Source organism: Bidens hawaiensis, unplaced genomic scaffold, assembly GCF_021521415.1.
Source record: "Bidens hawaiensis isolate Kalapana, Puna unplaced genomic scaffold, B.hawaiensis_p1.1 tig00019196_1, whole genome shotgun sequence".
NCBI classification, from domain to species: Eukaryota; Viridiplantae; Streptophyta; class Magnoliopsida; order Asterales; family Asteraceae; genus Bidens; species Bidens hawaiensis.
Window position 1 is genome coordinate 236,759 of NW_027492907.1, and position 72,089 is coordinate 308,847.

A 72,089-nucleotide genomic window follows, 5' to 3' on the forward strand; every position below is an offset into this window, starting at 1 on the left:
TAGCAGCATGATAATTACTATTAGGCTTATTCTCAGTTTTAGTAGGCCTTACACCTCTGAATCGCTGCTTCAGAGGGCAATCTGCAACTAGGTGCCCTAATTGATTACACCTAAAACAACACCTATGCTCAACCTATTTATCAACCGGTGTTTTAGATTTCGAGGCTTTATTACCGCCCGTTCGTCTCACATATGGTGGGACGTACGGGTTTAGTGGAGTACTCTTTTTATTCGTCTTATCTTTCTCTCCACCATTGGGTAATACCACCTCCTCTTTTGCCTTACCAGACTCGGATGACTTATCCGAATCCGATGAGACTGGACTTGGATCAGAGATTTGAACACTTGAAACAGGCGAACTTGTTTCGCCTCCACTAACATTTGGTTCTTTACAAGTTACTTTAACTGGTACTGTCTGAGCAACCTCAAAGTCAACAGATTTCTGAATACTAGGGTTAAAAGTGTAATTGTGATTATAAGGTGGTGGAACCTCATGATAACCGATTCCTCCTCTCTTAGCAGAGGAACCTTGATCACTAACAAGGTGATCAAGAATAGCAGAGGAATTTCTGAACTGCTCTAGTTTTCTATTCAGTTCCACCACTTTTACCTGGTGATCAGCAATCTGTTTTTCTCTATCAGCAATTAGTTTGGTTTTTTCTTCCAAAACTTCATAGCTTAAATCAATCACTTCAATTTTTTCAGCAAGTTTTGTTTTTAGACTTTTAACATCTTTTTCACAGGCTTTTATTTTGACTTTATAGCTATTTTCTCTTGCTTTTGTAAAATGATGATCTTCTTTTAGGGTTTTAAAATCAGCATCCAACCTAACATACTGATCGGTTATAGTTGCTAATTGCTCAGACAAGTTTTCACATTTAGAACATGTAGGTTTAGAACATACCTCGGAGAGCTGGTCTTTAACATCTGCCATGAAAGCTTTTTCTTCCCCGGTAACCTTCTCACTTTCTTCAGTTTCAACCTTCGCCAAATTTGCCTGCTCAAAAGTTTCTTTAGAATGCAGGTTCCAGTTGTATTCACCATTTTCTCTGGACACCATGGCACTATAATCTTTTCTACCCTCATTATGCTGTGTAGACTTTCCTTGACCACGTTCTACACGCTCATTCCTGCACTCCTTAGCAAAGTGGCCGTTTTGCTGACAGTTGTAGCATCTCACCTTCGTCTTGTCAAACCCTGGCTTTCCACCGACAAACTTTCTTCTGGTCTTTCTCATAAACCGCTTCACTCTTCTTACGATCATAACCATCTGCCATTGCAAATCCATTTCCTCCAGATCATCAGTATCAATCTGGTCATAGTCTTCATCCAACACAGCTGGATCAACAATCTTCCCCTGAATGTAGTTCTCATAGGAAGCAATAAAAGAAACATAGAGACCAAACTGCTCTTCAGCAGACTTGACACTCATAGGCATCTTGGAGTAGTTGTTGGTGGGAATACTTGGAGAGCAACTACTCTTGCTTACCTGGGGTTGAGAACCACTTGATCCACCTGCTACATAGCAAACATCACCATTTGTGTTGACTGACACATGCCCCTCATGTGATGAATTTGCGCCCGAATCTCCCTTCGAGTAGTAGGCAGCAGATTCAGTCTTCGATCCCGAGCTAGTGTTGACTTTAGCCCCAAACATACCTGGATCTTGAACCTGATCCATAGGTGTCTCTTTTCTGACCATGTTAAGCTCAAAGGTTCTGAGCTTGTTGACTGCTGTTTCTAGATCATATGTGGGAAAGTCTTTGTCTTCCCTCATCAGCACAGTGTACATCTCCCATTTTGGTGGGAGAGCATCTAGAAGCTTCTCAACTATTTCTTCTTCTCGGTAGGAAATTGAATAGTTGCTCAATTCAGTCATCAGATGGTAATATCGAGTGATAATATCATCTAAAGATTCATTCTTCAAATACTTGAAGACTGAGAACTGGGTTTTGAGCAATTTTATCTTTGAAGCACGGATTCCTACATTCCCTTCAAATCTGTTTTCAAGAGCTTCCCAAAGCTCTCTTGCTGACGTGTACTTTCTAAACGTATGAAGGATCTCTTATGAAAGAGCCATAGTAATAGCAGCATGAGCCTTGCTCTCGGCCTCATACATCTTTTTCTCTTCTTCTTCCATTTTGCTATACTTTTTGATTTGATCACGACCTTCATACTCCATAACTGGTGGAATATAACCATCCTGGATGCATACCCACATCTTCGCATCCTGGTATTTGACGTATTGTATGAACCGATCCTTCCATGCAACGAAATCGGTTCCCTTCATCAATCTTGGGGCCTTAGTAGATGACCCTGCTTCAACTTCCATCTTCACTAACTCAGAGATGTTAATCGACGACATCTTTCCCGAAAAGAAAGAAACCCGAAAAAAATCAAAAAATCAAAAAATTTTCTGAAAAGTACTGTAGGCGAAGTTACGGATAACTTCGCTTAAGCCTTAACTTCGCCGCAGATTAACTTCGCTGAAGAACTTCGCAGATGATTAACTTCGCTTAAGGTAAGCGAACTTAGGAGGTAGGCGGAGTTGTGGAGAACTTCGCTGAGTTAGGCGAACTTGAGAAGGTAGGCAAAGTTGTGGATAACTTCGCTTAACCTTATATCTTCGCCGAAACCCTACGTATCCTGACGGCAACTTCGCCTGATGAACACGAACGTTTTTGCAGATCTGAAATCTGGATTTTACGAGGTTTTTGACGGTGCAAAGGCTTGAATACGATGGTAGGAGGTAAGATTGACTCAAAAACACAGAAAACACGTCCCGCGAATAGTCGAAACGGGACGATTTCTACACCCGCGTGAATATCCCGAACCACACAATTGAGCAAAAGCTCTGATACCAATTGTAGGTTCCCTGGACGGATCGCACGAGATATCTCGATCAACTCAGGTGCGGAATCCCTGCGTAGATCGTTACGAGTATAGAACACGAATCACACGAACACACGAAACGAACACACGTTATATAATAACTCAAACATGTGATACGATATCACTATTATAGACTCTCGTCCTCACGTTACAATGAACTTGATAAACTACTGAAACGAACAACTAATTGGAACTGAACACAAAGCCGTAAGCTAAGTATATAAATACACGACAACTTCGCCTGGCATGTTCAGGCGAAGTTGTCCATAACTTCGCTTGACTAACAAGTTCGCCAGTTAAGCGAACTTGTCAGTAACATCGCTTAAACATACAAAACATAATTAAACATTCCAGACTCGATTACAGACACTAGACTATGAACTACTGACATTATGCACCAACAAGTATGGTCCGAGTATGCTTGATAATATAAATTAATATCTCTAAGTAATATCGAGTAAGGTTCAGCTCGAGCAAGGAACATTACTCCCGAGTACACTTTGCTAATAAGTTATTTTATAGCAAAGAGCTGAAATGGATCATTGAAGAACAAGGTTGCTCGTAAGGATTTGTCGGGCAAAGTCTGGCAAATTCTAGAAGACTGAAGTCTACTCGGTGAGTCTTTTACTTAGTGAAATACTCTTTAAGTAAAGTCTACCCAGAAACTGATCCCGAGCACACTTCTATGTTACCAAGTTATGAAGGATGGCCGGGCATACTCGGAAAGACAAGATTGATGCAAAGCCTACCCGGAAGACTTGTTTTACACTAAGTTTATTTTGAATATGTAATTTGAATATGTATGATTGTATTTAAGGTTTCTAGAAGGAATGACAGCTGTCCTAGGTAGGCAATACGGATAAGACAAACGGATAACACAGCAATACGGATATAAATAGAATATTTAGGGCACGCCGCCAAAGAGAGCACAATACGGATAAGACAGACACATTAATTGAAAGAATATTGTGTGACGGCTGTCCTATGATTCCAAGAAAACCCTAAATCGATTATCCTTTTGTATGATTAATATTATATAAATGGAAATCTTTTGAGTGAATCCTGTGTGTGCTTTCTATCTTTGATTATTCATTGCAAACGTATGTTTGTTATTGATTCCGCATTTAACAAACGGATATCTTTCTAAATATAGCAACCCATCATTAATTCTCTTGTCAACACGATTAATCTGTGTGAGTTATGACATGATTGATTAAGATCCAGGTGAAATCGAGGGGACCGACATTAAATGTAAAAATCGTACAGATTTTACTAAAAAGTACTAAAAATAAACTTTTACATCAAACTTAAAGTAATTTGTAGGTTTTAGCAACAAGAATCATCTTGATTTTATTTACGACTCAATGACACGGTGAAACCGATTTAACCGTGTTAAAAACCCGAAACAAAAGAAAGTTAACATTTTCTAGAACTTTTTACACAAACATGGTATTTCCATTAAATTAAACTTACAAGTATCATAAAATGTTTTCCTATGTTTTAAAAGGACAAATTGTATCCTAATTAAACAATTATGCTTTCTAAACGCGATATCTACCTAAGCCGGCAACCACAAACGTATATTTTCAAACCACATACATTTTCTATAAAATACATAAATCCAAACTATGTATTTTTCCTTTTATATACTAAGATAATCTATGTTATTTAAATACCAAAAACTTTAAACTTTTGTGAACTTTGAGCTTAACCTCATAACTAAGAAGCTAGTTTGTTTTGCCAATATCTTGAAGTTATATTCTAAGGACTAATCTAACCCGAAATCATATTACTTAAAATATGAAAATGCCAAACCGTTTAAGTGTGAATAAGTATAAATATGTAAAATCTTACGAACATGTTTAGTAAAACCAAATGGTTGACCATTATCAAACCAAACTTAGTAATCGAATCTAAGACACAAAATATTATTATCATCATTATTGTTATTGTTGTTATTATTATTTTTATTATTATTAATCAATATATGTGAACTATATATTTAAATATATATCAATCTAGCATGAACCTTAATTATACTCTACTAAGACAAAACTCGAACATCCAAATAATTAAGAACATTTTGTTCCTTCACATATTGCTATAAGCAATCATAGCCATTCATAACTTAAATAAAAACATAACCTTAACCTAATTAGGTCACAAGCAAATATAATATGATGCATATTACGTTTAGTGACATGTTATATGAATTTAGGAATATCTATGACTTGGAGCCGTTTCCCGAATAGCATACAAGATTCTTTAGTGTTTTTATCTTCACACATATGCATAGGCTAAGGTGAGTTCATGCACTACCCTTTTTCTTAAATTTTTGGGTGGATTCGTTTTTCTATATGTTTTTAAACTTATGGGTGTATTATTAATCAAGACCGATTTAGCTGACTTAAACAATCCTCGACTTTGTAGCACAATCATTAACTCCGAAAGGAGCCACGAGATATATGGGTAGTACTATCTGGGAGACCCCCGCACACAGTGGGCCTACATCATGGGACGACCACCCACTGAATGATAAATTGTATATCTTGATAGATATATCCGCGCCATTTGTAACTTATGTAGGGCAGACATAAGTGTAGTTTGACCCATAACAATAAGGGGTATGGGTAAGGGGTATTTATTTTAGATGTTCACGGGTCGTGGACACAGGTTTGATTGTGAGCATGCTTAATGTGCACCATACTATTTACACCATTTATATATCTATGTTTTCATAACTTAAACTCATGAACTCACCAACTTTTTAGTTAACCCAATTATTTTAAGCATGTGTTCGGGTACCTCTTTTCAAGATGTGGAATATTTAGAGAATTAGATATGAGCTTGTTTGGAGATAGAAGACCCTCTTTAGAAGACTTACATCAAACCGTAGAGATTAACCCGAAGAAACCATGATGGATTATAGAGCATATCTTCTAATTGACATATCATAGTACAATAAGTGTTATCCATTTTTGTATTATGCACTAAATTGAACCTTAAACATATCACCAAAGTAATGAAATTCATGCTAAGTCTAGACCTGCTATTAACCTGCCTGATATGTCAAAATGATGTTGAGAATGAAGTATTGAAAAGTGACATAATCAATATGATCCCATGTTAATCTTAGAAAAAGATTTGGAAGGAAATAACTGAAAATTGATCTCATTATGCACCATTTGCTTTTAAACCTTTAGCTTTACCGATAAAACTGTTTGAAATATGGTTTAAGTCAAAAAGGGTTGTATTTTAACCTTGAATATGTCTAATTATGTTATTTCAAGTAACCTTTGATGTTTTTCAAACTTTCAAGTAGACTTAGGTGTTTTATTTGAAGTTTAACTCATTCGATCAAACTTGATACTTTGTTGTACTTAAGAGAACTATTCATGTATTATCGAGTACACTTTGATGATTTTATACGTTTGAGTAAACTTGGATGTTCAGAAAGTTGTTTTATCAATCACACTTGATGATTATGTGATACTTACATGAATATGATTTACATATCTGTTTCGAGTAAACTTGGGTGTTTTAGTTGGAATTTGTTTGTGTCAATGTCACACCTCAACTAGGGGCTGGATGTGACGATTGAATACCAACCAAAACACAGCGGAAATAGGGTAACTAATTTATATAAGGACCCTAGCTCAAAGTTACAATCAAATGTCAAGTACAACTACAAGCTATAAGTTCAACTACCACTCTTCTCAAAGCTTATTTGGATTTCCCTAGATCACCCCAAATTGACTTCAACCCCCTTACATTTGGTCAAAATATTTTTATCACAGATCATATAAATATTATTATGAATTTTTTTTCAAAGCATTCAAACATATTGAGGTTGAACATTGGAGTTACATGCCACGCAATGCGGACTTTAGCAAACCATTCAAGGTGTTTAGGACATATAGTGATGCCCCACCTCTATAGTTAACCCTCATGTTTGCATTTCTTTCAAAATTTGTGAACATTTCAACTTTTGGTTGATAATAACATTTTTGCTCACAGTTGTTCTTTGTCAAATCTAAAAGATGTTTCCTTTAGGTGACCAAATACCAACGGGCTTGTGTATGACTTGGTAATCACTTTTCTGCCTATCGTTTGGAGAGATTTATCTTGAAACATGCAGATTCAACAATGTATCTCCATATTAAGCTTAGAATTTTCATTATGTTTATATCACCTCAGATTTTACACATCATGAAAAGCAACCATACATATTAATGACTGCACTAATTGTCTTCTTAGCCTATTAAATCCATATGATTGGCATAAATAATCAATCTACTGTCATTTCCAAAAGGTTGGATCAATTTTTATTGAAAACCTTTTAAGCTTCTACACAGATTTGAACTGAATAATCTTATCATATCTCAACACCATTAACTTGCTTTATTTGTCAAAAAGAAAATGTTTTGTGAAAATTTTCATGTTGAATATTCCTTTAAGAATGCAATTTTAACACAAAGACATACTTTGATACAAACAAAGATTAACATATTCAAGAACAATCATTACATGACTGACATGAACACAAGCAGATTTAACATAATGTTCATCCAAGACTAATTATGCAAAATCTATCCTGACTAATCACATCATCACATCAGATTATCCACATATTCAGAAACATAAGATAAGCACATAGATTCATCAATTCAAATCATAATTAGATACGCTTATCTAGATATCACACAAATTCACTGAATTCAGTCCTAAGCATCATAGACACAAAAGTCACACAAATGTTCATTCAAAGCACATTATAGTTAATCATAGACACATATTCACACATCAAACAAAACTCAATCATCGAGACCTTTTTAAAGATAGTCAGTTAACACAAGAAGCACACATCATCAATTAGACTTCATCAGAGTTGATCATGTCTAATGCTTTCAAAAGAAACTGAAATCTAGTTCTATCTACTAGCTTGGTGAACAAATCAGCCAAGTTGTCACAGGGGTCAACTCTTTTAATTTCAATTATACATTTTTCATTACAGTCTCTAATGAAATGTCATCTGATTTCAATGTGCTTGGTTTTGGAGTGTTAGACAGGGTTCTTATTAATGAACAAAGCAGCAAAATTGTCAATAACAATAGGAGTGTTCAAGGAATACAAATCATAGTCCAACAGTTGATTCTGAATCCAAAGGACTTGTGCATAGCAGGCAGATGCAGCAATGTAATCAGCTTCAGTAGTTGAGATTGACACAGTAGTTTGCTTCTTGCATTGCCATGGCACTAGTTTGTCTCCCAAGAACTGACATCCTCCTGATGTGCACTATCTACTCATGTTGCAGCCATCATAGTCACTATCAGTGTAGGCAATTTGATCAAAGACATGGTTCTTTGGATACCATAGGTTTTCCTTTCAAATATCTAAAAATCCTCTTGATAGTAGTCATGTGAGACACTTTTTGACTTGATTCGAATCTTGCACACACACAAATAGCAAACATAATATCTGGCCTTGAATCAGTCAAGTACATCAATGATCTAATTTTAGCTCTGTATTCTTGTTCATCAACATGCTCCCCCTTTTCATCAGCTATCATCTTTTCATGGGTATCCATTGGAGTAGAAGTAGTCTTCAAGTCTTGACATTTGAACTTGTTCAAGATGTCTCGCATATACTTTGATTGAAAAATGAATATTCCATCCTTCTTTTGATGAACTTGTAAACCAAGAAAGAAATTCATCTCTTCCATTGAGCTCATGCAGTATTATGACTTCATAAGTTCCTCAAACTCTAAACACATCTGTTCATTTTTAGATCCAAAGATGATATCATCAACATAAACTTGAAATAGGAGTAAATCTCTTCCTCTATTCTTGTAGAAGAGGGTCTTATCAATGGCTCCCCTCTGGAATCCATTAACCAGTAGGTGGTTTTCAACTCATCCTAGTGCAAAAACTTTCTCAAAGTCAATTCATTCTTCTTGTAAGCATCCTAGTGCAACTAGTCTTGCTTTATTCTTCATTACAATCTTTCTCTCATCCATATCGATTATGAATACCCATTTGGTACCTATTGTGTACTAACCTTTTGGCTTATCTACAAGCTCCCACACTTGCAGATTATTTAATTAACTCAACTCCTCTTGCAGTGCTTCCACCCAACTATTATTCTTTAAAGCTTGAACTATGTTCTTGGGTTCAATTTGGGATAGGAAGCAGGAGTACAAACAAATTTTTGCAGATTCAGATGCATCTCTTGTATATCTTTCATGAATCTCTCCAATGATGTTTTCAAGATGATGATTTCTTTCAACAAAGGAAGTTTGCACAACTTAATATAAAGAAATACAAGATTTGTATCATTAATATCAGGCTCCTTAATGACCAAATCAGATATTTCATTATTCATTTATGCATCTTCTTCACCATTTTGTTGTGATGTTGAAGCAAAATCATTGCCAATATTCAAATTTTGAAACAAGTTCTCAAAATTTGGTTATCTTTTAGCTTGTTCTTGATTATTCTGATCATCAGATTACTCTTCATTATTGATAACTTGTTCTTGATGACGTTGGTTGTCATTTTGCATATAATCCATGACATGACTTTCTTGAACAGGTGATTGCTCAAGATTGTCATTTTGCTCATTTTCTGATTCAATGTAAGAAGCATTCTTATCAAAAGAGTATTCAACATTTCTGTCAGCTACCTTGGACCGTAATTTGTCCAAATCAACCTTCTTTTATGAATTTTCTTCATGGAAACTTGTTCTATACAAAGTTTCATTAAAGTCTTCAGGATAAATCTTGAAAAACTTGATTAAATTCTCAAGATCAAATATCCAGGTTGCACCATCCACTGTATTGAATTGATTTTTATTGAATATCACATCAGAAGTTTCAACTATACTAAAATGATCTTTAAAATTGAATATCCTACAAAGAAGAAATCTAAAGATTTTGATTGAAACTTGTTCAGATAGTCTTTGGTATTCAACAATCAGCACTTGCATCCAAAAGGCTTGAGAAACTTAATGTAGGGAGTTTGTCTTGACTTTTGTTGAGAAGAACCTTGTTCTGAACATAACAAGCAGTATTGATAGCTTCTGCCTAAAAGGTATCTAACAAATAAGCATATGCTAACATGGTTCTTGCAGCTTCAGTGAGTGTTCTGTTTCTTCTTTCTGCTACCCAATTTTGTTTTGGAGTTCTAGGGGAACAAAATTGTTGAAGAATTCTTTTTGCAAGACATAATTCAGCCATCACACCATTCTTGAACTCAATACCATTGTTACTTCTCGTAACTTTCAACCTCACATCTAGTTGGTTCTCAATCCTTGTCACAAATCCTTTAATTAACTCAGCAGCTTCATCCTTGGAATTCAGAAAATAAACCCAAGTATATCTTGAAAAATCATCAATGATCACCAGGCAATATCTTTTCTTCCCTATGCAAGGAACACTCACAGGGCCAAAAATATCCAAATGAAGTATTTCCAGTACTTGTTCAATTGAGTTTACAAAATTTTCACTTGTCATCTAGCTTGAACTCCTTTCTTTGTAAACCAATTACATGTTCACCCTTAACAAGTTGGTTCATGTTCTTTAAGTTAACATGACAAAGTTTTATGTGCCACAATTTTGTTTCATTTTCAGTGGCCTTTGACACAAAACAAGTTCCACCCCTAGAGATGGCATCTTTCATTCTCAATTCATACAAGTTCCCATATCTAGGAGACATCATCATAATCATATCAGGAGGGTTTACAAATTCAGGTTTGAGGATGAAACAGAGGGATTCATGAAAAAAAAACAATATTTTGCAATCGTTCTTCACAAAAATAGCAAAAACAAGGCTCTGATACCACTTGCCGGTCCCGTGTAGCTCACTCAATAGCTCAACCACTCACAATCGTAACCCACACCATAGCAATCATTTTTCACAAAACAGCGAAGCAAGCTCTGATACCACTTGTTGGTACCGTATAGCTCACTCAATAACTCACAGTCGTAACCCACACCTAAGTGCTAACAAGAAGGTTACGACTTACTATTTTTGTGAAAAACCAAAGAATATTAAAGGTGGAATCTATAATACTCTTAATATTGCTCAACGGACAAGAAATAAACAAACACACATAGTAACTCAAAAGATTTCCATATATATTTTGAAGGATACAATGAAAATCAATTAGGGTTTCAAGGTGGAATGTTAGGATTTATGGCAGCTTTTCGGTACAAGCTAAAGACAGCCGTCAAAATCACAATATTCGCTAAGTGTCCGTTCTTGTCATAGGCGTGCCCTAAAGTTTCCTTTTATTGGCCAGCGTCGACACCTGACATTCCTTCTAGATCCCTAATGATTGATGCTAAATGTATTGAAACGTATTACAAATGATTCTAAGTGTAGACCGGTTTTCGAGCAAGCTTTGCAGCTTTTGTATTTAGCGAGCAAACCTTGTAACCATTAAGTGTGCTGGGGAACAGTCCTCCGAGTAAGCTTTACTTAGAATATTTTGCTTAGAAAATATTCATCAGGCAGGCTTCAAACTTCCTGATAATTTCAAACTTTGCTCGGTATGTATCCTACGAGCAAACTTGTTCTTCAGAGATCCCTTCAACCTTTTGTTGCCTTAACTTATTTTAACAAGTCCAAGTGTGTTGGTAACACTTTGGCTTGCTTGGGGTTGAACCTTGCTCGATTGATGTCCTTAAGTAATTTCTTTATCAACTTCCTTCAAGCTTGCTTGGACCACTATTTATTATGAATAAACCTTGCTCGATTCACCAATATACTTGGTTTTAGCTTCGTTTAGTCAAGAGTTTGCTCTGAAACAAACCTTGCTTGACTTGAAAAACAACCTTGCTTGATGAAGTGTAGTTTGCTCGAACTAACCCCTAAGAAGATTTCAAAAGATAACTTTTATTGATGAGCAAAATACCTTGCTTGACCAACTATAATCTTGCTCGGATGTCCAAGTGTGTTTGGTTTCAATTCTTTGCCATTTTACAAGGAGGTTGAGAAGACTCCAATCTTACTTAAATATTTTCTCATCCCAACACTTACGAATAGATAAGTATTATGAGGAATAAAAGTAAAATATAAGGGGTACATTGCGTAAATATTTATGAGTTGATGTAGTAAAGTCATTAACGCGTGATAACTAGAAGAGGTCAATTTAAAAGTTAATTTTTTTTGTTGTTGATTAAGTTACTTTAGAATAAACTAACGAAATGTAAATTGTGTATTGGCCTCCCAAGAGATATCCATGGCAACTTGAAAGGCCCAGCAAAATAAAATAACTGAGTTTGACAGCCCATGAGCGTTACATGACATTTTAACTGTCTGGACTAATTAACGAATTAACAATGCAATGAAGTTTATTGGCCCAATGAGCGTTACATGGTGTTTTAACCGACCAAACTAAATAACGAATAAACGACAGAAATATGAGTAGTTGGAGCATCTTGTGAATCACCACGTATGATGAACTCCAACATATGAAACAATCTGAGAAATGGAGAGTAGCAGTGCCCATGGGTTCCATGGATTTTTCGCCCAACTAACTGTTTAAATAACAAAACACCATAATCAGAAAAACTAAATTTAGTCATGAACCACTGTGAATTTGGTTTAAAATAACCTAAGGTGTCGGTGGTACGACAGTTGTGTTCCCGCTTTGGCCTATAAGCTTAAAAACTGTGGTCAGGTTATCCTCCAGGTAAGGAATAGCGTCTTACATTGGGTTCTCGGAACCGGTATGCCAAGGCCCAACTCACAGTACTCTCCCCCTTCTAGTTATGGCCGGAACTTGTCACACTATCAAGCCTAAAGGTGAAGAGTAAAAACAAAAGTAGGGAATTCTTAATAAATTTCCCACCAATATAGGGGAGGGTTATCTTAAAAATAAATAGTTTACTATGAAGACTAGGAAAAAATCGTAGCTATTGAATCATGTTAATCAATTTTTGAGATTTAAAATTACCAAAACTCGACATAGTTTCCGGGAAATTTTCGTTCACCATAATATGTAATGCCAAATGTCAAAAACTTGTTAGTTCTTAACATTCCTATGAAACTCCTTATTTTTATTTGAACCCTTATATATATATATATATATATATATTTGTATGTATGTATTAAACCATTAGTGTTCGTGTTATTACATATATGGTTACATATACGTACACCCACAGACGAAAGATGCGACAAAACACAAGTTTTATAGTCGATTCTTAGTAAAATAGTTTATTTAATAATTATTATTATTATTATATGTAATAAATTGATTTTAAAAAGAAAAATATCAAAAACAACTAAAATATCGGGGTGGCACGGGTCGAATCCGCAACCTGCCACCCATAAACCAGTGACATAACCAACTGGGCTATCTAACGACGTGCAAACTAAACCAGAACCCATTTATTATGACCTAAAACAGATTAACCCAAATTAATATGAACCCTAACAGATTCTATTGGAATGAATCCAATGATGTTAATCAAATAAGCCTAAGGGCTTTTCATCACTACGTTAACGCGATCATAAAACACAAATCAATTACCTCAGTGGATGATCGGAGTTGAGTTAATTGATCGCTACAGATGACGGCCAAAAAGGTTTTACATATGAGCAATTAATCAATGATTATAACACAATTATATAGAGGGCTTAAGACGGTTAGGTTTAGGAGATCATATGTTGATAAACAATTGAATTATTACGAACTATTCTGTGTTCTAAAAGATCATCAAACTGTCGGTGTAGTTAATAAGGAATATCAAATCATAAATGATATAATTAACATGATTAATTCGTTTATTAGGCTGATATTAAACATAGATATGATATTTACGAGATCAATTACATCTATAAAACGAAAATTTTGGTCCAAGTTAACAGATTATGAATTCAGGTACAAGAAATCAATTATAGGTTCGGGCTTGGATAATGGATATTCAGATTATGCAATGTGTTATAAAAAAATTTACAAAAGAACCCTAGGTTTGAGGATTGACACAAAAGAGGCAAATCTTTATGTTTTGGGTTAGTTATGCCAAAACCTAAAAGATATAATTATAAATTAATTAATAATAATATAATAATCAATTTAAACTCGATAAACGCGGGAAAATTTCTCGAATATCGAAATGGGTCAGGTTTTAATAGAGATATAGTTTCGAAAAGTCTGAGTTGTTACAGTCTCCCCTACATTTCGTCCTGAAATTAAAGAAAAACTATAATAACACCATTAATTTTTAAGAAAAAGTAGGAACTTTTAATATGATCAAAAATTAATTATAAATGCATAATACAGAACTTTGAATAGTTGAAACAACGCTTCAAATTAAAATCTGATAAGGGCACTTGTATATAGGATATACCAGTAGCGTATCCACCATGTCATTATCATCTTTACATTTGTACCGTTATCTCAACTACTTACGGTTCTATATTATGACACACAATCATTCGGATTATGATTTCCATGCGAGGACTTTGGTAAGCATGTATGCATCCATAATTACTTAGATCGTCGGATGGTTCATATAACTCGTCCCATTGTGTGGGTTACAAAAATTTGAGTAAAACATGATTTTGAGGAAACAAAATTTTAAGTAGTTTAAATTAGAAAATCACAAATGTATAAAACACTTCCAAAAGTTGCAGTGGATTTTACTAAAGCATGAAAATTTCCAAGATATCGCATAAAATATGTATTTAAAGTTGAAAAAGAGATATCTTAATAGTAGTTAAGGTTAATAAAATGAGTTACAATAAAGAGGCGTTACAATACGTATATAATAAATGACAAAATAAATTAAGAAAAAGGTAATGGAAAAAGTCTTCATGATCGTTGAGTAGCTTAATTAACGTGACTTGGATCGCCATGAGAAGTTGCATTAATAGGAGTTGGAGTAGTTGAGATAGATTGATCTGGGGTAGCTTGAATAACGTGAGCTTGAACAGTTTGCAAGAAGGTTGTTTGATGAAAATATGTCTGGTAAACTTGAGCTTGCGGTTGCGAGGTTTGTTAGTGTTGGGTTAAGTATGTTGACCTTGATTGATTGGAGGAGCTTGAGGGATATGAAGTTAATGGATTTAAACTTGCTGAGCATGGGTCAAGTTGTCGGGTGTAGTCATAGTTTGGGCTTTATGGGCATGGATAAGTTGAGGGAACATATTAAAAAATGATTTGGGTCTCCCCAATTATAGCAAGCCCGGGTATTTGAACACCATCTTAAGCATGAGGGGTGGCTTATGAATTAGACGGGACACGAAAAGTGTTAGCATATTGACTGTAACAGTTGCACTGAGTGCACAATCGACAACGGGATTGAGCAGAATGGTGTCGGTTACAATTGGCAGACAGAGGATAATGACCAAAGTAAGTCTTTTTGTTTGGGGCATTAGGGTTCTTGGGAGTTTGGTTGTTGGGTTGGTTGACGGAGTAGTTTCAGTTGTTGGCCTTACGTTTGTGGTTGTTGTGAGTAGGCTTGGAGTCCTAGCGAGACAAGGTTCCATCCCGACATGGGTATCGGTGAGAGAGGTAGCTAGGTCCATCGCCTTGCCAATGGTTAGTGGGTCACGACTTACCACGGCATCTCGGAAGTTGATCGGAAGACCGCAAATGTATTTCTGGATACCACAAGTCTTGGGGGTTACCAAGTGGGGCACAATCCGGATAAGCTCGCGGAAACAATTAGAGTAGGTGGAGTTACCGCCACCAATCCGCTTAGGCTCCCAAAATTCTGTCTCTAATCTCTACAGGTCGTGTTCCGGGCAAAACTCTTTCTTCATTGCCTCCTTAAGTTCCTACAAGGCATTGACACGACCAAGTCAGACCCTTGGTCATTCCTCTGGGCATTCCACCAATTGACAACTCGACTCTCGAATCGGATCGAGGCGAACATGGTCCGTTTGGCATCCGAACATTCGCAGTGGATGAAGACATTTTCCATTTCCTAGAACCATTGAGGAAAGGCAGTGGCATTTTCCTCACCATGGAATGATGGGGATTTGGAGCTAAAAAGTTATAGAAATCATAGTTGTTTGGTGCAGCCTAGGAGGCGGATCCGTTGGATCTGAGTGACTACCGTGGGCATTGCTACAGCGAATTCTTTTGTGATCCAAGCAGCCAAGCGGCGATCGCGTTAACCAGATGAACGTTGGTGACGACGGTGGTTTCTTAGAGATGACATTCTATTAGGACAAAAAATAAGGATTTTAAGATGAAGGATAAGTTGAGGAAATCATTTAAATAATAGAAGGTTAGTTGTTTTATGATAACTTTGCTCTTACGAATAGGGGAGTATTATGAGGAATAAAAGTAAAAGATAAGGGGTACATTGCATAAATATATATGAGTTGATGTAGTAAAGTGATTAATGTTTGATAACTGGAAGAGGTCAATTTAAAAGAAATAATATGTTGACGCATATGTCCCCAAAAGTTTAAAAGCAGTAAAATAGGGGAATGTGGTACTCACCTCAATAGACAAGCAAAGATGAAAAAGAATATTAAGAATGACGATTCGCGGAAATCACGCGTTGAGGATAAATCTTATAAAAGAAGATAGAATACGGATACGCTAAGTTAATGAACTAGATCAAATATGAATGCTCGATAATTATGATTATTATTAAGTTAATATTATATTCTTTTAATTAATATAATATTGTATATTATATGAATATTATTAGTTTGTATATTTTTAAATAAAGATTACTTGTTATATATATATATATATATATATATATACATATATATATATATATATATATAGGGGAGAGATCTAGAGAGAACTCATTTTAAGAAGAGAACTAGAGAACTCATTTAACACCATTGATTTTATTAGACCAAAGGCTTAAAAAAGGAAATGGGAAAAATAAAAACTACTGAGTTTTTTTAATGAGGGAGGGTAATGTTGAAATTATTAAAATACAAGTATTTATTTCTTCCCTCTTATCACTCACTCACACCGATTCACTAGTCCCAGATCTAGGGTTTTAGTTTTCCCTCAATTGATAGTATGGTTCATCCAAATTGACTGCAAAATCAAACATGAATCTGAAGAACACCAACAGGTAAGCGATTGTAACTGTAGATTTCCCATATTTTGTGTGTCAATTGGGGTTATTATACACGAATCGAGCACATATCAGAGGCTATTGCGTTCGGTAGACTATGTTTTTCTTTAGTTTCTGTTTTCGTTTTGTTTAATTGAATAATGATATAGCGTAGTTGAACATCAATTTGAAGATTGATCACATATTGGCCGCTTATATATTTTACATGATTTTTCAAGTATTGCATATACGTATTACTGGTGTACTACATGTAGACATTGTTTTGATGCATTACATACATGTAGTTATGACGTTTGCATATATGCATTACATATAATCTCTAATTGTCGTTCAATTCATACATTATTAGGGTTAATTTGGTTTCGGACGTTCGAAAATCTAACACGTCCAGTCAATAGTAAAATTAAGCAGGAATGAGCAAATAATAGGTACATACTCGTCCTCTGTCACTTCATATGTTATAGGTGTCAATTATGTGCACTACATTCATATAGTGTAGTTCTCTGTTTTTTTTTTTTTTTTTGTTTTTTTTGTGAATGTTTTGATTGAGCGTATATGAAGAATCAGAAATTGATATCAATTCAGGTGTCTCACATGATAAGACAAATATTATATACATATAGTTAGTAAATGATGTATTTTACTGCATATTTCTATCTATATTGCATATATAAAGTGTTGAACATAGTATTAGAGTGTCGACGAATATTTATCTGTTCATTGATAAAGCTATGATGATGCACATATTGATATCAGTTTGTCAATACATTACTCGTCAATTCATTCAGATCTGCTGCAAAATTGAGCACAAATCAGAAGAACAATAACAGGTTAACCGTTTTAATCTTCAATATCACATATTAACTTATCGATTAGGCGTATTATATACCCAATCGAGCAAAACATAGGCAATTGCGTTCAATAGGCTATGTATTCGTATTGTTTTGTTTTGTTTAATCAAATTACAAGATAGTGTTGATGAATATTAATTTGTTTACTAACAACAAGCTACAGCTAAGAACGATGAACATATTTATTAGTTCATGTATTTACATGAATTTCCAAGTATTACATATATGCATCTTTGTTGTACCACATATATATATATATATATATATATATAGGGAGAGGATCATGAGAGAACTTCATTATATAAAGAGAACTAAAGAACTAATAATGAAGTATTTATAATTTAATTAAAAAAATATTTTTAAATTTTTTTTTCTTTCATCCTTCTTATATGTTGTTATTCTTCACCACAAAAAAAATTTAAAACTAAAAAAAATTAAAAAATAAAAAATTAACGAGTAATGCATATATGCAATACACCGACTTTTTTTATAATGCATATGTGCAATAGTGTGCATTTTTATATTTGAAATAGCGTTGAATAGCATATATATAGTTTTTTGTATTGTTTATTTGCAATAGTGTTATATTATATACAAATATTAAAAAAAATCGATATAGTGCATATGTGCATTAGTGTTGTATTACATATATGCGATAATGTGTTTTGCATACAATTATTAGTGTCGTATTTATATATATTCAATAGTGTGTATTGGATAATGCAATTGTGTTGTATTATATGCAATAAAACACTATTGTATATATGAAAAAGGCATTAGTGCACATATGCACTACAGTACTACACCGACAAGTTTTTTTTTAGTATCAATATCATATTATTAGAATGAGGAAAGAAAAAAAATCACAAAATAATTTTTTTTAAAATAGTTAAAAATAATTCTTTACTAGTTCTCTACTTCCCTCTTTAAGAGGAGTTCTCTCTAGATCCCCCCCTATATATATGCGGTACATATGTATTATATATATCTAGTGATGTTGTAAATACATGTATATGCATAGTTGACAGATTACACATATGCAATACTGCATATTTTTGGTTAAACTACGCATATGTAGTGTTAAATGCAGTAAGGCTAATGTAATTGTATAGTTTTTAGTGATACTGCATATTTGTAAATGAAGTCGTTTTAATTGTATTGTGTATTTAGTTGTCCAATTTTGGTGCTTAGTTGATTAACATAGGCTGATTTACTACATGATTTGTATGCCCTCCAACTGTTTGATGAAGTGTCTAAATGAACTCGTTTTACGAATCACATGTTTGATCGATTATTTTTGTATAGAATTCTAGTTTGAGACTTAACTTATTCTTCAAGGTAAAAAACATTGAAAAGAATCTTGTTATGGTTGTAAGTGTACATTTAAGCTTTTAGTATTGAATCATGATTCGTTGTAAAACTTATTCGTCGTTAATTTCCCGATAAAATGCAGCAGCATGGAGAGCAGATGATAGCAATGCATCACCGGAATCTCAGGCCACCTATATCCTCATAAGTTGCAGGTTTTCTTATTATGCAGTTATTCACTTTTTAACAATTTTAGATGCTCGATATATATGTTGTTCCCTCAGTTGATCTATGTTTTTAGTTTAATCCTACAAAATAATATCTAAATTGTGATACGTGCATTGAAATCAAACTTAGTGACAATTAATTTTAATATACGCATCATTGAGAAGTTAATAAAACACACAAACATCTCAACAAGCAATATTAATGAATAATCGTTGCTCTTAACCTTGTAATTTTGTCCGACCCTATAGCACTAAGGTATTACATATATGTTAATATTTTATCACATACAAATAGTTGTGTTGGGGTTACACTTAAACTGTAACCCCAACACAAGCTTATTTATATGTATTATGTGTGCAATATATATCATATTTACATTTATATAGTGAACTTTATGTATTAGGCAGTTTAGAGACTGCTAAAAATGATGTCGTTGAACTGAAGTTAGGTCGTAACCCACCGATAAACAATATGACAATACCAAACGGAAACGCCCGAAATAAGAAACCAAGATGAACGAAACCATGCCGCTATTAAAGAACCACCAATAGTTAAATAATAATAATAATAAAAATAATCATAATAATAATAATATTATTAAATGCAGCGTAAACCAGCTTCATATTAATATGAAATCTGAAAATTTTTTGCATATCCAGCAAACATAGCACATCTTCAAATAAATTAAACCAAACTTGTTTAATTACACTAGAAATTTGACCCGTGCATTGCGACACCCACGCCATTAAGTTTTCTTCAAAATTCAAAATACAAGGTTGTCGAATTCCTAATATCACCACTAATCTGCACTGAACTGGATGGCTAACACGCTTTAGAGTATCGACACAACGTGGAATCGTTTATGTGTGTTTGTAACGTGACATATATTTCCTCACTATCTGAAAAAGTAAACTATACTCACAAAAGATAATTAACAAAATTTAAATAGATGTACAAAATGTAATTTCCAAACCTACTTATCAATGTGAAAAAGTAAACTATACTCACAAAAGATAATTAACAAAATTTAAATAGATGTACAAAATGTAATTTCCAAACCTACTTATCAATGTGGTATTGCAGCTACCAACTTAGTATAAAAACAATTATGGAGAAAGTTTGTTTCTGGCCATCTTTACTCTCGCCCGTGTAAAAAGTTGTCATGTTGACATGTAACTTGACGAACATATTTCAAAATATCCCTAAATAAATAAAGAAATTGTTACAGTATCATATCAGTGAGTGTTGCAGCTTAAAGACAAAAAGTAAACCTTAGGGACATAGAAGGACCAACATAATCATCAACCATACTTTCTTTTGAAAAACAAAACAAACAATACATATTAAACATAGCACTCCATTTAAACTAAAACTAGATTTTTGTTCAATTACCAATTGATTTAGACACTACAATCTTCAACGATAAACGGGTGAATCATGTACTTAGATTTTAATTTGTAGCAATTAATATATTTGAAAAAATTTAACAATTACATAAACAATAATCCTTGATGAAATTGTATTTGGAACTCGTTATAAGTAAATGGGCTAGTTTTGGCTTGCTGTGTATAAAGTTCAACTGCACAAGCCACTAATTGTAAGAGTGACCATAAAACTAACAGTCTAAATATACATGTCTTCATTAATTCAATCATATAGTCAACAACTAGGTGACCTGAATAAGAGATTTGCTTACCTATTTTATTAAAGTGATTCCTATCAAATCAACGAGTTATCAGAGAACTTGCCGATGGGCATGTACATAGCATATACGATTATATATTAAATTATACATCAAATATGCTAGAAGAGATGTATTGCTTATATATTAATCTCATGTGAATTTATTTACATGTAACACTTTTATACTTATATGTACTTTACAAAAAGAAGATGTTATCATATTATTCGAAACCATAAATTGGCAAAGATATTACGAGTAGAATTTCTAGAACATGAAGCAATACTAGCATAGGAGCTTGATTAGTCATTCTAAACAAATAAATCATATGTAGTTTATATTACATATATGCAATACGTAACATCATATTACATATATGCAGTATATAATTAAGATGCTACCTTGTTCTTCAACACCAACATATTGCAATAGAATACAATTAGTTTTGCTAGAACTTGAATCAGCATCAACATATGAACTCGGGTGGGTACTCTAATAAAACAAATTATGGATTTTTCATCAAATAACACATGTTTTTTACCTAGATTCGCCTAAATCTGAAATCATGGTGTCAACTTTGCTTGTAAAACCTTCAAAGAAAGCAACACATGATCAATTTACCAGGTAAACAAATGAAAAACCTTCAATTACCATATTTAACGATTGAAATCAAAACTAAAGAGTTGATTTTCAACAATACATACATGTAACGATCCACAGAGAGAATCGATCTTCAATATCTATGTCAATTAGGGTTAGAATCGATGGTTATGGTTGATAATCGATCTTTAATTGTTGTTGCAGGGGAGATGAGGAAGATGAAGCAGAGGGGTTCTCATGATGTATCTAATGCAAGATGTAACTGGAAGCATATTTACAATAATAACCCTCTAATTAGGAGTTCTCCTTCTCTCTTTAAAATAGAGTTCTCTCTTGATCCTTCCCCTATATATATATATATATATATATATAACCATTAGTGTTCGTGTTATTACAAATACGTGTGTGTATATATATATATATATATATATGGTTACATATACCTACACCCACACGGACAAAAGACACGAGAAAACACAACTTTTATAGTTGGTTCTTAGTAAAATAATTTATTTAGTAATTATCATTACTATTATATATAATAAAATGATTTTAAAAAGAAAAATATCAAAAACAACTAAAATATCGCGGGTGGCAGGGGTTGAACCAGCGACCTGCCCCTCCCCATAAACCCGTGACATAACCAGTTGGGCGATATAGTGACGTGCAAACTAAACCAGAACCCATTTGTTCTAAACTGAAGCAGATTAACCCAGATTAATATGAACCCTAACGGATTCAAATGGTTGAACCCGATGATGTTAATCAAATAATCCTTAGGGCTTTTGATCATTACGTTAACGCGATCATAACACATAAATCAATTACCTTAGTGGATGATCGGAGTTGGGTTAACTGATCGCTACATATGACGGTCAAAAAGGTTTATAGATGAAAAATTAAACGTCGATTATAACATAACTATATATAGGTCTTAAGAAGGTTAGGTTTAGGAGATCGTATCTTGATAAAAAATTGAATTATTACGAAATATTTCGTGTTCTACAAGATCATAAAAGTGTCAGTGTGGTTAATAAGGAATATCATATCATAAACGATATAATTAACATGATTAATTCATTATTAGGCAGATATTAAAATAGACATAATATTTGCGAGATCAATTACATATATAAAACAAAAATAATGGTACAAGTTAACAGATTAAGAATTCGGGTACAAGAAATAAGTTATAGGTCATGCTTGGATAATGGATATCTAGATTTTGAAATGTATTATAACCATATTTACAAAAGAACCTTGGGTTTTGAGGAAGGACACAAAAGAGGCAAATCTTTATGTTTTGGGTTTTTTATGCCAAAAACTAAAAGATATAATTATAAATTAATTAACAATAATAATATAATAATCAATTTAAACTCGATAAACGCGGGTAAATTTCCTGAACATAGAAATGGATCGGGTTTTAATAAAGATATAGTTTTTGAAAAGTTTGAGTTGTTACAAGAGTTATGCCGATGTTCGTAGAAAACTGTTATCTTTTAGAATAGGAGAAAAAGTGTTTCTTAAAGTGTCCCCATGGAAATGTGTTATAAGGTTTGGAAAGACCAGTAACTTAGCCCTGAGATACATTAGACCTTTTGATGTTATTGCTAAAATTGGTCATGCAGCCTACCGACTGAAATTACCATTAGAACTGAGCACTATTCACGATGTGTTTCACGTGTCAAACCTAAAAAAGTGTCTTACTAATGAAACGACGGTAGTACCACTGGAATATGTTCAGGTAAAGGAAAAGCAAAACTTTGTAGATGAACCAATAGAATTGTGGACGGGAAAACCCAACAGCTACGATATGACAAAATCTCATTAGTAAAAGTTCAGTTGAACTCACAACGAGGACCCGGATTTACATGGGAACGAAAGGATGAATTCTAAAATAAATACCCACATCTGTTTCCTAAAAAGAAAACCGTTGACACATAAAATTCGAGGATGAAATTTCTTAACCGGGGGGGGGGGGGGGAGATGCGACATTTGTGAAAAAACGAGGTACACCTTATTCACTATGTAGCGAGTAAACGATAAAACGGTTAATTTGTAGCGATTAAATGAGTAACCAACCGATACTGATTATGACCCGTAGATATACTTAGGAGTCATATATGAGTGACATATACATTGGTGGCTAACATGTTGATATTAAGACCCTAGTATGTATAAAACCATTTAAACAAAAGAGCTTCCGTTTAACTATACGATATGAACTTAAACGCGATTGTTAATACCAAAACAAGCATTTCATCATAAGTTAGTCCGAAAAAAGACATATGGAACACTTTTATAATATGTTTTAAGCAATCTGTGAAAATATTTTGGATATTTACAACGATTCAATACGCTTTTCTTACTTTAGAAAAATTGGCTAAAAAACACTTGTGTTTGCGCTGTTTCTCGCACCCGAACTACTTTTCTCTTAAAAAAACAAACCCAAACTATATATGGAACCAATATTGGACTTCAGGCATGCAAAACAAGGAAAGTGGGCCACAAGGGAGGCCCAACGGGCCCTCTCCTTGTGGCGGCCACAAACTAGGGGTCCAACCCCTAGTATATCCTTTTTGTTTCTTGAAAATTCCTAAAGAATTTCCCACTTATGTTTACACACACTTCTGGCCAGACCTTTTTCGTCTTAGTTTTGCAAGAAAGCATATGTAAAACATAATTTTTTTGAGATTTTAATAATGTTTAGTATATGCTTTAATCATAAAATCATGATGTGTTTGAAGATAATCACGTTTAACAATCGAAAAAATCTTAAAATAACCTAAAATCAGGTTTTGATCTTAAACATGATTACAAACCAGAAACATATGGATTTTTGACCAAAAACACGGATTAGAACGTTGATATAACGTTTTTACGGTTTACAAGTTTGATTAGAAACCTTAAACGAAACCCTAAGTAATAAGGCCTAATGATGGATGATTTATTCTTGGTTTTGTTCTATTTGATCTGTAGATACTTTTTATAGCTAACCAAGGATCCGAAAACTTGAACAAAGAGCTTAACCGAATTGAAAAACCGACAAGGTATTATCGGTTTACTCGCTTAGGGGCTGTTTAGTATTAGGTTGTGACGTGCTTTCTTTTAGCCTGTGAAACCTTTCAGGTATATTAGGGATCATATAAGTGATTCCCGGTTCAAATTTGGTAATTTTTCTAAAAACGGAAAATATTTGTCGAATTTATTACAGTTTACTTGCGTTTTATTACGAAAAATAGTTAAACTTATTGAAAAATTATAAATATGGTTTTGAAATCAGAAATGTAATGGCATGATCCAAGGTAAAATTTGGAATCATTTTGAGTTGTCTAAATACAGTTTGTGCATTTGCGTTTAATCGAGTTTAACAGCCGAAAAATGCACCATGGTATTTTAGCCAAGAATTAGGCTCTGGAATTTTTAGAGGGGTTATCTTATGGTATTGTGACCACTCAGAAAATTAATCAGATTTTTGGGGAATCGTTTGGTATAGAAGTATTATTTATCGGTTAATTATAACAAATAAAATGAATTTTAATAAATAAATAGCTAAGTATAAAACTCTGAAAATATTTTTATAAAATTCTACAGATTTTAATTTATTTCTACAAAAATTCTTATAATTTATATATGTTTTGACAAAGCCGACAGCATTATGTTTAACGAACTGACTGTTATGTCAAATCGTCAAAAGTTATAAAATATCATAGTTTTGGATGAATATTATATAAACAAACTTTTTATGAAATTTCCGGACTTGTACGCGTTTTATATAATTAAACCCGTATTTTTTAGTTTTAATAAAGATATAGTTTTCGAAAAGTCCGAATTGTTATAGTGTCCTCAACTTTAGGGAATTTCGTCCCGAAATTAAAGAAAAACTATAACAACGCCATTAAATTTTAAGAAAAATTAAGAATTTTAAATATGATCCAATATTAATCATAATACAGAACTTTGAATAGTTGAAACAACGCTTCAAATGAAAATCCGATAAGGGCACTTATATATAGGATGTACCAGCGGCGTACCCACCATGTCCTTATCATCTTTACATTTGTACTGTTATCTCAACTACTTACGGTTCTATATTGTGACACACAATCATTCAGATTATGATTTCCATGCGAGGACTTTGGTAAGCACGTATGCATCCATAATTACTAAGACCGTCGGATGGTCCACATAACTCGTCCCATTGTGTGGGTTACAAAACATTTGAGTAAAATATGATTTTGAGGAAACAAAATTTTAAGGAGTTTTAATTAGAAAATCACAAATGTATAATTCCAAAAGTTGCAGTGGATTTTACTAAAGCTAGGAAATTTCCAAGATATCTTAAAAATAAAAGTATTCAAAATTGAAAAAGAGATATCTAATTAATATCCCGTGCTTCAGTTTATCCACCGGGTTTTGGTTAATACTTTGATTGGTCGCGGTTCGGGCGACAATAAAGTAAATTGGTTGGATATTTTATGTTTGATGGCGATGGTTGAGAAGGTTCCGATAAACTACGCGAGTCCTTTGGCGTGGTCGTTTCATCGGACGAGACGTGGGGGAACAAAAAATAGGTCAAGGTTGGATAAGGGCTCGTACGTTACACGGATTGCTAGATATTTGGGTGTGTTTGATAGGTTTAAACCGGAGATTTTGACAAAGAGACCCGTTAGAGAGTTTTTGGAGGTTAAGGATTTGAGGAATGCTGGAATTTTGAAGGGGTCCGATCCGTTAGAGTGGGAGGATGTCAAGTCGGGCTCACCGATTCACCCACCACCGAGGACCGCGGATGCTGTGACAAAGCAAGCTGGCTTACCATCCCGTCACTAGAGGCCGCTTCACAGGGTAGAGAGACCGGGTGTTCAGTTCCCGGTTAGAGAGCCTCGCCCCGAGGATATTGCTTTGGAATCGTTATATGACCGGATGGAGTCCGCTTTTGATCAGATCAGGGGTTATGTGACTGAGAGTCGAGAAGAGTTGAGACAGATGATAGAGGCGAACCAGCGGAGGCAGAATGAGCATATGAGGCATATGATGAGTGCAATGCGTATTGATTTCCTGCTTCTCTTCGACAGCCGACCGATGCGGGACCGAGCTGGTCGAGCGCCCCGGGTGGTTCGGGATTTGGTCATGGAGTACCTTTTTATAGGACGGGTTACCCAGAAATTAATAATGCTGAGCCATACCATATTCTTGAGCAGGAGTCGGAGTCGGCGGAGGAAGAAGATGAGGATTGAGTTGACGAGCTGACATGGGAGTTTATGTTTTATGATGTTTTTATTTTGTTTTTTTTATGATGTTCTTGTTTTTATTTGGTCTGTATGGATATTATTTTAGACTTTTTGGTTGGGTTGACGGGTTGGAAGTTGGTGGATGCTTGAACTTTATAAGTAACCTTTATGTTTTAGTTTCTATGTTTGATGCTACTTAGGTTTGTCGAGAGGAGAGGCCGTGTCCGTTCAGAAAGAGGGAATGAGTTACGAATTCATGTTGAGCGGTCGGTGAGGAGAGCACCCATGGAAATAGACTGGCACATTCACAGTCTCGCATATAACCAGCTAAGTCTTTTCCATTGTAGTTTGTTTTTATGTTTTTATTTTTATATCTTTGTTTTTATCTTTTTAGGTTTTTGCTTTGTATTTTTATATTTTTTAATTTTGTTTTAATATTTCGAGTCGTGTTTTCCCGTGCCCGCATTGAGGACAATATAACATTATGTGTGGGGATGGGACACAATTGTTTTAACTAATTTTAGTTTTGTTTTCGTTTTCGTATTTGGTTTAAAGAAAATAATAATAAATAAAAAATTAAAAAATGATTAAAAAATGTTTTAAAAATGTCCCTTGAGTCTAGTTTTGTTGCGTTAAAGTGGGAGATGATGATATTTATCGGAAATTGATTTTTCAAACTACTAATAATATGAGATAAATAAAAGAAAGCGCAATTAACTTGGGATGTGTCGATAGGCTCAGCCTTGAAAATGAAAGGGCAATTTAATAAAATGTGTCGGAAATCTTTTGTGGGTAAAGCGTTTTGTTCGTAGAAAATAAGTAATGAAAGGTCGGGCCATACTCAAGCCTCAATTATTGGTATGAAAAAGTGGAAATATCATAAATTTTAAAAAATCTGAATACGTTATTATATGATTCTTGGGTAGGTTTAACTTTAGAGTATGCCGTGTAGCCTGTGATATAAACTTAAAACTGCTAGTTTAGTGTTTTACACCTCATCGGCGTATCGTTTTATAACCTTAAATCCTGTATTGATGGGATGCTTCGGGTCCGGAGACCATGGGTCTATAAGCGAATTATTCATCTGGGTATTCACGATTCCAAATGGGGTTGTGAATATTTAAAATTAAGCCAAAAAGAGCAAACCCTTATAAGTCTATAAACATGATCACAAAAGTACAAAAGTACAAATTCACTACAGACTTGATCATCCACGCTGTTAGCCATGTGGGGTCCCCTTGCTCGCGTCTCATTACCATTAAGAAACGGACCACAAGGGACACGCTACATGTAAGCCCTACAGATGAAATTTTGCATACTCACCTATGGTGATGGGTTCGGGGTATTGCTTGATAATGGGGGTATGTCAGGTTGTGGGGAACACTAGCTATAAATTAATTCAACCTTAATCGTATCTAACGGCTGCTTGGTAGACTTTGATGCTTAAGCTTAGGAGGATAAACAATAACCTTGATCGTCTAAGTTATTCATGAAAAAATAGAGCAACAAAAGATTTTAAATCTGCTAATTTTGAGGTTTAAGTCAAGTTGGGGTGGTCTGGTCCGGTAAAAGCTTAAAATAAGCGGGTCTTAATTGTGTAAATCACTGAGTAAAAAATTGTTGGATCATATTTATCCCGGTAAAGATTAAGGCATGCGTTTAAGTGAACAACTGTGAAAATCGTCAATTTCAGGTTAACTCCGTTAACTCAACTCCGTCAATTCAAACCTAAAGATCATTGAATCTGTAACGCACACCTCATTACATTTAAACTAGGGTTTAAATGACGCTTGACACTTACTACATGTGTAGTCTTTCGGGATTTACACCGAAACGCAAACGAGTTGACGCAAACGATTGGTGAATAAATGAAAAACCCCAAAACAATAATTATGTGATAATTATGTGTTAGAGTTGTGTGTTATGTGATAACATTGTTATAAACGTTAACTAAATGTGATAGAACTAGTTAATTAAGCTAGAAAAGTAACATTTGGAAGTTGAGGGACTAAAGTGTAACATGTTATTATTATTAATAATAATAAACCCTAACCTCTCCTCTCTCTTTCCCACACCTAAGTCGACGGCAGCACCCCCCCCCCCATTGCTCTCCTCACAATCGGCTCACATACACATACATATCACTTGGTTTTGATCTTGGTGTTTCACAATTGAAGCATCCTACATCCGTTTCTAGCCATCTTCTACCTTCTTCTTGCTTGTATTGGTGTTTTTGAAGGTATAATTATAAACCCTAGGTCCGATTTTCATATATATATGTGTTCATATGTTTTATCTTGATTTGATGATGGATTGATTGTGATATGATAACTAGAATTGATATTATTACATGTTAATTGTTGTGTCTTTGAGTTTGAGATCAAATAAAACCCTAACCATGTATGTATGGTGAAATTGATATGCATGGATAGTGGTTATAGTGTCTAGAATGTTATATGAATGATTTGTGGTCTATAGATGGTTAATATGTTGAGTTTTGCTGCAAACAGTTTCTGGACAGATTGTGTTGTTGATGTTCAATTGACTGTAACGGGGTGTAAATGTGAAAATTGGTTGAGATTATTGATACTACAGTAAACTAGTTTGAGTCTAGTTTCTAAAGAATATAAATTTGCAATTTTTGAATCTGTAAAAGTTAACTTTTATGATTTTACAAAAACGTTGTGCAAAGCTGAGTTGTTAGACCTGCTGTTAGGTTGTTTTGTAAATATTATATCTCATGAAATACAAGGCCAAATGGGTTGGTTCCACTTCTGGAAGTTAACTTGTTGAGTTAAGAACCAAACCCAATTGGTCTTGCATTTGTTGGATTTTTCATTTAACGGGAATTTAAAATAAAATTCTGTTGCGCATGAATTTGACTGTTATGAGCTTGCTGTAATGTTTTGATCATTATGAGAAATCTATGTGGAATAAAAATAAAATAAAATATGTTCTGGAAACCTAACAAATGCATTCTTTAGTGATGATTTTTGGTAAATTAATTGAGATGCTATGAATGGTGGAATAGTTCAATCTTTCAAGTAGAATTTCTGTCTCGAAGAAACTAGCTGCTGAATTTTGTGAAAATGCATGAAACATGAAAATTGCTAGCTAATTGTTATGTTTTGACCAATTTGCCCATGCGAGGAATACTTGTTAAATAGTTGTCGTGTTTTGACCAAATTGCCCTTGCGGGGAATAATTGCTACTTAATTGTTATGTGTGACCAAATTGCCCTTACGGGGAGTAATTGCTAGTGATGTACATTATTAATACATGACACGTAAATAATTGCTCACACACGTATCGTATCACAAATGTACTTGTTAAGTCACACACGATTCACAAACAAACACGAAACGTATCTTGTGATTAGGAATTATGTGCCGGGTCTAGAGACTCGATATTAGTTCCGATACTTAGAAAATCTCCTTGTTGTTTTAGAACGCTAGAGAGAGTTTTCTGTGACGCGCATCACTTGGTGATTTATTTTGGGAATTCTTCGCAAACAGTGAGTTCACTTACCCCTTTTTACACTGTTTTCAAACGCTTTTAACTTGGGGGAGATAACATAATCCGAAAACGCATTTAAGATTTTGTAAATATAGATTATATATCACTTGTAAAGACTAAGTGGCAAACGCAATAACTAAAGTCCTTCATTCACATCGAACCGTTTAATATTGGATAATAGCGAGTCATTGTTGAGTAGTACTACTGGGTTTGACAAACCCCACCCAACGCTAAACTCGACTGGAGGTCGAGTGGGTGTAATCTTGGCTAAACACATACCATGGTTGGGATAGACCTGGTGGCAAGGCAAATGATAAACAGTCAGCTTCGGTGTCGAACACTTAGTAATACTTGTTTTATAGCCTAGCTACCTATAGATATATAATTGATTTAACACTATCAGGTAACGCAAAACGCTGAACGCAAAACGCTAAACGTAAAACGCTTGACGCAAAACGCTTAACGCAAAACGCTGAACGCACAATGCTGAACGCAAACGCTAAACGCTTTATTTTATATAAACTTGTGAACTCACCAACCCCGTGTTGACACTTTTAGTATGTTATTCTCAGGTAGCCGAGGCGGGCGCGCGGTTTAGGATCATGCATTGCTTGAAACACTTTTAATTATGCAAACTTATTTTAAACTGTTATCAATGGGTTTTTAAGTCGTCCTGCGTGACGCAACATTGGTTTCTATGGTTTTACGCTTCCGCACTTATTTTCATTTAAACGTTTTTTATGGTTTGATTATAACTAATGATTCTGATCCTGTTAGTTCACACCCTCTGACAGTAAAACTCCGTTAGTGGATTTTGAGGGTGTGACAGATTGGTATCAGAGCCATTTGTTATAGCGAACTAGAAGCTGCATGCATACTAGACTATAACCGCGACGACCCATTAGTTATAATGATACGCACTGCATATGTTTGTGTAGTCTTTGTAATCTTATCTCTTTACCTCTTTCACTCATACGCGCGCATACACGGCTTACCTGTAGGGAAGTCGACGCCACCCTCATCATCATCTGATCAGTTGACTCATGCTCATGGGAATGAGCCGTAGCTACCTACCTCATCGCCACCCCGAGTAGTCTCGGAACTCGAAGCTCCCGCACCGAAGAGGTATCGCTTATCCGGAGGCATGTACGAAAACGAAGTTAGCTGGGATTGGTACCCTAATATGATCAGACGTATGATCTATCGTGAACAAGTTCCCGCATTACCACCCCCGAATCATCCTGCTTACCCCAACACCCTACCACCCATAACCGAACCTGTAGAGCAAGTTCTCGCAGCTGTTGTTTCATGCTTGGAGCGTGACGTGGGTTACATGCGCTATACGAGAGCGAACGTTTCCGGACTGTTAAAAGACGGAACCGAGACTAAGGAGGAAATTGCCCGCATGGCAGCGACCACGAAGGAAATGCAGGAGGCTAGTGATCAACAGATGAAGATTATGAGAAAGATGCAAGCCGAAATAATATACTTGCAAGAGCAACTCCAAGTAGCAAGGACCCGAACCGAGATAGCTCTAGAGCGTTGCAATGTCTTACAAATGCAGATTGCTCATAACACAGCCGAACCTGAGGCAGAGCCTGAGGCCAAGCCTGAGGCAAAGCCTGAAGAGGAACCTGAAGAATATCCCGAAGAGGAAACCGAGGAAAATCCCGAGGAGGAACCGGAGGAAGAACTGGCCGAGCCAGAGGCACACTCGGACGTGTCCTCAGGCGACGACATCTCTGGATGATAATACCTAGATGGCTGGAAGAAACGCTGGACACGGACGTGGTAACATCAACCTGACTGCAGCAGAACTCCAAACTCTGCTGAACGACCACGCGGCGGCCGCTATAGCCGCACATGTACAGAACCAAGTTGGAGGTCAAATTGGAACGTGTACCTTCAATAACTACCTTGACTGCAAGCCCAGTACGTTTAAGGGCACTGAGGGAGCTATAGGCTTCCTGCGTTGGGCTGAGAAGGCCGAATCGGCGTTTGAGATGTGTACTTGTCCCCCTGCTAGCAAGGTCAAATTTGCTGCTGGAACACTTGAGGATTCTGCCCTCACTTGGTGGAATTCGAACGTACAGATCCTTGGATTGGAACTGGCTAACGCGATGAACTGGGAGGAGTTCAAGAACATGATGCGAGAAGAGTACTGTCCAAGGGAGGAGATTGCAAAGTTGGAATCAGAGTTTTGGTCATTGAAGATGGTGGGTTCAGAAATCGAAGCCTACACCACCCGTTCTCACGAGTTGGCTGTGATGTGTCCACGGATGGTAGACCCGCCGAGTAAGAGGATTGAAATGGATATTGATGGGTTAGCACCGCAAATTCAGGGCATGGTGACGTCTTCCAGGCCAGCCACGATTCAACAAGCGATTCGGTTAGCTCACAAACTAACGGATCAAGCAGTGACCCAAGGTGCGCTACCACCTAGGGGTTCAACCACTAATGCCCGTGACAACCCGAAAACTGACAACAACAGCAACAATAACCCGAGCAATGGAAAGAGAAAGTTTGACAACACCAGATCCTCATCCTCGAACCCCCCATAGCAACAACACTACCGTAAGCCTGAATTCACCCGGAGTTTCAACCATCAGGGTCACAACAACAATAACAACGGTAGCGGGCAGGGTTCGAGCGGATATGCTGGGAAATATCCGAAGTGCAACAGGTGCAACTATCATCATGCTGGCCCGTGTGATCGTGTCAAGTGTCAGAGATGCGGAAAGATGGGTCACCAGGCAAAGGAATGTAGAAGAGACCTGGCAGCAAAGGGTGCTCCTAAACCACCTATGACGACGAAGGGATGTTTTGAGTGTGGTCAAGAGGGCCATTTTAAGAAAGGCTGCCCTAAGCTGAAACAGAACGACAACAATGGAGGTAATGGAAGTGGCAGTGGTGGTGGAAACAATGGTAAAGGAAGTGCTTTTGTTATTGGGTCGGGTCAAGCCCGCAATGATCCGTACGTGGTGACTGGTAAGTTTCCTGTGAACGACTGTTTTGCTTCTGTATTGTTTGACACTGGAGCTGATAGGAGTTTTGTGTCGAAAGCCTTTAGTCAACTCTTAGACCTAACTCCAACCCCGTTAGATGCTAAGTTTCCTGTTGAATTAGCTGACGGTAAGACTATAGTAACGACTCATGTACTTGCGGGATGTAAGTTAAAACTGTCAGGTCATATTTTTGATATCGACCGCATACCTTTTACGCTTGGTAGTTTCGATGTCGTTGTCGGCATGGACTGGTTATCCGAGAACCGAGCGGAGATTATATGTCATGACAAGATAGTCCACATTTCTACCCCTTCCGGCGAGATCATTTCGATCCGGGGCGAGAGAAGCGGCATGACCACCAGCGTCATTACCCTCATGAAGGCGCAGAAGTATCTACGAAAGGGTCATCCGGCAATTTTAGCGCATATTGTCGAGAAACCAGCGAAGGAGAATCGAATTGAAGATATACCGATTGTGCGAGATTTTCCCGGAGGATTTGCTAGGACTCCCTCCTATTCGACAAGTCGAATTCCAAATCGAGTTGACCCCTGGTGCAGCGCCCATAGCACGAGCCCCGTATCGACTCGCACCGGCGGAGCTTCAGGAACTGTCCACTCAGTTGCAAGATTTATTGGATAAAGGTTTTATCCGACCTAGCTCATCACCATGGGGAGCCCCTGTCTTATTTGTCCGAAAGAAGGACGGGACTTTCCGAATGTGTATCGACTACCGGGAGTTGAACAAGGTGACGGTCAAGAACCGTTATCCTCTACCTCGAATTGATGATCTGTTTGACCAGCTCCAAGGATCGAGTTATTACTCGAAGATCGATCTGCGATCTGGTTACCATCAACTAAGAGTGCGCGAGAAAGATATTTCAAAGACGGCTTTCAGAACACGGTATGGTCATTATGAGTTTTCGGTTATGCCTTTTGGACTAACCAACGCACCAGCCGTATTTATGGATCATATGAATCGAGTATGCAAGGCGTACCTTGACAAGTTTGTGATTGTGTTTATTGAAGATATCCTGGTCTACTCCAAGGACAAGGCTGACCATGAGGAACACTTAAGGGTAATTCTGGAATTATTGAAGAAGGAACAACTGTACGCAAAAATCTCGAAATGCGAGTTTTGGCTTCGGAGGTTCACTTTTTAGGACATGTGATCAACGAGAATGGTATCCATGTCGATCCCGGTAAGGTAGAGGCCATCAAAAATTGGGAAGCACCTAAGACTCCGACTGAGGTGCGGCAATTCCTAGGACTGGCTGGCTACTACCGGCGTTTCATCGAGTGATTTTCAAAGATTGCTCAACCCCTCACCGCTTTAACTCACAAAGGTACTAAGTACAATTGGAGTGACGCGCAAGAATCCGCTTTTCAACTGTTGAAAACCAAACTCTGTAGCGCCCCTATTCTAGCCCTACCCGAGGGAACAGAGAATTTTGAGGTACACTGTGACGCATCGATACAAGGTCTTGGTTGTGTACTGATGCAACTCGAGAAGGTTATAGATTATGCCTCTCGACAACTGCGGGTTCACGAGAAGAACTACACGACCCATGATTTGGAACTTGGAGCTGTGGTGTTTGCCCTTAAGATATGGAGGCATTACTTGTACGGTACCAAGTTTACCATTTACACCGACCACAAGAGTCTCCAGCATATCTACGATCAGAAGGAGCTGAACATGCGACAGCGTCGTTGGGTCGAGCTGCTTAAGGATTATGATTGTGCCATCAAGTACCACCCTGGCAAGGCCAATGTAGTGGCCGACGCTCTCAGTAGAAAAGAAACAGAAAAACCCAGACGAGTGCGAGCATTGCAACTCACGATTCATACCAACTTACCCGATCAGATTCGCGAGGCGCAACTCGAAGCTTTGAAAGATGATAATCTTCCATCGAAACTCATGCGGGGCATGAACAAGCAGCTTGAAACCAAATCGGACGGGGTCCGATATTTTGAGAACCGGATTTGGGTTCCACGATACGGAGAGTTGAGAACTCTAGTGATGGACGAAGCCCACCAATCCCGATATTCTATCCACCTCGGCTCAGATAAAATATACCATGACTTAAAGGCACTTTACTGGTGGCCGAACATGAAAGCCGACATTGCCACCTACGTGAGCAAATGCTTGACTTGTGCCAGAGTCAAAGTAGAATACCAGAAACCATCTGGCCTGCTACAGCAACCGAAACTCCCAATGTGGAAATGAGAACACATTTCAATGGACTTCATCACGGGATTACCTAAAACACCGACGGGATGCGATACCATCTGGGTGATCGTTGACCGGTTGACTAAGTCGGCACACTTTTTAGCGATTAAGGAATCGGACAAAATGGAAAGACTGACTCGTGTCTACATGAAAGAAATGGTGTCTAGACACGGAGTGCCTGTCTCAATCATTTCTGATCGAGATTCCCGTTTCACTTCGCACTTTTGGAAGTCACTACAGAGCGCATTAGACACCCGTCTTGATATGAGCACAGCATACCATCCTCAGACGGATGGGCAAAGTGAACGAACTATTCAGACCTTGGAGGATATGTTGTGTGCATGTGTGTTGGATTTCGGAAAAAGTTGGGAACCTCACTTACCTTTGGTAGAGTTTTCGTATAATAACAGCTACCACGCAAATATTAAAGCAGCGCCGTTTGAAGCACTGTACGGACGGAAGTGTCGATCACCACTTCGCTGGGCAGAGGTGGGTGACAGCCAAATCACTGGTCCAGAACTAGTACTCGAAACTTCGGAAAAGATTGTTCAAATCCGAAACCGCATGGCAGCAGCACGAGATCGCCAAAAGAGTTACGCCGACAAGTGCCGGAAACCTCTCGAATTTCAAGTGAATGACCAAGTGTTACTCAAAGTCTCACCTTGGAAAGGTGTGGTCCGCTTTGGGAAGCGAAACAAACTCAACCCACGATACGTTGGTCCTTAACGGATAACGGAACGCGTTGGTCCGGTGGCGTACCGACTGGACTTACCAGCGGAACTCAGCAGTGTACACAATGTTTTCCACGTATCCAATTTGAAGAAATGCTTATCCGATGAAACCCAAGTAGTCCCTTTGGACGAACTGCAAGTTGATGAACAGCTACGCTTCATTGAAGAACCAGTTGAAGTTTTGGACTGGGAAACCAAAACACTCAAGCACAGCAAAATTCCAATCGTTAAGGTTTGTTGGAACTCAAGACGTGGACCGGAGTTCACGTGGGAACGCGAGGATCAAATGATGAAAAAGTATCCTCACCTTTTTGAAGGGCTGACCAAACACAGAAAACCGCGAAACCCGACAAACCGTCAGAAATCACCGGAGGTATGAATTAAATTTCGGGACGAAATTTCTTTCTACTAGGGGATGATATGACAAACTGAAAATTTTTCTTACTTTTTCAGACACTCGTCACGACTTAACTCAAATTTTCGGGACGAAAATTCATTAACATGGGAATGATGTGACAATCGTCAATTTCAGGTTAACTCCGTTAACTCAACTCCGTCAATTCAAACCTAAAGATCATTGAATCTATAACGCACACCTCATTACATTTAATTTAGGGTTTAAATGACGCTTGACACTTACTACATGTGTAGTCTTTCGGGATTTGCACCGAAACGCAAACGAGTTGACGCAAATGATTGGTGAATAAACGAAAAACGCCAAAACAATAATTATGTGATAATTATGTGTTAGACTTCTGTGTTATGTGATAACATTGTTATAAACGTTAACTAAATGTGTTATAACTAGTTAATTAAGCTAGAAAAGTAACATTTGGAAGTTGAGGGACTAAAGTGTAACTTGTTATTATTAATAATAATAAACCCTAACCTCTCCTCTCTCTTTCCCTCACCTAAGTCGACGGCAGCCCCCCCCCCCCCCCATTGCTCTCCTCACAATCAGCTCACATACACACACATGTCACTTGGTTTTGATCTTGGTTTTTCACAATTGAAGCATCCTACATCCGTTTCTAGCCATCTTCTACCTTCCTCTTGCTTGTATTGGTGTTTTTGAAGGTATAATTATAAACCCTAGGTCCGATTTTCATATATATATGTGTTCATATGTTTTATCTTGATTTGATGATGGATTGATTGTGATATGATAACTAGAATTGATATTATTACATGTTAATTGTTGTGTCTTTGAGTTTGAAATCAAATAAAACCCTAACCATGTATCTATGGTGAAATTGATATGCATGGATAGTGGTTATAGTGTCTAGAATGTTATATGAATGATTTGTGGTCTATAGATGGTTAATATGTTGAGTTTTGCTGCAAACAGTTTCTGGACAGATTGTGTTGTTGATGTTCAATTGACTGTAACGGGGTGTAAATGTGAAAATTGGTTGAGATTATTGATACTACAGTAAACTAGTTTGAGTCTAGTTTCTAAAGAATTTAAATTTGCAATTTTTGAATGTGTAAAAGTTAACTTTTATGATTTTACAAAAACGTTATGCAAAGCTGAGTTGTTAGACCTGCTGTTAGGTTGTTTTGTAAATATTATATCTCATGAACTACAAAGCCAAATGGGTTGGTTCCACTTCTGGAAGTTACATTGTTGAGTTAAGAACCAAACCCAATTGGTCTTGCATTTGTTGGATTTTTCATTTAACGGGAATTTCAAATAACATTCTGTTGCGCATGAATTTGACTGTTATGAGCTTGCTGTAATGTTTTGATCATTATGAGAAATCTATGTGGAATAAAAATAAAATAAAATATGTTCTGGAAACCTAACACATGCATGCTTTAGTGATGATTTTTGGTAAATTAATTGAGATGCTATGATTGGTGGAATAGTACAATCTTTCAAGTAGAATATCTGTCTCGGAGAAACTAGCTGCTGAATTTTGTGAAAATGCATGAAACATGATAATTGCTAGTTAATTGTTATGTTTTGACCAATTTGCCCCTGCGGGGAATACTTGCTAAAAAGTTGTTGTGTTTTGACCAAATTGCCCTTGTGGGGAATAATTGCTAGTTAATTGTTATGTGTGACCAAATTGCCCTTACGGGGAGTAATTGCTAGTGATGTACATTATTAATACATGACATATAAATAATTGCTCACACACGTATCGTATCACAAATGTACTTGTTAAGTCACACACGATTCACAAACAAACACGAAACGTATCTTGTGATTAGGAATTACGTGCCGGGTCTAGAGACTCGATATTAGTTCCGATACTCAGAAAATCTCCTTGTTGTTTTAGAACGCTAGAGAGAGTTTTCTGTGACGCGCATCACTTGGTGATTTATTTTGGGAATTCTTCGCAAACAGTGAGTTCACTTACCCCTTTTTAAACTGTTTTCAAACGCTTTTCACTTGGGGGAGATAACATACTCCGAAAACGCATTTATGATTTTGTTAATATAGATTATATATCACTTGTAAAGACTAAGTGGCAAACGCAATAACTAAAGTCCTTCATTCACATCGAACCGTTTAATATTGGATAATAGCGAGTCATTGTTGAGTAGTACTACTGGGTTTGACAAACCCCACCCAACGCTAAACTCGACTGGAGGTCGAGTGGGTGTAATCTTGGCTAAACACATACCATGGTCGGGATAGACCTAGTGGCAAGGCAAATGATAATCTGTCAGCTTCGGTGTCGAACACTTAGTAATACTTGTTTTATAGGCTAGCTACCTATAGATATATAATTGATTTAACACTATCTGGTAACGCAAAACGCTGAACGCAAAACGCTAAATGCAAAACGCTGAACGCAAAACTCTTAACGCAAACGCTAAACGCTTTATTTTATATAAACTTGTGAACTCACCAACCCCATGTTGACACTTTTAGTATGTTATTCTCAGGTAGCCGAGGCGGGCGCGTGGTTTAGGATCATGCATTGCTTGAAACACTTTTAATTATGCAAACTTATTTTAAACTGTTATCATTGGGTTTTTAAGTCGTCCTGCGTGACGCAACATTGGTTTCTATGGTTTTACGCTTCCGCACTTATTTACATTTAAACGTTTTTTATGGTTTGATTATAACTAATGATTCCGATCCTGTTAGTTCACACCCTCTGACGGTAAAACTCCGTTAGTGGATTTTGAGGGTGTGACAACAACAATATCGGTGATCGCGGTTTTTGCGTTTTTATGAGCTTTAAATAATTAGCCTATATGTTTGTTAGACTTTAATTTTCCAATTCTGATCCAACTGCATCAAACTTTTTCATGTAAGAAAAAAGAATAAGTGTGTGGATATTTGATATAATGCTAAATATATATGTTTCCCTTGTTTATTTTATTTAATATTTTAGTTGTTTTTGTTCGTTTTTAGTCAAGATTTGTATACTACTAACGTTTTTTTGTGTCGTAGGTTCCGGGATTTGATCGTGAATAAAAAGGGCGAAAAACGAGCTAAAACGAGCCGAAACGGAGATCGGAACGCGTTAGAAAGAACCAGAACAGAGAACCGGTCAGACCGGCCCCCTTGGAGAAGATCACCGTGTTTTCGTTATTATTTGTTTTGTTTGATTTAGATTTTAATATGCTAGGCTAAATTCCATAGACTGCCTAGTTCGTGATGAACCTTAGTTCGGTTTGATTTTATTTGGATTTTCGTTTCATTATGGATTTTATGTTCTAAGTAAACAGTTGACTTTTATTTAGTTGATGCGTATGATTGCTTGGTTTTGTTTACTTGAATTTATTGTTTCACATTGCCCTTGTTGATTGTTTCATAGGATAAGGTTTTGTTAGGTCATTTACTATGTGTTCTTGACTAGTTTATGATTGATATCGATTAAGATCATAGAAACAATAAAATCAATTAAACAAATAAAAGTGAGCTGCTAGTCTAAAAAGCTGTAAGGTGATAGGCTTGTCAGGTCCCTTCTTATGATGTTCGATTCGTCTCGGATCTTACTCAATCATGTCATAACTCACACAAAATTAATCGTGTCGACAAGAGAGTTAATGACGGGTTGCTGTTTTTAGAAAGATAACCGTTTGTTAAAGGCGGAATCAATAACAAACATATGGTTGCAATGAATATTCAAAGACAGAAGGCACACAAAGGATTCACTCAAAAGATTTCCATTTATATAATGTTAATCATACAAAAGGATAATCGATTTAGGGTTTCTATGAATCCTAGGACAGCCGTCACACACACAATATTCTCTCAATTAATTGTGTCGGTCTTATCCGTATTGTTGTCTGTCTTCTTTTTCGGTCTCTCTCTTTTGGCGGCGTGCCCTAATTATTCTATTTATAGGCCTGCCAACCTAGGACAACTGTCATTCCTTCTAGAAACCCTATCCGATAGTACATATTCAAATTACATATTCAAAAATAAAAACTAAGTGTAAAACAAGTCTTTCGGGTAGGCTTTTCATTAAACTTCAGTCTCCGAGTACGCATTGTACTCGGCCTTCCTTCAGACTTGGTAAACATAGAAGTGTACTCGGAATCAGTTTCCGGGTAGACTTTACTTAAAGAATATTTTTCCAAGTAAAATATTCACCGAGTAGACTTCAATCATCCTGGACTTATCAAACTTTGCTCGACAAATCCTTACGAGCAACCTTGTTCTTCAATGATCCTGTTCGGCTCATTGTCAGTTGAACAACTTATTGATAAGGCGTACTCGGAAATACATACCTTACTTGAGTAGAACCTTACTCGAAATAACTTAGAGATATTCTATTAACTCATCAAGTATACTCGGACCATAATTATTAAAGAATACCTTGCCCGGTCTTCCAATCACTTGGCTTCATGGACTTGGTTGACCCAACCTTACTCGGAAGAGTAAAATACTTGGTCTTGAAGAACAACCCTGCTTGACAAAGTGAACCTTACTCGGATATGCTAAATCAATGATCCTTACTCGGAAATCACTAAAAAGCATACCTTGCTCGGATATCCACTTAAGAAGACTATTTGAAGTAAAACTTGCTCGGAAGGCAAAATCTCATACTCGGCTAAGTAAAAGCTTACTCGAAGGTCCAAGGTGTGCTCGGATTCAATACTTAGCAGTTTCTGAGGAGGTTGAGAAGATTCCAATCTTCCATATTCTTCGTTTAGGTCAAATCTCCTCATTTGGGTCAAATTATTGACCCAACAATCTCCCCCTAGATTGGAACACCTCAGCTAACCCAAAACACTCTATGGTTACTTACAGTTAGCAAAATACACATCAAATTTCATAATCAAATTACATAAGTAAAAATTATATACGCAAAAACTGTCAGAAGACATTACATAGCAAAGCCTATCTATCTATTTTGTCTTCTTCTTTCGTTGTAGGCTGCTTGTCTTCTCAGCTGGATCACAGATGCTGCTCTTTCTCTGAAGATATTCAGCACTTGGTAGTGAGTGTGTCCTTCTGGTATCACCAAGTCTCTTATATCAGCAAGATCATCATTGTGTAAGCATGTCAGATCTGCATCCTTCTTGATTGTTGCCAAGGCCTTTCCATCAGAGTTCCTCAGCACATAGTAACCAGTGTCTTCTTTGTATTCAACTTCAGTAATGACACCGTTCTTCTGCACTGTGTAGTTTGGCCTTCTCATTCTTCTTCCCAATCTTATACATGTATCCATGTTGGACAGTGGATTCTGGTCTCGGACACTTATCTGGTAGTTCAATTCAGCTCTGTCCATTCTCTTCAGTTTTTCTGACCTTTTTGATCTGTGAAGTTGAATCATTCTCCAACTTCTTTTTTCTTTTAAAAACTTGAATCCCTTATCAGCTTCTTCATGTAGATACTTTGACAAGTCATTCATCTGTCTTCCTGCTGATCTGTCCCTGTTTCTGTAGTCATACAAGTGAAGAGACTCCATTCTTCTTAGCTGTTCTTCATTATAATCCCTGAAGTCACTTCTGACCACAATCTCTTTCAATATCCTGCTCTTCATGATCACTTTAAGAGAATCAGTGACTGAATCATAATACAGCTCTCTGGGTAGATCCACATCAGATTGTGGTCTTGGTCTGTGTTGTACTGAGCTGCTTGATTCTCCTCTTCCACCTTGACCTCTTCCTCTAGAAAATCTTTGATGAAATGAAGGTCTGAATGGAACTGATTTCTTGGGCTTTTGAGGTCCCAAGTTAAAGGTCTTCACATACATAGCTTCCACCATCTCAGTAGGAAGGTTGGCTATCTCCACCATGTCATGTCCTGCAGCCTCCAGTTCAATTAACATTTTTATCATTCCTGGAGTTCTTGCCAGTCCAGCAGGTACAAATCTGCCATCAGCATAATATCTGGGATTTTCTCCTTCTCTCAAGGCCTTTTCCCACTCATCTTTTTGCAGGTAGAAAAGAGTCTTCAAATCCTCTTTCTCCAAAACATTAAAATCTGCTTCAGTCATCCCTCTCTTGTTTATTATTATGTTTCTTAGGATGCTGATCATTTCCTCATCCTCGCAAGGCATGAATGGTTCATCATCAGGTTTAACTTCAAGCTGTTCTGGCTGAGGGATTGGAGGTTGATCAGTTGTCTTTTCTTGTTCCATCTCCTTTTCCCTCACAGTCCTGAGTCTTCTTGTTCTTTTAGCAGGTGGCTCATCAGATGTTTCTTTTAAGATTGAGCTCTCAGTATAGACCCTTTTTAATTCTTTCTCTTTCTTTTTGGAATACTGGTCAAATACTGCCTCTTTACTCAGATTTCTTACAACCTCAGGCTTCATGCCTTTCTCAAGAAGGTATCCACACATACCATCATATTTCTTCTTTAATTCTTCCAACTCAACCTTATCATCCTTTTTTAGAAACTTTTCTGAAATTATCTCTTTCTCACTGTTGTAAAGATCTTGAATTTGGTCAACAGTGTATTTTTCCAAGGCAGCTTCAGGATAGCCTCTAACTTTCAAATAAGTTTTATAATGCTCAGCATTTTTCTTTCTCTTCTCAACCTTCTTTAAAACTTCCTCTGCATTGATTTCAATGTTGGCCCTTTGAATATAAGTCTTTTCAGCTTGAGGGGTCTCAGCAGTGGAGCTTGTACCAACTTTCTCTCCTCCTTGATCAGGATTATCATTATTGTCATCATCAGACTCCTCAGATCCATCCTCCTCCTCAGATAGATCATTCATGGCATCTATTTTTGGTTCATCAGAGGCAGGATGATCTGGTTTTTCATCAGAAACATTAACATCAGGGACCCCTCGTAATTTTTCTCCTGGTTTCAGTGTTTGTAAGGGGATTGCCCTGATTGGTTCATCATCCTCTGGGGTTTCCACATAACATTTATTCTTTTCATCCCATATACCCCTCCTATCAGCTCTTTCAGCTTCATCCTGCTCAGCAGATCTCATCCTTCTTTGATAAGTCTTTTCAAAACTTCTTTCTGGCCAGTTACTAGTAGGGTTCTTTCTCAAGTCCTCTTTTACTTGTTCAGCCCATTTCTTGGCAGCCATAGATGCAATTGACTCACCAATTTCCTCAGGAATAATCATGTCAGTATTTAGATTGGTTGATGGTTTAGCAGTCTCAGATTGTTGCTCCTGAAACTTGCTGACCACCCTTCCCAAAAAGTCATCAAACTCTTGATTTTTGTTCATATTTACCAAAATTTTAATCACCTCTTGATCTGCCACATCTTGAAATATCTCTTTTGCTACATTGGCTTCTTTGATCAATTGGTCCTGCTGTGCTAACTCTTCTTCTGTCAAGGAATGGGCAATTGCTTCCCTTTCCATTGATTCTTTAATAAGTCTTTCTTTCTCAGCAAGAGCAGCAGCAGCAGCAGTATCTACAAAGGATACATCCTTTTCAACATATACAATAGGTTCATCGTCAGTTGCTAAACCTTTTCCCTTTTCTTTCCTTTTTCTCACCTCTTCTTCATCTTCTTGCTCATCACTTCCAAACTCATCAATCACTCTAAATAAGTTTTCCAATTCAGAGTCATGCTCTACCCTCTTGGAACTAGCTTCTTGATCATCATTTGGCTCAGTGTGTTCTAGTTCCTCAGTAGCAGCATTCACATTTACATTCTCCACACTCATCTCCTCATCCATAATCTCTGTCAATTCTTCTGTTAACACATTCTCATCATCATAGGTTACTTCTTCTCTCACATCCATTACAGATTCATCACTATCATCATACTCATTCATGATCATCTTCAAACCATCAACATTTTTAACACTTACAGCATCAGGCATAATCACATCATTATCATCTATATTCTCCCCCTGTTTTGGGGCAGCTGAGGTCTTCTCAACCTCCTGCACCAAGTTTCGAATCATCAGTTCAGCATCAGCTAACCTGTTCAATAACATTTCAATTTCACTTGTTATCTCTTCATTCTTTCTTCTCAACTCATCATTCTCATCCCTAACCTCCTCAACTTGTCTTTTCAATTCATCATTTTCTAGCATCAACTCAGCATTTCTTTGGAACATATCAACATGTGGACTCGCAGGGTTTGATGTAGTAAATGGTTCAAAATCAGGTTGGTTGGTGGTAGGTGTTTGTGGTGTTGGTGATTGATGTAAGTATTGCTGTGTGGATGTTTCTGGTTGGTCTAGGGTAAAGGTTTGAGGTGGTGATTGATGTGGTGGGGTTGGTGGTGGTGAGTGTGGTAGTGTAGGGATAGGTTGTTCAATTTCTTCTCTTTGCTCCCCCTGTTCAGGTGCCATAATCTCTATCTCCAAACCATTTCCACCTTCATTGCCATCAGCATCATCATCAGAATCTCCTTCATCACTGTCATGATCACCCCCTTCTTACTCATTTGAGCTCAGCTCAGGCACAGGCATTACAGCCAGATCATGGTTTAACAACCAAGGTAAAATTTCAAATGGAACACTTGCATCAAATGTATTAGAGACACCTGTATTTTTTATTCTCTTGTACGCATCAGGATTTTGCAGTTTATGTGTGTCTCCAATTGTTGGTTAATCTTGTAATACACTATTGAATATTATCTGCAGGAATCTTGGGTACTGTAAAAATCTCCTCCTTTCTGGTTTCTTTAGATTCCCCACTAACCCCTCAAATATCATCTTGGAAAAATTAAATGGCAGATCAAAGATTGTACCAACAGTGGCATTTGCTAATCATGACTCATCAGAGTCCATGATCCCTTCCTTGGAGCAAATCCACGAATAATGTGGTGAATCAGAAATCTGTACAGCATTGGAAATAAACCTTTCTGAAACTGTCCTTCATGGACATTTCCTTGATATCCCATAGTTTCTTTAAAAATCTTCAATAAGTGCTTTCTATTGAAGTTTATGTGATTGTGATCATCGTCATTCAGCCTTAAACACCTTCTTATCATCCTTTCAGTGATCTAAATCTCCTGTCTGGCCACGGTTGCTTCTATTCTTTTTCCATCAATATCTTCAATCAACTCTGCTGATCTCCAGAAATCCAAGGAGTGATTTCTGTAGATAATCGGGCTTTCAGTGAGTGCAAAATTGATGTTCGACCGCGCCATCCATAATATCATTCGAGCAATAGGTTCATTCTCTGGTGTGACTTGTAGTAACGCGCACATGTTTTGCTTTGGCTCAAAAACATACTTTGGCCAGTTGTCTGCCACATCTTTAATACATAAACAAACACATTCAAAGTGAAATTAGACATAAAGTTTAATACTTTAGACAATTTCAGTGTATAAAAATGAAGAAGATAGGGAGAAATCTTCAAGAACCTGTTCTTCGACAAATTTATAACCTAAACACATAAACAGAGTGTTAGTACTCGAATACATAATCAAGTCACATAACAATCTAATCGTGATCGGAAACATAATATTTAATGCATACAGAGTCGGAATTAGAAGGCTGACAAAAAATTAGGGTTTGGATTAATGTTGAATTCGATAAGTCGGTTATGTTTCTTAGTGAGGAAGGATTTGCAGTGGAAGGAGAGAAAGAGAAGAAAATAATGTTGAAGAAATTTGCCTAAGTCCCTCTTTTATACTTATTTTGAAAGTGGGTTTTAAATGCTTTTGTCATTTTGTGAATTATTAGCTGTCACCCAGTAACATTATCCACTTGATATATTAAAAACATTTAATTTCATTTAAGATCATAAGACCTTACTCGAAAGCTTAATATATCCAAAGTCTACTTGGTCTACTTCCACTAACAAACCTTACTCGGTCAAACTTTACTCGGAATAATTTTCAATTTGGAATAAACAAAGTTTGCCCGAATTCTTTTATTTTCAAACCATGCTCGATCAAGTAAATTAATTTAAAGTTAAGACATAATGAAGAAAGCTTACCCGAAATACTTGATTTCTTGAGAAATTAATCACAAGGCAAATAATCAAATATAGTTATCAAATAAACATTCTCACTAAGAATCAATTAAGATCCTCACAAAGATTTCTCAAATTCAAATTAAAACTTATCTAGCATGAACCCTAAAAAGAATCATAATTAATTTTATCATACTAACTAACATATTCAGTTCATTCAAGTATGACACTAAACAATTTCATCATACTAACTCACATATTCAATCAACGCATTCATTCAAGTATGAATCTAAACAATTTCATCATACTAACTTACATATTCAATCAACGCATTCATTCAAGTATGCTTGTATACATAGTGTGCTCGAGCAATCTTTCAAATGTAAAGTGTGTTCGGACAACAATCTTATGTAAAGTATACCCGAATAACTTTCATATGGTACAAAGTGTGCTTGAAAAGAAATTCTAGCAGACAGTGTACTCGGAAAGTTAAAGTTTGAAATTACCAAGTATATTGAAGGAACACGAGTGTACCCGAAATATAAAGTGTGCTCGGTAAACAAAGTTTGCCTGAAAACACTTGTAATTTCAAAGAAATCATAAACACACATATCACAGAGCATCCTCGGAATGAAATTAAACACATAAACATTTAAGTGTGCTATAGTCTAAAATTTCATAGAGCTTGCTCGAAAATCCTAAGTTAGCACTAAGCTTGCTAGGATAAACACATTCAATCATGAGGTATGCCCTTGCTCGAGGGAACTTATCATATCAAACCATACCCGAAAAATGACAAACTTAAACAGTAACATCTAAGCGTGCCCGGAAAGACTAATAAGTCCCTCCTAACAACATATTCGCACAAAGCTTACTCGGTTTACTTAAGTTCACAAAGTTTTCTTGAAAACACAATCAGCATGTAACATGCATAGCTTACTCGAAACTAGAATATAACATGCATAGCTTGCTCGAAACAAGAATTTCTTGTTAAAAGATAGCTATTTCAACACATAATATCTCAAGACTTCAAGCTTACTCGGGAAAATGAGTGCAACAATATACTCTACCCGAAAAGTGTAAACACTTCAAAGTATGCTCGAAAATCATAAAGTTAGCCAGAAATGACTAAGCTTACTCGAAAAGTTTGAAAATTATCAACCTCACCCGAAACAACATATTCACACATAAACAAGTCAAAAATGACTAAGCTTACTCGGAAAGGTTGAAAACTGTCAAACCTTACCCGAAACAACATACTCAAACATAATCAAGAAAAAAATGACTAAGCTTACTCGGAAAAGTTGAAAACTGTCAAACCTTACCCGAAACAACATACTCAAACATAATCAAGTCAAAAATGACTAAGCTTACTCGGAAAGGTTGAAAACTGTCAAACCTTACCCGAAATAACATAATCAAACATAATCAAGTCAAAAATGACTAAGCTTACTCGGAAAGGTTGAAAACTGTCAAAACTTACCCGAAATAACATAATCAAACATAATCAAGTCAAAAATGACTAAGCTTACTCGGAAAGGTTGAAAACTGTCAAACCTTACCCGAAATAACATAATCAAACATAATCAAGTCAAAAATGACTAAGCTTACTCGGAAAGGTTATAATTTATTAACCTTACCCGAAAATACATATTCAAACAGTTTGTGCTCGAGAAGGTTATAAAGCATCAAACCTTACTCGAACTTACATAATCAACCTATTTTAGGCAAAATGCAACACTTTTTGACTTAAATCACTTGTCAAAGACATTTAAGTTATGTATCATTTCAGAACATAGTTTAAGAGCAAATGGTGCATTTAGAGATCAAATTTCAGTTATAATTCATTTCAAAACAATATCTTTATTAAACTGAAAAGATCTCAGGAATGGGATCATATTGACTAAGTAGCTATCTCATTACTTCACTCTCAGCATTATTATGACAACTTAGATAGGTTAACAGTAGGTATAAACTTAGCATGATTTTCATCTCTTTGGTGATATAATTAAAGTTCAATTTGAGCATAATGTAATAATGGTCAACACTGTGCTATGATGCCTCATATATCTTCTCAAAGCTTATTTGGCTTTCCCCATATCACCCCAATTTGACTCCAACCTCCTGTATTTGGTCAAAAATAGTTTTTGTATAACAGAGCTTCTTGTATTTTTGCATTTTTAGATTCAAACATATATAGAGGTTGAACGTTGGACTTACAGTTAGCAACATGCCTTTCATTCAAGATGAGATAGATTTTGCCCACATCTTTGTAGTTCTTGTTGTAACCCTCTTGTTTGATAAAATATTTAAAATACTTATCAACTTTTGGTTGATTTATTCCTTCTTCCCCTTGTTTTTGATATTTTCTTAAATTTTCTTAAAGTATGTTCCTTGTCATATTTAAAGATGTTTCATTTTTGGTTGACCAAATAACAACAGGCTCGTGTATGACTGGGTAATCACTTTTCTGCCTATCATTCGGAGAGATTTATCTTGAGACATGCAAAACAACTATGCATCTCCACATAAAGATTAGCATATTCATTATGTTTATATCACCTAAGATTTTACATCATCATGGGAAAGCAACCGTACATGTTAACTACTATACTAAGGTCTTTTTAGCCTATTAATTCAATATGATCAGCTAAGTAGTCAATGCACTTTCATTTCCCATAAATACAGTTTAATATTCAATCACCCCAATATCTCTTTCTTATCAGGTTAATGGCTATCCTGTTTTGACCAAAAGTGGTCAATAGGACCAAACATACATGTGAATATATGTCCTGTCAAAGTCAGAGTTATTGACATAGTTTTAAGTGAAGAAATAAGAAACAAGTCATATTTTCCCCAAATGCGTTCAGTTTTCAGGTCAATGGCTATCCTTTGAATCTGTAGAGATTTAAGGACCAAAAATGCACAAGTGCATGTCCTTCTAACTGGGCAAATGACATAATTTTCAGCAAAAATAACTACTTGAGACTTTCCCTTTTTTTTAAAAAAAAAAATCCTTCTTTTAAGCTTCTTAAAAGCTTGAACTGAATAATCTTATCATATCTCTAAACCATTAAACAACTTGCTCATGTTTTGACCAAAATATAGTATTTATGCAAAGTTCATTATAAATTTCATTGAATCACTTAATTTTGACATAAAACACATTTTGACACAAACAGTTGCATCACACACTAAAATCTTAATCATTCTTAACATCATCAAGAAAAACAGACCGCACTCTCATTCAATGTCTATCCTATCTTAACAACTTCAGAAGATCAGATTAAGAACATATTCAAGTAACCATAAACATGTGATTACTCATGACATCATATAAGCATTCAGTTTCACCTTAACAGATCAAACTACTTATCATAACATCAGATCAGTTAACTTGATATTCAAGAATTACTATCAACTTCAAGCAAATTGCACAGATAGTTACTTAAGCACCTATCAGTTAACATCAAACTTGTGACATACTCAAAACATATTCAATCAACATTCAGTTGAAACATATTCAATATGTGTAATCTCTAATAAAATAAACAGTTATCACAAAGAGACACACATACAAACAGTTAAGTTACATAACATTTAACATGCTCAGTAACAATTTCAGTAACATACTCAGTAACATATTCAGCAACATATTCAGCAACATATTCAGCAAGTGTAACCTCTAATAAAATAACCAATTAGCACATAGAGGTACCCAACCAAGCACACATCCTTAATCAGATTTCATCAGAGTTGATCATCCCCAGGGCTTTCAAAAGAAAGTTGAACCTGGTTCTATCAAGTGGTTTAGTGAATAGGTCAGCCAAATTATCACTTGTATCAACTCTTTGCATTTCAATCAAACCTTTTTCACTGCAATCTCTGATGAAGTGATGTCTGATTTCAATGTGCTTAGTCTTAGAATGTTGCACAGGATTCTTAACAGTAAAATATGCAGCAGTATTATCAATCAAAATAGGGGTGTTTAGAAAATTCAAACCATAGTCCAGCATCTGATTTTGAATCCAGAGAACTTGTGCGCAGCAGGCAGATGCAGCAACATATTCAGCTTCTGTATTGGAGATTGATACTGTAGTCTGTTTCTTGCATTGCCATGACACTAGCCTTTCTCCCAAAAACTGGCAACCCCTTGATGTTGACTTTCTACTCATATTGCATCCATCATAATCACTGTCTGTATATGCAATCAGATCAAATGATTGGTTCTTTGGATACCCAATCCCTAAGTCTGGTCTTCCCTTCAAATATCTGAATATTCTTTTAACAGCATTCATGTGGGAGACTTTTGGATTTGACTGGAACCTAGCACACACACACACAACAAACATGATATCTGGTCTTGTTGCAGTCAGATACATCAGAGATCCAATCTTGGCTCTGTATTCATGCTCATCAACTGACTCCCCCTTTTCATCAGCTATCATCTTTTCTTTGGTGTCCATTGGAGTTGAAGCAGTCTTGTAAGCATGACAGTTGAACTTATTCAAAATGTCCTGCACATACTTAGTTTGATGAATGAAGATCCCTTCAGCCTTTTGTTGAACTTGTAGCCCCAAAAAGAAGTTCATTTCACCCATGGAACTCATGCTATACTTGGACTTCATCACCTCTTCAAACTCCAAACACATATTTTCATATGTAGATCCAAAGATGATATTATCAACATAGACTTGTAAAAGCAGCAAATCTGGCCCTTTTCTTTTGTAGAAGAGTGTCTTGTCAATGGCTCCCCTTGTGAAACCATTTTCAAGTAAATGAGTTGATAGCTCATGATACCGTGCTCTAGGAGCCTGATGCAATCCATAAAGGGCTTTGTTTAACTAATACACCCTGTTTGGATACATGGGATCCTCAAAACCTGGTGGTTGAGCTACATACACTTCTTCATCAATCTTTCCATTTAGGAATGCTGATTTAACATCAAGCTGGAATACTCTTATGTTCTTTGAGGCAGCATATGCAAGGAAAATTCTTATGGCTTCCAGTCTTGCAACTGGTGCAAACACTTCCTCAAAGTCTATCCCTTCTTCTTGAAGACATCCCAGTGCTACAAGTCTTGCTTTGTTCTTAATCACCAAACCCCTTTCATCCCTTTTGTTTCTGAACACCCATTTGGTTTCAATTGCATATCTGTCATGTGGCTTGTCTACAAGATCCCATACATGTAAATCTCTAAACTGGGCCAATTCCTCTTGCATTGCCTCTACCCAACTATTGTCTTTTAAAGCTTGAGCAATATTCTTTGGTTCTAATTGGGATAGAAAGCAAGAGTAAAGACAGATGTTTGCTATCTCAGAATGACTCCTTGTTACTCTTTCATGCAAGTCACCAATGATATTTCAGCAGGATGATTCTTTTCAACAGTAGGAGTTTGTATTATCATATTTGTAGACAGATTTGTGTCAAGATTTGATTCATTAAGTTCAGGTTCTTTAATGACCAAATCAGCTTCTGCATCATGAAACTCTGGTGCTTCATCATTGGTTTGTCCCGAAGTAGATGAACCATTGTTTCCCAGATTCAAGCTTTGAAACAAGTCTTGAAATCTTGTTGTTGTTGCAGCTGCATCTTCATTTGATTGGTTGCCTGTGTCACTCCCATTCTGAACATGATCACTTTGTACATTTGGAATGTCTTGACTAGTCATCTTATGATCTTGTTCAATGGCATTACTTGAGGAGCTCTTCACAAAAGTGTATTCTTTTTCTTTTCTAGCAACCTTCTTCCACAATTCTTCCAAGTCCAGTTCTTTCTTCTTATTCTCTTCAATCACACTGGTCTTGTAGAATGAATCATCAAAGTCTTCAGAATAAATCTTGAATGACTTTATTAGTCTCTCATGATCAAACATCCATGTTGCACCACTGACTGTATTGAATTGATTTTCATTAAAAATGATGTTAGATGACTCTATCACACTCATGTGATCTTTCACATAAACTCTGTATGCCTTTGAGTGAGTAGAATATCCAACAAAGAAACAATCTAGTGACTTAGTTTGAAACTTGTTCAAAATAATCTCTAGTGTTCAATAGAAAACATTTGCAACCAAAGGGCTTGAAAAACTTGATGTAAGGCTTTATGTTATTGAAAATTTCATATAGAGTCTTGTTATGCCTTTTGTTTACAAGTACCCTGTTCTGAACATAACATCCTGTATTGATTGCTTCAGCCCAAAAAGTGACAGGCAGATTTGCATCAGCCATCATGGTTCTGGCAGCTTCTATCAAAGTTCTGTTTCTTCTTTCTGCCACACCATTTTGTTCAGGAGTTCTAGGAGCTGAGAATTGTTGAAATATTCCTTTCTTTGTGCAGAATTCTTTCATAACTCCATTTTTGAACTCTGTACCATTGTCACTTCTCATCATTTTCACTTTCTTATTCAGCTTGTTTTCAATCATTGTAACACAACCCATAATCAACTCAGCAGACTCATCCTTGGTACTTAGGAAATAGACCCAAGTATATCTTGAATAGTCATCAATGATCACCAGACAATATCTTTTCTTTCCAATACTTGGCACACTCACAGGACCAAAAAGATCCATGTGAAGTTACTCAAGTGGTTGATCAATTGAATTGATGAGCTTTGTCTTATGAGTAGACTTGTGCTGCTTGCCCTTTTGACATGAGTCACAGTGATCATCAAACTTAAATTCTCTTGTAGGTAAACCAATCACATGTTCACCCTTGACCAGTCTATTCATGTTCTTTAAGTTTACATGACACAATTTTCTATGCCACAATTTTGATTCATTTTCAGTGGCTTTGGAAACAAAACATGCACCACCTCTTGAAATGGCTTCTTTCATATTCAACTCATATAAGTTGCCATTTCTGGTGCCATCATCATAATCATCTCAGGTGGAATTACAAATTCAGGTTTTAAAATGAAGCAATGAGAATCATCAAAACTAACTTTGTAACCTTTATCACACATCTGTGATATGCTCAGAAGATTGTATTGAAGTCCCTCAACATGAAATACAATATCAAATGACACCTTTCCATTTGTCAAGATTCCTTTACCCACAATCTTTCCACCATTTTCATCACTCCCAAAGGCAACAGGACCTTCATATTTCTCTTCATAGTTCACAAGTGACCTCTTGTCACAAGTCATGTGCCTAGAACAACCACTATCCATATACCATATGTCATTCAATGGAGTGGCCTGTTCCTGCACAAAGAGAAATTTGATTAGTTAAGTGATGAGGTGCAAGTTTCATCAACTTGCAACTTATCAGTGTCAATTTTAGTGGCAGCCTGGGAAGTGAGTGTTGTAGGTTCAGAATCTGCAAGGATGATTTCCAGATTATCAGAATGATCAGTTTCATAGCCACATTCTCTTGGTGTTTTTAAAAGTGAAACTGAACATTGAGGCTCATCTGAGTCAGTGACATTATCTTTCAAGACATAGTCCTTTGTTTCTGAGTAGTCTCATACATCAGCCACAACTTCAATTTTAGTTTCTGCTTTAGGTTTCCAAGTGAAACCTTTTGGTTCATATCCATGTTTCATCAAGAACTTCTCATCACCAGTAAGCTCAGTTGATTTCATTCTCTGATAAGTATCTTTTCTTCTTGTCTTTTCACTGTTTGATGATCCTTGAGAATCATCAGACTTAACTGATTGAATGTCTTGATTAATCTTCAATGACTGATTTTTCTTCTTTGTCATCTTCTTGTGCTTCTGTGGTGACATACTACTTCCTACATACTCAGGCACTTGTTTCTTTCCTATGATTTCTGCATTCTCTTCATTACTTGTCTTCTTTCCACACACATTTCCTTTCCCCAAATACATTTCATACTTCTTTTTGTACAGAACAAAGTCTTGACCATACATTTTTTCATCTGGTACATGAAATGGTTTGAGTTTGAATCTCACATGGCATGAATCTGTGTGATGACCATATTCATCACACTTTTTGCACCAAACCTTGCCTTTGAAAACTTCATGTTCTTTTGGTTTCTTGAATCTTTCACTTGGCTTAGGTGTATTGACTCCTAAGGTCTTCTGATTTTTCAAACCCTCAAAGTCAATTGAAAAAGGAACAAATTCCTCAATCTTGATGTCTTGTCTTTCAACATTGCTTTTGACAAAGACAATCTTCTTCATAATCATAGGTTCGTCATCACTGCTTTCTCTAACCCTTGACTGTCTTTTCTCATATTCTTCCATTGTCTCCACTTCTCCAACATCCAACACTTCATGACTAGAAAAGATTGGATAAAGTGGGATAAAGTTTTCTGTATCAGTCTTTTCATTCACCTTCTTCTTCTTGTTGTTCTGCTTTATCCTATTCAAAACAGTCTTGCTTGGTGGTCTGACTGCATTGTAGTTTATCTTCCTCCTTTCACAGATGTCAAAAGAGACATGTTCCCTTTTAATGTTATCATTTTGCTTCTTTGATTTTGGTGGGACTGGTGGATACTTAGGAAGCTTGTCAACAGATTCAGGTTTTTTATACTCTCTTCCTTTTTCAGCAGCTTGAATTTCCTTTTCAGTAATTTGATCACTCAAATCACTCAAATCATCTTGATCCAACTCATCTGAATCAAAGTCATCCTCAGAGACTTAAACTCCAATTGACTTTTCCATTTTCTTTTCTTTCTTAATCACAAACTCTCCATCTTCATTCATTTCTACCTTTCTGTATAAATCAACAACTTCTTCCTTGTCTTGAAAGACATCTTCGAATTGTTGTAAATATGCATCTTTTTTTTCTTTGTCAACCTTTGGCATAAAGTTGTTGTTGAATGGAGGTGGAACTGTTTTATACTTGTCTTGGTCTTTTACTTGATTCAGAATTCCACAAATGTTGCCAGTTGAGACCAAATTCTTAAGGAATTCAGTTTCAACCTTTAGTCTTGTGTTTTGCACCTTTTCTTCAATCAACATTTTCTTTAAACCATCAATCTCAGTGATGTATCTTGTTTGAGATCTATAAATGACCATACAATCATCTTCAAGGCTCTTGATCTTTTCATCACTTATCATCTCACTTGCCTCATACTCATTTATGATACTTTGTTTTCTGAAACACTCAACTTCCAGCTTGCCTACTTTTGTTTTTAGTTCACTAATAAGTTCATTCAAGTCAACTGTAGGAGCAGAGTGTACCTTAGATGAAGATGCAGAGTCTATGGCCATGAATGCCACATTAGCTCTTCTGATATCATCTGCTATATCTTCCTCATGGTTACTCCAGTCAAAGCTTCCCTCATGCTGAGTTGTTACTGCCACATTGCCTTGATTTCTTGGTTGATTTTGGTTTGCTGGAATGTTGTTAGTTACAGGGTTTTGAACAGCTTGATTCTGAGTGTTGTTCATCTGAGGCTGATATTGGTTGTTAAAATTGGGATGGAAGTTGTTGTTTGGATGGAAGTTGTTCAAGTTGTTGTTGTTGGGATTGAATCCTTGGTTATTGTTGAAGTTCTGCTGGTTGTTGTTTCTTTGCACATTCTGCTGGTACTGTTGTTGGTTTCTTGGCTGTTGGAACTGATTGACTTGAAAGTTCCTTGGCATATTGCACTCTCTTGCAAAGTATCCAGGCTGTTGACAGTTGTAACAGATAGCCTTGGACTTGTCAAATCCTATTCTCTCATTTGGGCCAGAAACCAGAGATCTACCAGTTCTATTGTACAGCCTTCTACTTCTCAATCCTAACATAGCAGCTTGCCATTTCAAATCCATGTCTTCTAAGTCATCTGCATCAATCTGTTCTAAATCATCTTGAACCACACTTGTGTGAATCATGTTCTTTGCAACAAATGCATTATATGACTCAGTGAACATAGAAAACAAAGCATGTGTCTCATTGCTTTGAACATGTCCTGTTCCAAGGTTAGGAACATTTCCATTAGACACAGAGGCTGTGTCAGAATCATCAATCAATTGCACATTGAACCTTTGCTGATTTCCTTGAGTGCTTGTGCTACCCCCAATGAAAGATTTTGGAGTCACAACATTATGTTCAGCTGGTTCTTCTATTATGGGAATCTGCTGTTGGTTCTTGATAGACAGATTTCCCATTGGTGCAATCAAAGCATTTGAAACATGAAAAATTGGTCTATCTTCCTTGATCATCTCATTCTCAATCATTTCAAGTTCAGCAGCTTGAAGAAAACATACCACATCATCCAATTTCAATTCATTGAAATTCTGCTTTTGAATGATGAATTTGCAAGCAGTATACCATTCTTTTGGCATTGAGTTGAGCAACTTTGTATTCAAATCAAAGTCAGTCATTACATAATAAGTTGTTCTCAACTCATTCACAATACTCAGAAAACGTTCTAGTTTTGACTTCAACCTTTCTCCATCTCTATACTTGAACATTTCCAACTGTTGCTTCAGTCTTTGCTTCTTAATATTCTTCAATTCAGTGTTCCCTTCATACATCTCAAGGATGGCATCATACATTTGTTTAGCAGTTGTGTGATGAGCCACCTTGGTCAGAATCTCCCAAGACAAACCTAGCTTAATCATAGCCAAGGCTTTGTCATCCACCTTTCTCATCTTTTCTCTTATAGCAGCAGTTGCAGTAGCATTTGCACCTTCTTCAACAGTAGTTTGTGGACCATTCTTGATGGAGTTCCACATGTCAATGTCATTGTAGCATACGGCTGCTTCAAAGATTACCTTCCATTTGATAAAGTTTTCCTGTCCATACAATCTAGGTATCTTGTTAGTAGACACCTCTTGTTCCTCATATCCAGACATTTTGAGAAAACAAAAATCATTTTCTTTGATAAAAATTTCAAAAATAACCAGATCTGAAAACAGAATGCTCAGATCTGATGTGTCTGATGTGATTAGAACAAGATTTAGATATAAAGATTAAAGCTTTAAATGAAACAAGGAAGAGAAAACACCTGTAGATAGTAGATCTGGAAGAAAAATGAAAAACAGAGCTGCTGACGTCACAAATCAATCGAACAATGCCTGCTTACATATTCTTCTTCAAATCTTAATCAGCAACAATCCTTCTAAAAATAGCAGTAATCAAGCTCTGATACCACTTGTCAAAGACATTTAAGTTATGTATCATTTCAGAACATAGTTTAAGAGCAAATGTGGGCAATATTAATCGATTGAGCAAATGTGGTCAAAGATTGTCAAATTCTTGACCCAACAAGGCTATTAATAGATCTTTGCTTGTCGGGATTACTAGATTTAGTTCTTCGTAAGGAGTCCGTCTAAGTTTGATTGTCAGCTTAGTCTATTAAGTTAATTGAATCTGCTTGACTATCTTTGAATTCCGCGCTGTAAGGTAGGTTTTCGTCATAAAAGATACTTAGACAAAAGCGATTAAATAACCGTAAGGAAGTTTAATATAAAACTGGTGAGTCTTAATACTTTTTAGAAACCCACAGGCGTCTTCCTGAAGTTCAAGGGTCCTGTTCGGGTTTTCTATCAAGGGTCTATCTTATTATCCTGGTTCCGTAACTTGTGTTTTTCCCTAGGTAGTTAATCTAATCATCTGAATTAATCCAAGTTTTCTAAATTATTTATTAGATAAATTAAATTAGGTTAAGTTTAGTTAATTTATTAAGTTTAAGTAATGATTATGTTTTATTATTATTATAATAATTAGGTTTAGGGTTTATTATTATATTAATTAGTTTATTAATAGTTTAATTAAAGTAATCATTAGTTAATATTAGAGTTTTAATTAATTAGGTTTAATCCCCCTCAAATATTATTAATAAATTGTCATGTCTTGTAGTTGAGTCTAATTTGCTAGTTTCGTAATTTAAATAGTCTCGTGGGTTCGATATCCGGACTTACTTAGTTGTACTAGAGTCGACCAGTTCACTTGCCGGTTAGTAGTTTAAGTTAAGTTTAAGGGTCTAGAGTATTACTTAGTGTCTTTATTAGTTTATTTTTAGTTAATAATTATTTGACTACTTCAAGCACATCAAGTTTTTGGCGCCGTTTCCGGGGACTCTTGGCGATTGCATTATTTGCGTTAATTGGTCTACTTACTTGGTCTGTTGCGATTTCAGGTTTATGCCACATCTTCATTCGCAAGTACCACCGCTGGTTAATCTGGATTTTTCTTCATTCAAGACCGAGACGAGCTCGTCAGCAGAGAAACCACCGTCAGAAGCTACTTCTTCACAAAAATCGTCACCACACATTTCACCACCCGAAAGTCTGAGAATTCAACCAAACGTTCAAATGGCCAACGATAGGACAATTCCTGCTCAATCGATGGCTTAACCGGAAACTAGTCATGCATCGTTGTCCCCACAATTGACAACCCCAACTCGTGGCAGATTCCGTCATACGTCATGAACAACATCATTCAAACTAATCAGTTTAATGGGAGCGATGACGAGGATGCGCCGACTCATATCAACCGACTTTACCGCGTTTTGAAAACTTTTAAATTGCAAGGTGCTACTGAAGATGCAATTTTCTTACATTTTTTTCCTTTTTCACTTACAGGTAAAACAGCTATTTGGCTTGACACGCAGCCACCTGGCACGTTCACCACTTGAGAAGCACTACGTTCCGCATTTATCAAGAGGTACTTCCCACCGGCTAAAGCGGCTGTTCTTCGCGATCAGATTCACTCGTTTCACATGGAGCCGGATGAGCAATACTGTCATGCTTGGGAGCGTTTTCAGAGCTTGTTATCTCGATGCTCACAGAATGGTCTCACACCATGGGCTCTCATGGAGAAATTCTACAACGGGTTGAAGTACGAAACACAAGCTCGGTTCAACACGGCCTCAGGAGGAAGTCTACTGGCTAGGAAGAATGTTTCCGAATGTAACGAGATGTTTGAGAGCTTCGCTCAATCAGACCTCGCCAAAGGGCCACGACGCGGGAATTCCACTCTCGTTAACAGTACATCCTCATATTCTCGAGGTGTACACCAGGTTAATCTGGATATTACTGTGGCTTCTGCTTTGGAATCATTGACCCGAGAGGTGAAGGAACTTAAGACAAAGATGGACAAGTGTGAGTTTTGTAGAGGTGGACACAGCACTTTGGAGTGCCCGGTGATGAATCAGCAAGTCAATTATATTGGTGCTCAGAATAGGTTTCCCAACAACAACTTCAACAACAATCAGAATTGGAACACCTACAAGAACCCGAATCAGAATAACTCCAACTGGCGTCCGTCAGGCGCACCGCCCGGCTATCAAAATTCTTACAATCAAGGACAAGGTCAGTACAATAATAATAATAATAATAATAATAACAATGGTACTAATGTTCCAAATAATGTGCAGGATCCTAATGGAAGCATGGGACGTCTAGAGGAGATGATGAAGCAAATCTTGGAGAGAGATCAAGTCACACAGAAAAATTTGACCGAACACGATATGCTCATAAAGAATCAACAATCTTCTATTCTCGATATTCAAAGAACCGTTGGTGATATTGCTCGTCGTCTCGAAGAAAGGCCTTAAGGACAGTTTTTGGGTTCTACTCAGACTAATCCGGCCGCTCAATTGAAAGCGATCACTACTCGTAGCGGAAGGGTTTTGGGTCCCGAGGTAGTTAAAGAAACGGGTGGAGTTGAAGAAGAGGAAGCGGTTGATGAAGATATCGAGTTGGAGGCTCCGGGTAAGTCGCATAGTAAAACACCAATTATTGAGCCACAAGTTGAGAAAAACCCGGTCGTATCCCGGCCACCAGCCGATATTAATGTTGCCCATGTTCCATATCCCGCTCGTCTCAAGAACCAAAAATACACGAGGGAATACGAGCATTTTCAAGATATGTTCCGACAATTAAAGATCAATCTTCCATTTGTTGAAGCTCTCCAACACATGCCAATGTATGCGAAATTTTTGAAAGATTTACTCAAGAGAAAAGATCGGTTGGGAGAGATTTCGTCTATTCCACTTAGCGGGGATTGTTCGGCGGTAGTGTTGAACCGGGTTCCGGAAAAGTTGTCGGATCCGGGTGTGTTTACAATCCCGTGCACGTTCGGAAGTGATATATGAGTCAAGCGTTAGCGGATTTGGGTGTGAGTATTAACCTTATGCCGTATTCTATGTTTGAGAAGTTGGAGTTGGGTGAGCTTACACCGACTCGTATGTCGTTGTCGTTGGCGGATCGTTCAGTTAAGTATCCGCGAGGTGTTATTGAAAATTTATTAGTAAAGGTTGACAAGTTTGTATTTCCAGTTGATTTTGTTGTACATGACATGGAGGCCGACGAGAAAGTCCCCATTATTCTCAATCGGCCGTTTTTTAGAACGGCTAAGGCTCTTATTGATGTGTATGAGGGGCGAATTACACTTCGGGTTGGTGACGAGAATGTTACTTATGATATTGCAAAGTCGATGAAGCACCGGGATGATAGTGACGATGTTAGTGGTCCATGCCATTTGGTATATTTTCTTAATTCTTTTATTCCCGGTTTTGATAAGTGTTGATTATATTTGTGGTACCGATTTGGTTGGGATGGAGATGGATGACGAGTTGACGGAAATTATGGAGGATGGTGAGAAAAAATTGGTGGATGATGTTTCTTGTTCGGCGGAGATTATGGAGGTTAGTGAGATTATTTGTGAAAAAGAGGTCCAAAAACCCGTTCCGTTGGAATTAAAGGTTCTTCCGTCACATTTAGAGTATGTGTATCTTGAAGAGGGCTCGGAGTTGCCCGTTATTGTTTCATCTAAGTTGAGTGAGAAAGAAAAGTCAAAATTGATAGAAGTGTTGAAGATGAATAAAGGGGCGATTGCATGGAGACTTTCAGATACTCAAGGTATTAGCCCCGCTTATTGTACCCACCGGATTTTGATGGAAGATGAATATAAACCGGTGGTTCAACCCCAAAGGCGTTTGAATCCAAATATGCAAGAAGTTGTCAAGAAAGAAATTCTTAAGTTGTTGGATGCCGGGGTGATTTATCCGATTTTCGACTACCCATGGGTAAGTCCGACTCAAGTTGTTCCAAAGAAAGGGGGGTGACGGTTGTCATGAACGCGAAGAATGAACTTATCCCTTCATGTACGGTTACCGGTTGGCGGGTTTGTATTGAATGCCGGAGATTAAATGATGCTACTCGCAAAGACCACTTCCCGTTGCCGTTTATTGATCAAATGTTGGAGCGCCTCGCGGGTCAACAGTTTTATTGTTTTCTTGACGGTTTTTCAGGTTTTTCAGATTCCAATCGCACCGGAACACCAAGAGAAGACGACTTTTACGTGTCCTTATGGTACATATGCGTATCGTCGCATGCCATTTGGGTTGTGTAATGCTTCGGCTACCTTTCAGCGTAGTATGGTGGCAATTTTTCAAGACATGATAGAGAAGTCCATGGAGGTTTTTATGGATGATTTTCGGTGTACGGTAACTCTTTCGATAATTGTTTAGTTAATCTTGAGAAAATGTTGAAGAGGTGTATCGAGACGAAATTGATGTTAAATTGGGAAAAGTGTCACTTTATGGCGACGGAAGGGATAGTTTTGGGTCATAAAATTTCAAGAGATGGTATAGAGGTGGATCGGGCGAAGATTGATACGATTAGTAGGCTTCCTCCACCGAAAAATGTTAAGGCTATAAGAAGTTTTCTTGGTCATGCGGGTTTCTACTTGCGATTTATTAATGAGTTTTCAAAGATTACCCACCCGATGACCCGGTTATTAGAGAAAGATGTCCCGTTGGTTTTCGATAAAGATTGTTTGAAGGCGTTCAAGTTTCTGAAAGATCAACTCGTAAGTGCTCCTATTCTCGTATCACCGGACTGGAATTTACCTTTTGAGCTCATATGTGATGCGAGCGATTATGCGGTTGGAGCGGTTTTGGGGCAAAGGCGTGATAAACATTTTCACCTTATTTATTATGCAAGCAAGACATTGAATGATTCCCAAGAAAATTACACCACTACCGAGAAGGAACTTTTAGCCGTTGTGTTTGCATTGGACAAGTTCAGGTTTTATCTCGTAATTTCTAAGACCACCGTTTTTACCGATCATACGGCGTTGCGTTTTCTATTTCACAAGAAAGACGCGAAGCCCCATCTCATACGGTGGATTCTTTTACTTTCCGAGTTTGATATAGAGATTAAATACAAGAAGGGGGTGGAAAATGTTGCGGCGGATCATCTTTCTCGTTTAGAAGATCCGAAGAGAGAAGAGATTCGCGAAGAAGAAATTGGTGATAGATTTCCGCATGAGTCGATTGATTTTGTTACGTACGAGAAGCAAGGTTTGGCATGGTTCACCGATTTTGCTATTTTTTTATCCACGGGCCTTGTGTTGAAAGGGATGACTACTCAACAAAAGAAGAAGTTTTTCCTAGATGTTAATCGGTATGTTTGGGATGATCCTTATCTTTTCAAAATTGGTGGTGACCGAATTCTTAAAAGATGTGTGTCGAAAGAAGAAGGGTTGAATATTCTAAAGCATGTTCACGAAGGTCTAACGGGAGGTCATCATGGAGCGCATGCCACGGCTCAGAAGGTATTTGATTGTGGTTTTTATTGGCCATCGGTTGTAAAAGATGCGGTGGAATTTGTTAAGACTTGTGACGCTTGTCAACGCACCGGAAATATTTCGTCAAAAAACGAGATGCCTCAAAACCCCATACAAACTCTTGAAATATTTGACGTTTGGGGCATCGACTTTATGAGACCATTTCCCGTTTTCGGTGGTCACAAGTATATTTTGGTGGCAATAGATTATGTTTCAAAGTTGGTCGAAGCGCAAGCACTAGCCACGAATGATGCTCGAGTGGTTGTGAAGTTTTTAAAGAAGTTGTTCACTCGTTTTGGAACTCCACGGGCAATTATTAGTTATCGAGGTACTCATTTTGTAATTCCGTACTGGAGAAAGCATTAGCTCGTTATAGAGTCACTCATCGCACCTCTACTGCTTACCATCCTCAAACGAATGGTCAAGTCGAGAATGCTAATAGAGGGGTGAATAGAATTTTGGAGAAGACGGTTGGGATAAGTCGGAAAGATTGGTCAGAGAAGTTGGATGACGCGTTGTGGGCATTTAAACCCGCGTACAAGACACCGTTGGGTACTACACCATTTATGTTAGTTTACGGTAAAGCATGTCATCTTCCTGTGGAGACGGAACATCGAGCGTTTTGGGCGTTAAAGACGGTAAATGTTGATCTTAATGAGGCCGCTAGAAAGAGGTATTTTCAAATTCATGAGTTAGAGGAGCTTCGTGATGCGGCATATACTCGATCGTTGGATATCAAGGAAAAGACGAAAGTGTTGGACGATCAACGTTTAAAGGGAGGTAAAGACTTCAAGAAATGTGATAAAGTTTTGTTATATAATTCTCGTTTGAAGTTATTTGCAGGTAAGTTGAGATCCAAGTGGACGGGACCGTATTTGGTGAAAGAAGTATTCCCGTATGGAGAGGTGGAGTTAGAGAATCCGGACAATGGAACTTCATGGAAAGTGAACGGTAATCGTCTAAAACATTATCTTGGAGGGCCGAAGGAGTCAACCGAGGTGGAGGAAACTCCCCTCGATCCATCGAACTGAATCATCAAATCGGGTTCTTGAGTGAAAACTCAAGTGTAGAGTTTGTATAATTCTTTTACTTTATTTTCGTTTCGCCGGGTCACTAACTTTAGTTTTTGTAGTTTAATTGCGTCGTCGAGTCATTGCAAGATTAGACTATAATGGGCTTTGATTATGTATCTATATGCTATCACGTTGTTTTTGTGTTTAGGTTATAAACTTGTCGAAGAACAGGTTCTTGATGAATTTTCTCTCTTTCCTCGTTAATTTTATACCTTGAAATTAGTTAAAGTAATAAACTTTATGACTAATTTCACTTTGAATATATTTGATTGTGTTTGTTTTCAGATATGGTGGACAATGATCAACCAAAGTATCCCTTTGAACAAAAACACAATATGTGCGCCATGTTGCAGATTACTCCGGACAATGAGGAGGTGGCGATGATGATAACGTGGTTATTGAGATCAAATGTTCGGTTTGCCTTCATTGAGTGTCCAGACATTTATAGAAATCATTCACTGGATTTCTAGCGCTCAGCAATACTGTATGATGACGTTAATGGTCGAAGGATTGAAGCCATGTTGGCAAGCCAAGAAAATAAAATCACGGAACAAATGGTCAGAAGATGCTTGCAGTTACACGATGACGACCACAATCATATCAACTTCAATACTGATCACCTGCTGAGGATTTTTGAACAAACTATGGGATACCAGGGGACAGTACATGATGGGCAATATCAGAAGGGAATGTTCCCTTTGATATACAGATTTCTGATCAATTACGTGATTCAAGGATTTGCTCCAAGGAAGGGATCATGGACTCTGATGAGTCGTGACTTAGCAAATGCAACTGTTGCTATCATTTATGATCTACCATTCAACTTTTCAAAAATGATTTTCGAAGGAATGGTAGGAAATCTGAAAAAGGATGAGAAGGAAAGATTTCTTCAATATCCCAGGTTTTTAAAGATAATTTTCAATAGGGAATTGCGTGATTTACCCACCATAGGCACTAATAATATTCTGCAGAATCCCAACACATTTAAATGAATTAAAAATCCGGGAAGTGCCAACAGATTCAATCCAAACATTCCGTTTGAGATTTTGCCATGGTTGTCAAACCATGACTTGGATATAATAACAGTTCCTGAGCTCAGCTCAGAGGAGGAAGAGGAGGTTGATGAGTTGGAGAATGAAGATGATGATTATTGAGATGAAGGAGGGGCTGGAGGAGCCATGATTGTTGATGTACAGGATCAGGGGGAGAACCAACCCATACAATTACCACTACCCATTGACCAACCCATACCATCACCACCACAATCACCATCACCCATCCTAAACTAATCACCACATATGTCACCACAACAACAATTACCAGTATTCCCAACCCAAACCTTAACCCAAAACCAAAATGAAACATCTACTCAAATATCCCCACAACCACAAACACCACCAACCAATAGTCCAATCCAAAATGATACATTTATTCCAAGCCCACCCCATACCCAATCACCACTACAAATACTTCCAACAACCCATCCTACACCTATCCATACCCAAACCCCACATGAATCATCTACCCCACTCACACTGACCATCAACCCAACACTCACTCAAACCACTACTCAAGACAAATCTGAACCTACCCCTTTCTCTACATCACCACCATTAACCCCTACTACTGAAAACCTTTTATTTCAAAGAAACCTTGATCTAATGCTTGACAATACTAAGCTAAGGGAGAGAAATGAAGAGGTGACTAAGGAGAATGTGTTGTTATTAGACAAGTTGGCCCAGGCTATGATGAAAATTCAATCCCTGGTGCAGGTGGTTGAGAAGACCTCAACTGCCCCAAAACAGGGGGGAGAAAGTACTTGTGCCAATTGTTGCTAATGTTGAGGATGTAGTGATGGAGGATGCAAGAATTAATGTTGATGGCTTAACAAGTATTCTGAATGCCTATGATGATGAGGAGGAGAGTGATGAAAGAATGATGGAGGGTGATGAGTATGAGGCTGATAAATCTGATGTAGGAGAAGAATATTACAATGTTAATGATGAAATCATGAATGTTTTATGGAGAGATGAGGATGAAGAGGAGGTGAGAGGAGAAGAGGCCACTGATGCTGAAATTGAAAAATTGAATGATGAAGCAGATCTGGCCACTGAAGAATTAATTGATATTATAAATGAAGAATTGACTGATGTAATCATTGATGAAAATGCTGCTACAGAGAAACTTACACACACCGAACCAGAAACTGAACAACAAGCAAGTTCCAAGAGAATAGAGCATGATCCAGAATTAGAGGCACTTGAAAAAGAAATTGAAGACTTTGAACAATTTGATGTTGAAGAGGATGAACAAAGGAGAACAGCAAAAAGTAAGGCAAAGGTGTTTGAAGAAGAGTCTACTAAGGCAAATCCTGAGAAAGAAATCTTATTCAAAGAAGATGAAGAAGTTGCTGCTGAAGCAAGGAGAAAGTTGGAAAATGTTGCAAGAGAAATAAGGGATAGGGAAATACTAGCCCAAACCCTGACTCCTGAGGAGATAGCAGTACAGGAGGAATTGATCAGTCAAGCCAATGTTGCAAAAATGATTAATGAAGAAGAGGCTGATGATCAAGATGTAATTGAGGCTTTGATTAAGTTAAAAAGAGTTAAGGAAGTTGACAACTCTTTGGCCATGGTGGTTAGCATGTTTCAACCTCAAATTCAACCACCAAAGGAATTAGCTGAAACTGCTAAACAACCAGTGTGAATATGGACTTAAATATGGAAGAACAAATTGGAGAGTCTATTGCCTCAATGGCTGCAAAGAAATGGGCTCAACAGATTGAAGATGACATTAGATAGAACCCAGATGAATGGGAGTGTGTGGATGATCCCAATTATGGAAAGAAATACTCAAGATAAAGGGACAAACCAGAATCATTCAAACCAGCTGAAAGAGCTGATTCTATAAAGAAAGGGAGATGGGATGATCAGAATAAATACTTTGTAGAAACTCCTGATGATGAGGAAAGTCCAATAATTGCAATACATTTGCAAACATTAAAGACTGATGAATATGTGCAAGGAGTATCAAATGTACCAATCCCTGAAGAGCCAACTCCTGATGAACCAAAAAAAGATGTTGTTAATGATACAACTGAGGAGGAGGATGACGATGAAACTGATAATGACAATAATGATGATAAGGGAAAGGATGCTAAAGCTTCTAATGTTATGTCCCCACAAGTTACAGTGACTGATGAATAGAGGGCAAACATTAAGCAAAGCCTTTTGGATGCTAAAAGGAAAAACCCTTTGATTGTGAAACTGAGAAGCTATGGCATAAGTTTTGAAAGCTTAGCTGACTTGAATGATGATGAACTAGAGAAAAGATTGAACAAAGAGAGAGATACAATTGAGAAGTTGATACAACAAAAGAACAGGGATGCCTAGAAATATAGAGACTATTTGAGAACTCATGGGTATTCTAACAAAGATTTATCTCACTTCAAGGTTGACAAGTTGAGAGAAGCCTATGAAGAACAAAGGGAAGAGATAAAAGAAAAATTTGTTAAAGAATATGAAGAGGTTGAAAAGCTTGAAGCCTTAAAAGAAAAAATTGGAGGAAAATGTGGTTATCTAATGGAAAGAGGGATGACACCCATAATGATTGATTGCTTAGAAAAGGATGCAGTTGAAGCACTCTATAACAAAATGAAAAGAAAAGAAAAATTGAAGGAGTTGTTGCAAACTTAACCATCTAGTGATAAACAAAAGGGGTCAAAGCAAGAAAAGGAAATGGAAAGATTTAAAGAGTATCTGAGAATGCACAACCACTCTGAAATAGATTTAAACAACTATAAGTTTGAGCAACTCAGTGATCTCTATAGTAAAACCAAAGATGCTGAAAAGGAGTTGGAATTTGAAAAGGCCAAGCTGAAAACTGCTACTGAAAAGGAATGACTTGAAAAGATCTATAGAAAATATGGGGGTAAGTGCAAAGTTCTTATAGAACATGGCAGAACACTAAATGTTGTGGAATCAATGACCCAAGAATTAGTTGAAAAAGAGTACCAATATTTGAAAAGAAAAATTTAGAAGGAAGAAAAGAAAAACAGCCTGAGCCTGCCAAAAAGAAGAGAAAATTAACAACCTTGAGGAAAAAACAAGAAGCTGAAAAAGAAAAATCAATAGAGATAACTGCTGATGAAACCCCAATCCCAAAGGAAGTAAGCCTGAAAAGATGATGAACCTATAATTCTTTTGGAAAATGAAGAAATGATGAAAATTTTGAGGGGCATAATGATAAACAAAAGGGGAATGGATGAAGCCACCTTTAATGCCTTAGAAAAGTAAGATTTGAAAGAACTTTTCTACATACAAAAGGTAGAGTGGGAAAAAGTTCTGAGGGAAGGTGAAAACCCTAGAAGCTTTGTTGAGGGAAGGTTTGTACCTGCAGGATTGTCAAACATTATTGGGATAGAGAAAATGATGCTTATTATTCATAAAGAAGCAGGACAAAACCTTACTTATCTTGCCAACCTTCCACCTGAAATGGTAGAATCAATTTTTATCAAAACCTTCAAGTTGGGGACCAGCAAACCTAAGAAGTCTATTCCATTCAGACCCCTAATCTCAAGATGACATCAACAAGCTGGTAGAGGAGAATCTAGTAGAAATTGATCACAAAGAACATCAAGACCACAATCCAATGTGGATCTTCCTAGAGATCTCTACTACGATTCTGTCTCTAAACCTCTGAAAGTGATTATGGAACGCAGAAAGCTGAGATACATAGTAATTAGAAGTGATTTTGCTGAATTCACTGAAGAGCAGTTAGAAAGAATGGCTACACTTGATTTGTATGATTATAGAGACAGAAGTGAGCTGGCAGGAAGACAGCAAAATGATCTATCTAAATTCCTAAGAGATGAAGCTGAGAGACGTAGTCATTAGAAGTGATTTTGCTGAATTCACTAAAGAGCAGTTGGAAAAAATGGCTACACTTGATTTGTATGATTATAGAAACAGAAGTAAGCTGGCAAGAAGACAACAAAATGATCTATCTAAATTCCTAAGAGATGAAGCTGAGAGACATAGTCATTAGATGTGATTTTGCTGAATTCACTGAAGAACAGTTGGAAAGAATGGCTACACTTGATTTGTATGATTATAGAGACAGAAGTAAGCTGGCAAGAAGATAGCAAAATGATCTATCTAAATTCCTAAGAGATGAAGCTGAGAGACATAGTCATTAGAAGTGATTTTGCTGAATTCACTGAAGAGCAGTTGGAAAGAATGGCTACACCTGATTTGTATGATTATAGAGACCGAAGTAAGCTGGCAGGAAGACAGCAAAATGATCTATTTAAATTCCTAAGAGATGAAGCTGACAAGGGATTCCTAATTTTAAAAGAAAAGAAGAGCAGGAAAATGATTCAACTTGACAAGACAAGAAGAATTGCAAAGATGAAAAAGATGGCCAATGCTGAATTGTATTACCAGATGAGGGTCAAAAGTGAGAATCCTGTGTCAAATATGATTACTTGCATCAGCTCTGAAAGAAGAATGAGATATCCCAATTATACAGTGCAGAGGAATGGCATCATTGCAATAATTGAATACAAAGAAGGTAACGGTCATTATGTAATGAGAAATTCCAATGGGCTTATTTTGGGGATAATCAAAAGTGATGATGACCTGACCTGTCTGCACAATGAAGATCTGGCAGACATAAGGGATTTACACATACCTGAGAGTAACCCTCATCACAAGATTCTTTCTGTCTTCCAGCAAAGAGCTGCATCAGTGATAGTCAACAGATGACAGGCCGCCTACAACGCAAGGAAAAGACAAGATATGTAGAATAGGCTTTATTTTTGTAATGTCTTCGGATAGCTTTTGAATATGTAATCATTTGTTTATGTTTTTTGAATATGTAATTTGACTTTAATTTGATGTGTGTTTTAATCCTGTGTAAGTAACCATAGAGGTGTTTTGGGACAGCTGAGGTGTTCCAATCTAGGGGGAGATTGTTGAGTCAACATTTGACCCAATACTGACTACAAGGAAGATTCGAATCTTATCAACCTCCTCAGATATTGATAAGAATGAAGCCGGGCACACCTAAAACATCCGAGCAAGGTTTTACTTAGCCGGGCATGATATTTTGCCTATCGGGCAAGGTTATCTTCTTGAGTCTTCTTTAGAGGATATCCAGGCAGGGTTCACACTTTAGTGTTAACCAGGCAGGGTTCACTAGTTAGTGTATACCCGGGCAAGGTTCTCTATGTCAAGAAAGTTTGTTCTTAGTAGCCGAGTAAGGTTCACTTCGGAGAAAGCTCTTGGTTAACCAAGCTCTTGAATCCAAGTGATTGGAAGATCGGGCAAGGTATTCTTTAATAATATAGTGGTCCAGGTAAGCTTGATGTTTAATGAAATATCTCAAGTTACATCGGGCAGGGCTCAACTCAAGCAAGGTACAGTGCTCCCAAGCACACTTTGCTAATAAGCTTATTCCAAGCAAGGTGTTGATAGGACCAATGAAGAACAAGGTTTCTAGTAAGGTTATGTCGGGAAAAGTCTGATATAATCAAGAAGATTGAAGTCTGCTTGGTGAGTATTTTTCTTTGGAAAATACTCCAAGTAAAGCATACCCGGAAAACTGTTCCCGGGCACACTTCAAGGTTACCAAGTCTAACAAGGAAGACAGAGCACAAAGTCTACTGGGAGAAGTTTACTTTTACAAAGCCTACCCGGAAGACTTGTTTTACACTTAGGATTATTTTGAATATATAATTTGAATATGTACGATATATTTAGGGTTTCTAGAAGGAATGATAGCTGTCCGGAGGTGTCAGGCCTATAAAAGGAATATTTAGGGCACACCTCTGGAGGGCTGCTGGATACGATAATAGAAAGAATATTTGTCAAGTGACGACCGTCATAGAATTGTACAGACAAAACATTCCCATCAAGAAACCCTAGATAGATTATCATTTGTATGATTAACTCTATATAAATGGAAATCTTTTAAGTGAATCTTGTGTGTTAGTTAACTTTGTTTGATTGCTCAGCAACCAAATCATTTGTTATTGATTCCGCCTTTATCAAACGGTTATCTTTCTAAATATAGATACCCGTCATTAACTCTCTTGTCAACACATTATTGTGTGAGTTATGAATTAATTTGGTAACGATTTACCTACAATCGGGGACCTTATATATTTTGCTTAGAAAATATTCATCAGGCAGGCTTCAAACTTCCTGATAATTCCAAACTTTGCTCGGTATGTATCCTACGAGCAAGCTTGTTCTTCAGAGATCCCTTCAACCTTTTGTTGCTTTAACTTATGTGAACAAGTCCAAGTGTGCTGGTAACACTTTAGCTTTCTCGGAGTTGAACCTTGCTCGATTGAAGTCCTTAGGTAATTTCTTTATCAACTTCCTTCATGCTTGTTGGGACCACTTTTTATTATGAATAAACTTTGCTCGATCCACCAATATACTTGGTTTTAGTTTGGTTTAGACAAGAGTTTGCTCTCAAAAAACCTTGCTTGACTTGAAGAGCAACCTTTCTTGATGAAGTGTAATTTGCTCGAACTAACACCTAAGAAGAATTCCAAAAGATAAATTTTCTTGATGAGCAAAATACCTTGCTTGACCAACTATAATCTTGCTCAGATGTCCAAGTGTGTTCGGTTTCCATACTTTTCCATTTTACAAGGAGGTTGAGAGGACTCCAATCTTACTTAAATCTTTTCTCATCCCAACACTTACGAATATGGAAGTATTATGAGGAATAAAAGTAGAAGATAAGGGGTACGTTGCGTAAATATTAATGAGTTGATGTAGTAAAGTCATTAATGCGTGATAACTAGAAGAGGTCAATTTAAAATTTAATTTTTTTTGTTGTTGTTGATTAACTTACTTTAGAATAAACTAACGAAATGTAAATTGTGTATTGGCCTCCCAAGAGCTCTCCATGGCAATTTAATTGGCCCAACAAA